Source organism: Hibiscus syriacus, unplaced genomic scaffold (assembly GCF_006381635.1).
Source record: "Hibiscus syriacus cultivar Baekdansim isolate YM2019G1 unplaced genomic scaffold, ASM638163v2 tig00000340_pilon, whole genome shotgun sequence".
In the NCBI taxonomy this organism is placed as follows: Eukaryota; Viridiplantae; Streptophyta; class Magnoliopsida; order Malvales; family Malvaceae; genus Hibiscus; species Hibiscus syriacus.
In genome coordinates, this window is record NW_024061783.1 from 4,896,875 (window position 1) to 4,957,822 (window position 60,948).

The 60,948-nt window shown below is 32.9% G+C and overlaps 2 protein-coding genes and 3 pseudogenes across 4 annotated transcripts; 3 read left to right on the forward strand and 2 right to left on the reverse strand.

Moving 5' to 3' along the window:
* Positions 1–19,936: 19,936 nt before the first annotated feature.
* Positions 19,937–28,629, forward strand: LOC120199347 (annotated as a pseudogene).
* A 397-nt stretch (positions 28,630–29,026) lies between these two features.
* Positions 29,027–32,621, reverse strand: LOC120203669 (aspartic proteinase 39-like). 2 transcript variants are annotated; one of them, XM_039203863.1, is made up of 10 exons: positions 32,131–32,619; positions 31,631–31,760; positions 31,278–31,528; positions 30,942–31,169; positions 30,585–30,747; positions 30,361–30,434; positions 30,168–30,264; positions 29,786–29,852; positions 29,438–29,509; positions 29,027–29,332 (listed from the first exon to the last, which is right to left on the reverse strand). In XM_039203863.1, the coding sequence occupies exons 1-10, from the start codon at positions 32,370–32,372 to the stop codon at positions 29,172–29,174; spliced, it is 1,485 nt and encodes a 494-aa protein (XP_039059794.1). In that variant the 5' UTR covers positions 32,373–32,619; the 3' UTR covers positions 29,027–29,171. The 2 variants fall into 2 exon arrangements, with proteins under 2 accessions (XP_039059794.1, XP_039059799.1); XM_039203868.1 differs by lacking the exons at positions 29,027–29,332; positions 29,438–29,509 and having other exon boundaries at positions 29,796–29,852; positions 30,096–30,264; positions 32,131–32,621.
* Positions 32,622–38,706: 6,085 nt separating this feature from the next.
* Positions 38,707–39,223, forward strand: LOC120199356 (annotated as a pseudogene).
* Positions 39,224–45,974: 6,751 nt separating this feature from the next.
* LOC120199366 lies at positions 45,975–48,166 on the forward strand (annotated as a pseudogene).
* A 268-nt stretch (positions 48,167–48,434) lies between these two features.
* LOC120203686 (histone H2B-like) lies at positions 48,435–56,545 on the reverse strand. 2 transcript variants are annotated; one of them, XM_039203877.1, is made up of 2 exons: positions 56,239–56,538; positions 48,435–48,620 (listed from the first exon to the last, which is right to left on the reverse strand). In XM_039203877.1, the coding sequence occupies exons 1-2, from the start codon at positions 56,476–56,478 to the stop codon at positions 48,450–48,452; spliced, it is 411 nt and encodes a 136-aa protein (XP_039059808.1). In that variant the 5' UTR covers positions 56,479–56,538; the 3' UTR covers positions 48,435–48,449. The 2 variants fall into 2 exon arrangements, with proteins under 2 accessions (XP_039059808.1, XP_039059814.1); XM_039203883.1 differs by lacking the exon at positions 48,435–48,620 and having other exon boundaries at positions 56,050–56,545.
* Positions 56,546–60,948: the final 4,403 nt, after the last annotated feature.

Sequence of the window (60,948 nt, forward strand, 5' to 3'; positions counted from 1 at the left end):
AAGGTGCAATATGACAGCTCAGCATCATCTGTCTCGGATCCCCTGCATTATACTCTCTCTCTAGTCATAAGGCCTAAAGTGTGAGATTATGATGGAGTCTATGCTATTTTGTTGAATTCCAGTGTAACTTTGCATAGTATTTTCATCTTGTTTAATGAATTCATGCCCAAGATAATTGTACATTGGTGACACTTATCAGTTGAAACTTGCTTAAAATAATTTTAGCAGATGATTTGTGAATGATGAATCTTGTAAGCAACAATTGAAATGTAAGAAATAGTTTCGTATGTTTTCTTACATTCTCAATTTCACTAAAGATGCATCATGCATGAAAAGGAAAATCATTATGAAGCCTACATTAATATCTTTTTGAAATGAAATTTGTTCAAGTGTATATGAACTGAATGATTCTCTCTATGATGATCATGAGCAAAAATAAGCAGCAAAGTTAACTATGGCATACTATTGTAAACGAGTAAAACCAACATTTTGCTCTGTATTAGTAAAACCAACATTTTGCTATCATTTTTCAACAAAAACAAGTTATTCAGCTGAACAGTGGAGAAAAAGGAACCTCTTTTCTTCTTCCAATAACTCAAAACCATCAAATGACACAACACATGCATGCATTTATACAAGAACTTCATGAACGAAACAAACAAATATTTCAACCCCATAAAAGCAAATGTAACTACAGCTTCATTAAGAACAAGAAACCATAATGTGAAACTACTCTGTCTTTGAAATTCCCATGGAAGAACAATTTGGAAAAGGTGGGTATTCTTACTTACCATATGGAGTCTGAATAGAACAAAAGAAGTGGAGGTCCCTGCGAAGAAAAAAAATCTGGCGATTAGCTTTTATTTACTACAGTGTACATGACCAAGTTAAAAGCTAATTTGGTGCAGCAGAAGGTTAAGCTAATTTGGTCCCTATAAATTCCCCCTTTTCTCTTCTCGTTATTAGCTCTCGTTCGAGTTCTTAGTCCCGTTTTAAACTGTAAAGCTAATTTTAGCATGGGTGACATTCGATTAAGATCAAATCAAAGACAAATTCTAAAATAAAGTAGCTAAGACCAAGCTTACGCTCTCGTGGAATTCCATTTGATAAAGCAACAAAAAAACATAGCTTTGAGATAGAAATAATAATTACCTGGGGTTGAGGTTAAAGATGAATTAAGAGTAGAGTTTCGACAGAGTTACAAATTTTCCAGGGTAGTGACGGTATAGGTGATGACGAGCAGCAGCAGGAAAGGACCCTTCAAGCAACGACGAGCAGAAGCATTTGAGTACCGGGCAGCGACGGTGTAGGTGGTGACTGATTCGAATGGCAATGGGGAGCATTTGTTTTCGATGAAATTAGGTTTAGAATGAGATTTCAAGGGGGAAATTCTCGCGCAGGATTTAAGTGACAATTGCGGCGTTTGTAATCCAAACGCAGCTATAGTTATACTCTATTGAGGCGTTTTTTAATAAACGCATCTAATGTCCATATATATTACGGTGTTTGTGTATAGAAACACCGTAACAATTCAAATATATTGTGGTGTTTGGTAAAACACGCCACTATATAGTACACCTATTGCGGCGATTGTTATAAACACCATTAATATCTAATTTTTTGCGGCGTTTTTATTTAAAAACGCCACTAAAATACAAATATATTGCGGCGTTTGTAAAAAAAATGCCGCTATTGTACTACTCATTAGCGGCGTTTTTAGATATAAATGCTGCAAAAGGTGTAATATATAGCGGCATTTTTTGATACAAACGCCGCTAAATACCTTTATTTATATAAGATTAACATATTTTAAATATTTCATTTCTTCTATACATAACCTAAAGTTACAACCATACATTTTAATTAAGATAGAAGTACTTATGCATAAAACTACTTAACAACAAAATAAATTATAATTTAGAAACATTAAAGTACTTATGCATAAACAGTCTTCACCATATTGTTCAGTACAATTTAGTCTTCATTGCTTATTCGTGGGGAAAGGACGTAGAAAAGCTGTTTTCCTTGTTTGACGACGCATCGTTAAGTTTTTCCTCCGTATAAACTCTATATGGAGAAACGCTTCATCCATTTCACCAAATAAATCTCCTACCTCTGGTTCACCAAGAAGTCTCCTTGCGCGCTTCAGTGTTTCACTTGAAACAGATAACGACCCTCCACCTACAGTATAAAACTTGATTGGAGGTGGCTTGGGAATTGAATCAAACATTAAAATAAATTTAAATAGATGATATAAATGTTTACTTGGAGTAACAGTAGAGGCAACATCGTATTCATTGAGGATCGATACTGCTTTTGCAATTGAAGATTCTTTCAACGCCACAGAGTTACAAATTTGGTTCTAAACATAGGGTATTATCCATTCTCTATCATCATTCTCAATAAGCTTCGAAGATCCTACATGCGTACGATATGAAATTTGAGTGAGTGTACAAAAGGGAAATATAGCGGCATAAAGATTCATAAATATTACCTTCAAGTAGGAGATCGTCCATGGAAGGGTATGGAGCAATATGAGTTCCTTTCGAGTCATCATCGAGTTTCGACGGCGAAACCGGACCGACCCAACGATAATTTGATCCATCGTCAGAGCAAAGCGCCACATAGACATTCGACGATAATTTCTCTTATCAAGCAAGACCTGCTCTTTTTTTCTCAAATGTTAGCTTTTTGGATTTTCCATTTTAGAATACCAACCCAAAACAAAAATGAAAAAGATCATTAGTGATAAGAGGGATCAACCATGGAATTATGTTTAGTTGTCGGTGAGAGGGCGATTTGGTACCGGGGATAGACAAAAGACGACGTCGCTTGGAATTATGTGAGGGTCATTGTTGTACCAGAGAAGAACTGTGAGGGAAGAAGAGTTGAAATGATTTTAGGGTTTGGGTGAGTGAGAAAAGGGAGGACAATATTTACCATTTGCGGCATTTTTAAAAAAACACAATATCACATGTTTTTGCGGCGTTTATACAAAAAACGCCACTTAAATAACCATATTGCGGCGTTTTATATATAAACGCCGCTAATTTACCACTATATTGCGGCATTTTTGGTATAAATGCCGCTATATTAACACTATATTACGGCGTTTTAGCTAAAATGCCGTTAAATGTATACTCTATTGTGGCATTTTTACTATAAACGCCGCTATTAATTAACCTTTCTGTGGCGTTTGTCTAAAAACGACGCAAAACTATTATTAATTGCGGCATTTGTTGAAAAAACGCCACTATATACCATCCTATGGCAGAGTTTTTGTTAAAAACGTCGCTATATTTATACTCTATCACGGCGTCCGCTAAAGTCTCAATTTGTGACATTTGGATTGAAAACGCTGCTATATTTAACACTTTTGTGGCGTTTTATCAACAAACGCTGCTACAGAATAGTTTTGTTGTAGTGGAACCAAAATCCTAAAGATAAGGATCTTGTCACTATCAATAATTTTTTTAATTATTATTAAAAAATTAATTTAAAGACTAACCATTTATAATCTTCATTTGACTTTAGAAGAACTGAAAGAGACGATTCAAATGAAGTGATTTTCATGATATATTTTTGGGTTCATTTTGGTTTAATATGATGCAAAGGTTGAAGTTGCATGCATGGTGAGAATAAACAAGTATATTTGAGAATTAAGTTTCTACCTACGAGGTCATACTATTAGACTTGTTGCATGTTAATTCATGCTTTATTGATACATAAATTAGATCATATGAGCCTTTAAGTTAGTCTTTACAACTTAGTGGAAATATTATGGACTGAGATAAACCACTAGTTAGACTAAGATAGTGAAAAACTACTAAGACAAAGGTAGCAATGAGCCCAAAATATGTATGCTTAATAAGATACTATTGCGAGTAAAATATCAGGCATAATTCTTTAAGAAACCTTAAGAAAGAGAAAATTCATAAATGATTTTAGAAAGTTGTGTGATGAGTATGAATTTGCATGTCTATAATTGTTTCTATGAAGACCTGGTACTTAAGCGTTCTTAGTGCACCACATCTCTTTCATAAAAACCCACCTGATGTATTGTTCATTACTATGCTCACTATTCCAATTTATAAAATACCATGACATGTTAAGAACTCTTCCAACTTAGTGCAGAAGAGTAGATATTAATTTGGTTGAATATAATACCAAATTTAGTCATAGCAAATAAATTTGTGATGATCTCTTTAAGGCTAATATGTTGAATATTATAAATGAAAAAGTGATAGACAATAGTGCTACTAAAAGATTGATTGTAGCTGTTAAATCTCTGAGTAATTTTCCTAAGTAGAAGAAAAAAAAGGAGATGGTCTATGTAACATCCCAAACTATGGGTTGGTGACTTAATTGTAAAGTTTCAGAATTTGATGATTAAAGTAGAAGAATGAATTAGTTCAATGATTTATCTGAAAATAAATCCTAAAAGTTGTTAGTAATTATTAAAGGATTTTAAGGGCAAAGTGGTCATTTGACTTGGAAAGGATAAGATAATGATATATATGGGATAAGATTGAGAGATTTCTCCAGAAACTCTATTTTCTTCTTCTTCTTCCTCTCCTCCCGTATCTCCAAGCTCAAAGGTGAGTCTTCTACTTAGTTAATTATTTGTTAAGTTTAAGATTGGGTTTTGATCATTAGATGATAACTAAGCTTATGGAAAGCTTAGGTTGTCCTAAAATCAAAAGATAAAGGAGATAGAGAAGATTAAAGATTAGTGGTTCTTGAATGAAATCTTGAAATAGAGTTTATAATAAGAATTGAAAGTTGGATTTGACTTGTCATCAATCTAAGTAAGAGATATGAAGTAATATAATTGGATTTGAAACATGTTGCAAAATTGATGTAATTATTGAATTACATATGGAATATAGGATTTTGAGGTTTAAGATGAAATAAATGAGTATAGATTGGTTTAAGTATGTGTACTAGAGTTAAGAATGAAAAAGGGGATGAAACATGAAGGATTTAAGCCAAAATGAATGATTTTCGGGTTCAAAAAGAGGATTCTGGACAAAGTGCATCGATGCATATTCATTGTGCATCAATGCATCAAGGTTAAAACCCATAAATTTGTTTGAAGGTGTATCGATGCACTCTTTTAAAATAGAAACATCGAATGCAATTAGTGCATTGATGCATAAGGCATGCATCGATGCATCCCAATAATAATACAACATCGAATGTATTTTATGCACCGATGCATCAGTAGTGCATCGATGCATACCCTTATTGAAAGATAAATTGAAATTTATCTTAATCTAAAGAGTGAACCATTAGAGTATATTAGTTATAATACTAATATATATCTATGTATGATTATGTAGATATAGAACGTGACCTCGTTCTGAATCAATTGAAGGATTAGAATCGAATCAAAGCAAAGCTAAGGTGAGTGCACATTATTTAGTATATGATGTTAAATGGAAAATAAGACTTATGATAAGTCTATTTCCAATAGTAAAATGCATGAATTCATAGAGGTATGTGTTTGTTATGATTTATATGTGTGTATGAGTATATGTGTTATTAATATGATTCTATGATCATAGGATGTAAACTATGTGATAAGTGAAAAGTGACATATATGTGATAAATGAATATGAAAAGTGAGATAAACAAAGTATGGTTGATATAGGGTAATATAAGAATAGCTAGGTTATATGATAAAGATGGAACCATATAGGAACATTAGTTGAGTACTTGATAATAAGTCATAAGGTTATATGCATAGGTAATATAAGTTATAAGATGATAATATATATGAATATCAAATAAGTTATGAGATAAGTTATATGAAATTGATATATAGGCTAAATGAAAGTATACACATGAATAAATATATAAGTTTATATGTTATTTTATATGCTATGGGATATAATCATGAACATATGTGATGTGATATATGTTATGAGAAATGACCCATGTGACTAAGTGTGAATTGATATAAGTATGTGATATGAAGTTATGGGTATATGTGTCATATGTTATTATAGGTGATATGATATATATGAGTTTATGCGATATAAAAGTGTATATGTGAATTAACATGATAGGTGATAAAACTGTGAGCCTATATGATTATGTGTTATATGTTACATGATATGACATGCAAGTTACATGAACAAATGAGAAATGATATAATTCATATGAAACGATCTACGTGAATACATGCACTTGTGATACATGTGATATGATATGAGATATATGGTTACACATACATGTGGTATGTGACAGAAGAGAAATAACAAGTGATATGAAATGTTATAAATGATAATGCCCATGTTATGTGATATGAGAGCTAGGGGTATAGTTGGCATGCCAAGAGTCGAGGGTATACCTATGTTCTACGGAACATATGGACAGAATTACCTATGTCTTTCGAGACATATGGACAATATACCTATGTTCTAAGGAACATATTGACAGTTTACCTAGGTTCTTCGGAACCTATGGACAGTTGCCAAGGATCTTTATGACCTCTGGATAGTTACCGAGGATCTTTATGACCTCTGGATAGGTCCTTCGGGACATATATGTATTCTTTGGAACATGTGTGAAGTCTGGTGAGACACATACTTGATCCTTGGCATATGTATATGATTCTTAAGGAATGATATGTGGTCCTTCGAGACATTTATATGAGCTGTAGTGACAGCATATGTGTGCACAACCTCAATGTACTCACATACCTTAAGTTCTCACTAGTGTACATGGGCTAATAAAGAGATTAAATAAACATACTGAATGTGATATGTATACGATGGGTTTATAAATGGTTATCAAAAGTAAGTGGTTTGAAATGTGTTACATGAACCATATGATGTTATATGTGTTTCTTAATGATAATTATAGAAATTATGATAATGATGATATATGTTTATGTATGCTTTATGTTATATGAAATATTATATGTTTTATATGCCTCACTAAGTCATCGACTTAGCGTGTGATTGTTTCACACGTAGGTTTGGAAAGCGAAAAGAGAAGTAAAGAGGAACAAGGCAGGTCAGTTCTCCTTACCGAATGTCAGATCAGAAGAGAGGTGAATAATATGTATATTTTTTTATATAAAGTTCTAGTTGGCATGTAATCAAAAGAATATATTGAATAAGCTCTGAATAGTTTTGTAAATGTTTTGAATAAGTTAAATGTTATAAAAGTTTTAAAATTACTCACTATTTTATACGAATAAAGGTTTGAAAAGTCAATGCGACACTTCGGACTCGTATCCGGGTTGCATACGGGTTGGGGGTGTTACAGTCTATCTCAAGAGTTGTGTTGAAATCTCTTGTTTTAAACTTGATATAATTTTTCCCGTTGTGAGGAAAAGTTGAAACTCCTCTTAAATTATATTCCTAAACACTGCTTATGAAGAATTAGGAAAATTCAAAATTCTTTGAGAATAAGTTGTGGAGGACTAAAATAAGATATAAGAAATTTCGTAATTATTTGAGAATATATAACGTGTAAAAAAAATTTGAGTTTGTTAAAGTATAGTTTTATGGTTAAAACTAATAATAACAAACTTTACTCAAATATGAATGAGTAAATGTGCAAGAGAATTTTTTTTACAGGTTATCGATGACATTTATGGATTTATTTCTATTCTAAATATTAAAAATATGGGGTGTCTTAAAATGATTATTAAAGTCAGAGAAGAACCTAGTTGATCCGCTTACTAAAGGTTAAAGTCAAAAATTGGTTCTTGATTCGTCGAGAGGATGAGTCTAAAGCCCATTGGTTGAGGAATTCATGGTGGATACCCAACTTAGTTATATAAGTTCAATGTGGTCAAACGAAGCCATGTAAAGACTCATAATATACATTTCTACTTACCTATCCCTATGACGAATAATGTACATGCACAGGATGAGCTTAATTGCTCTTAATAAATTTATAGCTCAAGCTTTGGGTGGCCTTAGTGAGAAATACTTTATGAATTTACCGATTTTTGATTGAATATATATTTTTAAATAAGTTCATAACCCAGTGTTGAGTGGGTAATCCTAATCGCGGAGGACTAGATGAACTTATCACTATAGAGGATGAGTTTTCTTAAAAAATCTTAATGAATTCAAACCCAAGAGTTTGGGTGTTCCTAGTGAGAAAGACATTGAATTCACTGATTAATAAGGTTGAATATTTATTCTTAATGAATTCTTATCATAGAGTCCGGGTGGTTCATTTAAAAATGAACTTGAAGAAATTCATCATACCTATTGTGAGATTGAGTTGTTGTAAAAACACTTAATTATTTCATAGCCTAGTTTGGGTAGTTTATGTTGAGATAAACCTGATGAAATAACCTACACAAAAGATTAGTCACCTTCTATGAAAAAAAGTTGGCCCGTTTTTTCTAGTACACTTATTAGAGTATGAGGAAATAAGGCTAAACATATATACATTTTTTTTTTGAAAATAGCCAAATTGATATTAACTTGACATAGCATCAGAAACAATTAGATTAGCAGCAATACACCGAGGGTAATCAAAAGTAAAATTCAGAGGTGAAGCATGACTGGAGGCAATCTGAGCCATCTGATGCGCCACTGCATTTGCTGTCCGACGTATTGAGCGAACTTGGACTAACTATATGAAAGCGAAAAACATACATATCTGTATATTTGAAGATTCAGTCTCCAGAATAATCTGCATGAAGCCTGACTCCACAGAAAATTCTAAACCATGGGAGATAGCTAGAGCCTCGATCAAAAGAAGGTCACGAGGACAAGACAGTCGGAATGCACGACCAGAGATGACGAAGAATCTCGTGCAACAATTCCAATCGCCGACAATCCATCGTGCGTCAGACAGGCGCCATTAACATTCAATTTAACAACACCTGATGGAGGCTTGCACAAATGGAAATGTTGTAAATCAACCGAGGAATCAACAGACAAGGAGGATGCAGCGGTGGATGCCCCTTCGAAAGCCACCTGTATCACACTGCTGGATGCAACCAATTGCGACCCCGTCAGTAATTGACCTTTTTTAATATAGAGATTGCGTCTATACCATACTTGGGGAAAAAACAAGAAGAGTTGTAAAGGTACCATTCTCCAACAAACTCATTAGCGATTCTAGCCACTCACCACAAGATCCAAATGAACCGAAACCACAAAGTTTGGCAATCCCGCGATGGCGAAAATAGGACGAGCTACAGAACAGTCTTTGAGAGCGTGCAACACTATTTCCTCAGCTAACCCACACATTTGGCAAAGACCATGAGAGACTCGAGCAAGAGAGAGGCGATGCCCCACTGGTAACGCCTCATGGGCCACTCTCCAACTGAATAAACGAACACGTGGTAATGTGTGCAGGCAAGAGAGAAACAACCACAGACGAGAAGCTGCTAAGGGCTGCCTATTTTGCAGAGAAAGCCAAGCATATCCTGAGCGTACAGAATAAAAGCCAGACGAATGCCCACTCCATACTAACACATCAACAGTAACAGGAGATATAGGACAGTTCAGAGTGGAAGCCGCATCCAGTGTAGAAAATGCATTCCTCACGAGCCCCTCATTCCATGTAGGTTCCTTCAGAAACATAAAATTTCCTACACGCATAGGAGCAATCATTGTATCGGAGTACGCAGTGTGGAAAGTGACTGGAGAGGAGCCTGTTGGATCATAAACTTGATCCATTATGGGAGCCTAAACCCAAACCCAAATTAAATTGATGTCATTACTTACATCATTTAATTAAAGATGTCATTGCTTACATCATTTAAGTAATGATGTCATTGCTTACATCAATTTAGTTAGGTGAGAGTTAGATATTTGTTCAATTTGTAATGGTTTAAATTAGTTTATTTGTGTGGTGTAGGATTGTTCTTGAGTAGTATAAATACCCCTTCCCATTTTAGTTTTAAGCATGAAGAAAAATTAAGAGCTTCTAAGTGAGTGAAGAAGCAAAGTCTTATAAGAGTGAGTTGTAGTTCTTGTTTTTGAGTGAGAGTGCTCTTGTAATATTTCTTTGAGTTTAAATAAAATTTTTTTGTGTGAGTGTTTTATTTCCAACAAAGTGGTATCAGAGCGAGTTGGAAAGATCGAAGGTCTCGACGAGAGGAATCCGCCGTCGCCAGAATTTTCTCAATCTGAGTTCTGACGCACCGCCACGCACCGCCGGAAGACTGCTGCCAGAAAATCGAGTTGAGTCACCGAGTTGAGCCGAGTCAGCCGAGTTGGAGCACTTGATCGAGTTGTCCAAGTCCCTCCAAAGTTTTTTTTTCATCGTTCCGGATTCATCCGTGCAATCGGATTTTACAAAATCTCATTATATTGAGAGATATGACAAATGGTATGACACCATTCCAAGTTCCGACACTCAACAACAACAACTACGACAATTGGAGTATCAAAATGAAGGCACTTCTTGGATCACAAGATGTGTGGGATATCATAGAGAAAGGTTATAACGAGCCTGCGGATGATGATGCTTTTGCTACTCTTACACCAGATCAAAAGACAACTTTGAAGGATTCAAGAAAGAGAGACAAGAAGGCTCTCTACCTCATCTATCAAGCATTAGATGATGATGGTTTTGAAAAGATTTCAAGTGCAAGCTCTAGCAAGGAAGCATGGGAGAAGCTGCAAACCTCTTACAAAGGATCCGAGCAAGTGAAGAAGGTTCGTCTCCAAACATTAAGAGGTGAATTCGAATCCTTAAACATGAAAGCATCTGAGTCTATTTCAGATTATTTCTTAAGAGTAGTAGCTGTTTCTAATCAATTAAAAAGAAATTGTGAAAAGTTAGACGATGTGAGGATAATAGAGAAGATACTTCGTTCGTTGGATCCCAAATTTGAGCACATCGTCGTGACGATTGAAGAAACTAAAGACTTGGAAGAAATGACGATCGAGCAACTCCAAGGATCATTGCAAGCATACGAAGAGAAGCATAAGAAGAAGCATGAGTTTATTGAGCAACTCCTCAAGCTGCAACTAAAAGATATGCATGAAAGCCAACGCAATGATAGAAACCAACGTGGCCAAGGCAGAGGTAGAGGCCATGGACGAGGTGGAAGTCGAGGTCGTGGACGAGGCTGGAATTACAACAACAATAATTCTAACAACAACTATGAGAAAGGAGAAAGCTCAACACGAGGCCGTGGAAGAATCAATCCGAACTCAAGGCGTGACAAATCTCAAGTTCGATGTTATAATTGTCAAAAGTTTGGGCATTATGCTTCAGAATGTAGAGCTCCCAACAACAAAATTGAGGAGAAGGCTAACTACGTGGAGGAAAAGACAGATGGCAAAGAAACTCTTCTTCTAGCACGAAAGGAAACTGATGGTGGCCAAGCAAATTCCTGGTATCTTGACAGTGGTGCAAGTAATCACATGTGTGGAAGGAAAGACATGTTCGTGGAGATAGACGAGTCAGTAAGCGGAAATGTTTCGTTTGGAGATGATTCCACAATAGCAGTGAAAGGGAGAGGTAACATTCTTATCCGTTTGAAAGATGGGAGACATCAATTTATTTCAAATGTCTACTATGTGCCCAATATGAAAAGTAACATCTTAAGTTTAGGGCAACTGGTAGAGAAAGGTTATGATATTCATATGAATAATTATAATCTTTCTATAAAAGATGATAAGAATAACTTCATTGCTAAAGTGCCGATGTCAAAGAATATAATGTTCTTGATCAACATACAAAATGATGTTGCAAAGTGCCTGAAAGCTTGCTATAAAGATGCATCATGGCTTTGGCATCTTCGATTTGGGCATCTCAATTTTGGAGGTCTAGAGCTGCTATCTAAGAAGGAGATGGTGAAGGGACTACCTCGTATCAACCATCCTGATCAGCTTTGTGAAGGATGTCTAGCTGGGAAACAATTCAGGAAAAGCTTTCCAAAGGAGTCAGAGACAAGAGCCAAGAAGCCATTTGAGCTCATCCATACCGATGTGTGTGGATCGATCAAGCCGAGCTCTCTCGGTAACAGTAACTATTTTCTTCTCTTCATTGATGATTTTTCAAGAAAAACCTGGGTATATTTCTTGAAACAGAAGTCAGAAGTTTTCGAAGTCTTCAAGAAGTTCAAAGCAGCAGTGGAAAGAGAAAGCGGTAGAAAGATCAAAGCCATGAGATCCGACCGAGGTGGAGAATTTACTTCCAAGGAGTTTCAAGAGTTTTGTGAAGCAAATGGAATTCGTCGACCAATGACAGTTCCTAGATCCCCCCAGCAAAATGGTGTGGTAGAAAGAAAGAATAGAACAATCCTCGACATGGCACGAAGCATGCTCAAAAGCAAGAAACTACCCAAAGAATTTTGGGCGGAAGCAGTATCGTGTGCAGTCTACTTGTCAAATCGATCTCCAACAAGAAGTGTATGGGGAAAGACACCGCAAGAGGCATGGAGTGGAAGAAAGCCTGGCATTTCCCACTTGAGAACCTTTGGAAGTACAGCCCATGTTCACGTACCAGACGAGAGAAGAACGAAGCTTGATGATAAAAGCGAGAGTTTTATCTTCATCGGCTATGATGCTAATTCGAAGGGCTACAAGTTGTACAATCCAGACAATAAGAAGTTTGTGATTAGTCGAGATGTGGTCTTCAACGAAGAAAGGAGAATGGGATTTTAACTCTCATACAGATGACTTCAATTTCTTTCCTCAGTTTGAAGAAGATGAGCAGACAATGAGGGAGCAACTAGATGAATCTCAACAAGAGCTTGCAACTCCACCCACTTCACCAACATCAACCACTCAAGGAGACTCATCACCTTTATCATCGTCAAGTGGGAGTCAAAGTGAAAGAGTTGTGCAACGCACAAGAAGCCTTAGAGATCTCTATGAGGTAACTGAACGACAAGATAATCTTACATTATTTTGTTTGTTTGCCGATTGTGAACCAGTGAGCTTTCAAGAAGCGGTACAAGAAAAGAAATGGAGAGATGCGATGGACGAAGAAATCAAGGCCATCGAGAAGAATGACACATGGGAACTTACCTCACTTCCCAAGGGACATAAGGCGATAGGTGTCAAATGGGTGTACAAAAACAAAGCAAAACGCCAAAGGAGAGATTGAAAGGCACAAGGAGAGGCTAGTTGCTAAAGGCTATAGTCAAAAGGCTGAAATTGACTATGATGAGGTATTTGCTCCTGTTGCTCGATTGGAGACTATCAGACTAATCATTTATTTGGCAGCTCAAAACAAGTGGAAGATACAACAGATGGATGTAAAGTCTGCCTTCCTAAATGGAGTTCTTGAAGAGGAAGTTTACATTCAGCAACCATCAGGCTATGAAGTCAAAGGGCACGAAGACAAGGTGTTGGTGTTGAAGAAGGCTCTTTACGGGCTAAAACAAGAACCAAGGGCATGGAATAGCTGAATCGACAAGTACTTCCAAGAAAATGGCTTCAACAAATGTCCCTACGAGCATGCTCTATATATCAAGATCAAAGATGGAGATATTTTGATCGTGTGCCTCTACGTGGACGATTTGATCTTCACTGGAAGTAACCCAAGCATGTTTAATGAATTCAAGGATGTGATGATGAAAGAATTCGAGATGACAGACATGGGGCTCATGGCGTACTACCTTGGCATTGAAGTTAAGCAACAAAATGATGGAATTTTCATTTCACATGAAAGCTATGCAAAGGAGATACTAAAGAAGTTCAAGATGGAGAACTGTAAGCCAATAAGCACACCGACAGAATACGGGATCAAGATGACCAAACATGAAGAAGGCGAAAGTGTAGATCCAACATTCTTTAAAAGTTTGGTAGGAAGTCTACGCTATCTAACTTGCACGAGACCCGATATTCTTCACGCAGTTGGATTGGTTAGTCGCTACATGGAATCTCCAACAACCACCCATTTTAAAGCCGCAAAGAGAATTCTTCGCTATCTGAAAGGTACAATTGACTTTGGCTTGTTCTATTCAGTTTCTAATGATTACAAGCTTGTTGGATATAGCGACAGTGATTGGGGTGGAGACATAGATAATCGAAGGAGCACTACTGGATTCGTATTTTTCATGGGAGATATTGCGTTCACATGGATGTCAAAGAAACAACCGATTGTCACATTGTCCACTTGTGAAGCAGAATATGTTGCTGCTACCTCATGTGTTTGTCATGCAATTTGGCTTAGAAATCTATTGAAGGAGATTGGTTTGATACAAGAAGAGCCTACCAAGGTTTATGTCGACAACAAGTCAGCCATTGCCTTAGCGAAGAATCCAGTATTCCATGATAGAAGCAAGCACATTGATATTCGCTACCACTATATAAGGGAGTGTGTTGCAAGAAAAGATGTGGAAGTTGAATACGTGAAGTCACAAGATCAAGTTGCTGATATTTTTACCAAGCCACTGACCAACGAAGACTTCTTAAGATTAAGGAACCTACTAGGGGTCACGAGATCAAGTTTAAGGGGGGGTGTTGGATCATAAACTTGATCCATTATGGGAGCCTAAACCCAAACCCAAACTAAATTGATGTCATTACTTACATCATTTAATTAAAGATGTCATTGCTTACATCATTTAAGTAATGATGTCATTGCTTACATCAATTTAGTTAGGTGAGAGTTAGATATTTGTTGAATTTGTAATGGTTTAAATTAGTTTATTTGTGTGGTGTAGGATTGTTCTTGAGTAGTATAAATACCCCTTCCCATTTTAGTTTTAAGCATGAAGAAAAATTAAGAGCTTCTAAGTGAGTGAAGAAGCAAAGTCTTATAAGAGTGAGTTGTAGTTCTTGTTTTTGAGTGAGAGTGCTCTTGTAATATTTCTTTGAGTTTAAATAAAAGTTGTTTGTGTGAGTGTTTTATTTCCAACAGAGCCGCCCCACTGAATGTGGTGCATGGGAATTGAACTGTTGATGCCAATACGCCAGAAGAAACCCTCTTTAATATGTTAAAGAGCTGTGAACAGACCACGCCAAACATAAGATGGCCGAACACTCATGCGTACAGAGAAGATGTCACTTGATGGGAAATACTTCGCAGCAAGAGTTCGTGGGACCAGGCTATCTGGAGCTTGGATACATCGCCAAAGTTGCTTACCAAGCATGGCAAGATTGAATAAATGAAAATCATGGAATCCAAGGCCACCGACTCGGTTAGGTTGACAGAGAGTATTCCAAACCACAAGCGGCCACCCCCTATCCTACGGATCCCTCGTCCACCAATATGACCGAAGAACAGTAGTAATGTCATTAATAACACCACAAGGCAGCAGAAAACAACTCATCACAAAAGTTGGGATGGCTTGGCCAACAGCTTTGATATAAACTGCTCGACCACCATAGGAAAGAGAATTTTTAGTCCATCCTCGAACACGTGAAGCTACCCTATCTCGAAGGAAACCAAAAGCTTCGTTTTTGTTACGCCCAACCACCAAAGCCATACCAAGATAAACATCGGGTTCGGCACTTCGGCTACCTGTGTAACACCCATGATTGAGCATAGTCGTGACTGAGTTTCCTGGAAAGTTGTGGGGCAAAAATAAAAACTAGACTTCGTAATTTACCTTCTGTCCAGAAGCAAATTCATACATATTAAGCACCTCACGTACACGGCGAAACTCACCATCAGAAACTCGGAGGAAAAGAAGACAATCATCAACATAAAAGAGATGAGTTATCCTTGGTCCAGACCGACTAGTTCAAATGCCCCGCACTCTGCCAGTAAGTTGTTCAGCATTGAGAAGAAAGCCCTTGCGCACAGAGAACAAATAAAAAGGGTGATAAGGATTATAAAAAATTAGTAAAGAAAATTTCTCCTTAAACTGTTTTAAATTTATAAAAAAAAATTATAATTAGTATTTTATCTAAAATTTAAAAATAAAAATAAAAATTAAACTCTTTACTTCAGATCAGTTAACTAATGTCATCCAATGTTTAAATGGCCAAAACTTTATAAATCTATATAAGTAGCCAAAACTTAAGTTTTTAAATTTAATGAATAAAAATGTACAAATATAAAAGGTAAGTGATCATTTCAATAGTTTACCAAAATTTATTTTTAAAAAATTATCTTTCTATTATAATAAAAAGTTATAATTAATGCGTCATTATTAACAATAAATATATAATATTTAATTGTTTATAACAATTTTTACGAAGGAGAGAAAAAGGAGTGTAAATAAAGAGTATTGAACCCACAACTATTATGAGTATATTGCATATGTTTATATATATTTTCCGTCTAGTAATTCATTTTGTAATTGTATCGAATGATCCTTTCAACTCAGTGATAGATTAGCGCTATGGTAAGACATAATTCATTGGTTCAAATCCGTTAAGAGGGTTTTGACTATTTTCCCCCATAAAACTCTGATGAAATAGTAATATTTATGTTGAAATAAAGATATAGGGAAGCTATTTTTATTTTTATTTTTATAGAAATCCACTAGTTTTATTAAAAATAAAAATATTTAGAATTACAATGAAGATTTACAAGCATAATCGTAAACGTAAACGTAAACGTAAACTTAATTATAATTAGGGTATTTTCCTATAACTATTTATACAAAAACTAGTCACCTAAATAAAAAAGGACCAAAAAAAGAAAAAGGTTAAAAAATCTAACCAATGCTCGAACAAAATAAAGATACGAGCACTGACAAATGAACCACAAAAGAAAATGAATCTATTGAAAGACCACCGAAAAATTGTAAATCAGAGTCAAGCGACGTGAAAAAACTATTCACCAATGTAAAACGCATATCTAAATCAATCTGAGAGTCCAAAGCAGAGAAGATCAGCATGATAACAAATAAATACCATCTTGATCAGTCATGATGATGTCAAATCTAACCTTGAGAAAAAAGATAAACAAAAACAACGACCAAACAATCGAAAACTACCAAAAGATAGAGAAAAACATATCAAGAAGGTGGATATAAACATGTCGTAAAGACATAATTGTTTTTATTAAAAACTAAAAAACAAAGAAGAAAAAAACCGGTGGTCGACAACTAATATAAAAATTGATACTACTATCGGCTAAATAAAATCAGCGAATAAAACGTTAAAGAAGGTGGATATAAACATGTCGTAAAGACATAATTGTTTTTATTAAAAACTAAAAAACAAAGAAGAAAAAAACCGGTGGTCGACAACTAATATAAAATTTGATACTACTATCGGCTAAATAAAATCAGCGAAGAAAACGTTAATTTAATCTATAAAAATTGGCACAAATTGTAAAGAAAAATAAAAGAGAGGAGAGAAAAGAAGAGAAGAGAGAGAGCAGGGACGCTACTTTTATTGGTAATAAGAAACGATTGTACATATATAATAATTTAATTATGGGTAAAGTATAGTAATGGTCACTGAACATTTCTGAAGCTTGCATTTAGGTCCCCCAACTTTTAAAACTTGCAATACAGTCTCCTAACATTTATTCCGTTTGCAATATGGTCCCCCAACTTAAACCACCGTTAGAAATTAGGGTAAATTATATAAAAGGTTATTGAACTTTTTAGACACTTAAATTTAGGTCCCCCAACTTTTAAAACTTGCAAAACAGTCCTCAATTTCATTCTAAACCCCAATTTCCAAAGTAATTCAATTTCATTCTAAACCCTAAATTCCAAAATAATTCAATTAAATTCAATTATGTCAGATTTTATTATTAATTTCATCTTATTTCATGTGATACGTATTTTTTATATAAATATAATAGTATAATTCTTATCTGTTGAAGAAATTTTTTAATTAAAAAAAGTAGTTAGGATATAGAAGAGGATGAAAATAATTAGAATTTTAAATTTATAAAATGTTATTTTGACGTATAAATAAAAGTGTAAACTACTAGGTTGACAACTTAACTATCTAGCCCTTTTTACTTTTGTCATCGATCTTTTAAATTTATCAATCATACAACATAATTATTTAACTGTTTCAACTAAGCCACTAGTCGTTACCAATTGATACAAATGATGAAGTGGCAGTTAAAAGGAATTGACATTATTATACATTCAGTCTTTATTATTTATATAATCAATTTGGTCCTAAATTAAATAGAATTTAATAAATTAATCATTTAATTAGGATCTGACATGTGTTAGCACATGATCATGACACATGTCACCACCTAATTATTTATATATGCTATCAATTTGGTCCTAAATTAAATTAAATTTAATAAATTAATCATTTAACCAAGATCTGACATGTGTTAACACATGATCATGATATATGTTATTGGTGACACATGTCACCACCTAATTAGAAGAAAATTAAGTTACAAAGAAGTAAAATTTGGGTCTTGGGCAAACTCAAACCTGAGTCACGCAAATGAAAGATACAGGGTGGAGCACTAAGCTAACACCATCGTTTGTGTTAAGAGATATACAATAATACATATACTAATAGTATGACCAATGCTAGAAAAAAAAAGAATATAATGGAAATAGAAATAATGAGATTTGAACTTCGGCAAAAAATTTGAAAGCAATAAATGATGGGAAAATATTATATTTTTTTACAATAAAAATATTATATTTGATAAATTGTTTGATAGATTTAATATATTTTTTTAAATATTAGTTGATACAATATTTTAAAAGAATAAATTTAAGATTTATATATTTTTAAACTAAATTTAATAATTATTTTTCATATTTATAATTCATGATTATATATATAATCTTAAGTTGAGTATTTCTAATATAATTAATAATTTTAATTCTTATTAAAAAAAAATATTCAAAAAATATAAATGATTCATACATTAATATATGAATATATTTTTTTATTTATACATCTAAATATAAATATACATTTATATAAATATATTTTTATTCGTATATTGAAATATTTTGATTAAAATATAAACATATTTTAAATACTAGTTTATACAAGAAAAATAAAATATATCAAAAGTATAAATGATTCATACATTTAAATATAAATTGAATCATTTATATTTTCTATACATCTATATTTAATAAGAAAATAAAATTATTAGGGGACTGTTTTGCAAGTTTTAAAAGTTGGGGACCTAAATTCAAGTGCTTGAAAAGTTCAATGACCATTTATATAATTTACCCTAATTTTCTAACAGTGATTTAAGTTGAGGGACCATATTGCAAACGGAATAAATGTTGGGGGACTGTATTGCAAGTTTTAAAAGTTGGGGGACCTAAATGCAAGCTTCAGAAATGTTCAGTGACCATTACTATACTTTACCCTTTAATTATACTTGAGAAAAGATGTGTAAAATTATCTGCTCTAAAAGTTATTGGAAAATAGAGTGACGACTATAATCAATGATCATGTATTCATAGTAATGATTTAGAATTTAAAGATATATATTAGACATTAATTATTAATTGAACTAATAAGATAATTTATTAAATTTTTTAAATGAAATTAAAATTATAAATTTTGATACTTTTAATAAAAATTTTGAACTAAAAAAAATCAATTTTATAACAAATCATCATAATATTTTATATAAATTAATGGATTAATAATTTAAACATGAATAACTATAGAAAGAAAGAAATTATTATAAATATATTTTTGATTTAAGTAAGATCTAAATTTGAAAGATTAAATTAGAAAAATTACTTAAATTATATCAATCTTTTATTTTTTTAAGTATCTAAATTATTTTGTCAAAATAAAATTTTAAACTATTATATATAATTATTTTAAGTATTTCAATTAAATAAATCCTTAAATTATATATATATATATATAAAATAAAATCTCTAAAATATTTTTTTATTAAAATAAACATCTAATTTTATGTCACGTGTCAATATATTGATCGGAAAATAATTTTTTAACTGAAGCCAAACGTGAATGAAGAGCGGGTGTTTTATAACAGAAGCAGGGTACGAGATTTGCGAATTCGAAGGTTCTGGTCGGTAATTATTACATGTCTTCCCGAAGTCTGCATCGCTTCTATTATAAAACGACCCACTCTTCATTCACATTCTCTCGGTATTATGAGAATCTGGATTGCCGTTTCTAACGTCTCTGCGGTTGACATTCTCTTTTCGTTTTTTGCTTTTCGCCTTTCGAATCTCGTACGTATCGTTGCCATGGTTTTAAATAGCGGGGCAGAAATGTAATAGTGGCTGTTATTTCGCGATAGCGTCATCATCCAAAATCGGTATTGATGATTTTAGCGGTAGGTAACGGATTCACGTCAAGAACGGTCTGTCGTACTCGCAATTTAACAGGTAACTGTGTATAGCATCGATAACGACCCGCTATCACCGTTATCCTACCGTTACCAACCAAAGATTAAATGGGAAGAGGACAAGACCAGAGTTTTAAATAGCGTTTGCGTTCACGTTTTCAGTTGCGTCGTGTTTATCACGGTTATGGATATAACGGATGCTATTGCAGTCATTGTGCATATTGCGACCGTGAAATTTTTCGAATGAGTTGATTTTTTTAATAAAAAAACATATTTTTTAAAAAAATTAAAATAACGAAATAATAGCGGAATAGCAGTCTGCTATTGCCGCGATTGGCCGCGATCCGTTAAATTGTGGTCGCGATCTGCAGCTATTGGTGTGATCCCGCTTCACGCCGTTATTTTATGCGATAACGGTTTCGGACACCGCCGCGACCGTTATATGACGATCACGATACCACTATTCGACCGCTATTTGAAATCCTGGACAAGACGACAAACTAAAGCCTCTGTTTTGGGTGAAAATCTTGTATTTGTTGAGTTTCATCGCTGGTGAAGAAGTTGAGTAGAAATAAGCTTCCATTTGAGAAGGTAAAAAAATCGAGCCTCTACCTATAGTTTTGTAAAAGATGAAAAGTTAAGATAAATTTTAAAGTAGCTGAAACTTTTCTAAGAGAACTCTCTTTTCATGTTTAATTTTGCTCTAGACTCTAGTTTCAGGCCATTAATATTGTTGCTTTAATTGTTTTGTTGCCAACAGTCGGACCACATTATCGTTGGATTTTGTTTTAATAAAGTTGGTTTAACCTAATTTGAAAAAAAATTAGAACTTTTATATTTTATGCTTTGGGCCGTCCACTCCCACCTTAGTTACTCATTTTTAATTTTTTTTTTTTTTTGTAAAATATGTTTTGATAGATAGTTTAATTTCAATTTCAGCCTCCCTCTTACCTTTTACAATTTTGTTTAATTTAGAGTGTAAACTTTTATTTTCATTTAATTTAATTTCAACCGCCTCCTGCTTCTTATAACACGCCTCCTCCTCAGTTTTCTTGCATTTTCCTAATGTCTTTTGGTTATGAATTTCTATTATAAATTTTTATCTGCTATTTACCTTGTCATTTGCTTTGCCTTGGTGCTTGTTCAATCGTGTCATATTATATATATTTTTGCTTATAAATCTCTCTTTTTGACCTTTATATACAAAGGAGGATTTGGTAATTTTCTCTTTTTGCTTGAATGAGTTCCCGTATTTGTTTAGTTCATTATGACTTGAAATATTGACCATTTTTGCTTATTTACCTCATTGTTCATTTCTGTTCGGTTGCATTTTCTTATCGTCTCTTTTAACGGCTTTGGGTACCTCCATTTCTTGCAGGTTACTACAAAGCCTGAGGTAAAATAAAAAAAGGTAAACAGAGATATAATGAGGGAACTTCATAAAACATACAAGAACTCGGACCTTGGAAATCGGCGTTTAGCTTACAATGGCATGAAAAGCTTTTACACTGCTGGGGTTCTCTCGTTTGAGTCTAAGGAATTTGTTGTGAAATTGATCGAGACAGATCGTGGCCAGAGTTCATCTTCTACAGTGAGGTAATATTCTTGCATTTTATAATGGTGTCTTAACATTTTGTGTTTCATTTGATCTCATAACTTTTCTGTGACGTTTCTGGTTGTCTGTTATTGCAGGAAGGAACAAGAGTTTAAGGCAGCAATCAAATCCGTGTCCAAGCCTGACATTCATTTCCTGAGGGAGTTTTTGAGCAGAAGGCATTTTGAATGCCCTCAAGAAACTATTCAAGCTCTGGATGTTGTTCTTCGGGCTAGCCAATCTGAGAAGTACTTGCCTGTTGATTATTGTCCAGCATTTCTCGCTATTAAATTCCTGAAATATATTTTGTATTAAATCAAGTTAATAAATTTAATACATCATTCTACAAGTTAAGTTGAAGTATCCCAAAACTTCCAAGATTATCGGCATATCTAGAGAGCCTATAAGCCAGCTAACGTGAGTTTGTTATAACACTAAAATTGCTCCTAAATATTTTCAAAGTAGGACGAGGCCATGTTTATGGGGCCAGTATGGTGAAATTGTTTTATAGGTTATTTTTACTGGTTTTCTATTCACCACTATCTTAGTTACTTGTTCAAACTGAGTCAGTATTGTTGAATCGTTTTGGGGCTGTGGTTGTCATGTTTCACCATTTGCCTAAATTCCATGTTCAAACTGGGTTGGTATTTTGTTTGTTCATAATAAAATTAGCTCACCCTATTCTCATATGTAATGGGGTAAGGGGGAGGTAGGGTAGTAGGTTGCTCCCAACGCGAGGTTGGGAGCAACTTCCGTGGAAGACCTACAATTATGAATTGCCCATCATGAGACTCGATCCCACGACCACAAGATTAAAAGCCTTGCACTCTACTAACTGAGCTGGACGGACAATCATAATGGCTTCAAAAATATTATTTGGCATACTGGCTAATCAATAGCTACCACTTCTGTTATGCAACATCCTCAAGCTGTCATTTGCTTTTAATGTTCCAGGATAGTGGAGTACTAAATATTTAAAGGGTACATTATGTATCTAGTCACCGTACGAATTCATTTTGGTTATATTTAATGTTACGTTTTGATTTTATTTTAATTACTCGTCGTTAAAAAATTAACAAAATTACTGATGTGACATTTTTTATATTTTTAATGACACATTATCTTACGGTGTCACGTCAATATCACCGTTAAATTTTTAATAACTAGTGACCAAAATGAAATTATAACGTAACGTTAAGTATGATTTAAAAAAATAGTTGGATAACCAAAACATAACTATACAAATAATTGGATGACTAAATACGTAGTTTACCCATATTTAAATTCAAAAAGCTGAAATGAGAATAGTAGTTCTACTAGTACATTTGTATACTATAATAAGCCTCGGTGTATTAATAAATTTGAGTCGCATTTTTGTTTTGTTTATTATATAAGAATTGTGATTATTTTATCATGTTCCTTCACAGATGGTTGAAATTAATAAATTTGAGGCACACGAGCTTGTTGGAAAAGAATTTGGAATTCAAGTTAACAAAGATCTTGCTTTGATTGATGCTCGACTCCACCAATGGTACTGTCGCAACTGTCTTTTGGGTGGGTCCGGAAATGGGTTTCGACTTGAAAATAAAAGTGTTAGAGTCGCCACCGATCTTTTTAAAAAATATTTAGACAGATCGGACACCATCTTACTTGATTTGCGTTTTACCATAAATGTGTCGGGTTCGGGAGTCGGTTATAGTCAAGGAATGATTAGCACCCTTGTACTGCCCTTTTGGTACCAATTAATTTTTCGGTTGTCTTAATTGCGAAAATTAAAATTTATATTGAAATTTAAAAATTCAATTCGAATTGCTTAACTTTGATCGATTAAGATTATTACTGAAAAAGTCAAAAACAATATTAAATTGAAAAATAAAAATAAATAAATATCAAATAATAGGAGAAAAAAAGGTTAAAAAGGGTTTTAAAAAATAATAAAATAAGTAAAAAAATCATTAAAAGGGATAATAAAATAATAATGAAAATAAAATAAAATAAAATAAAATAAAAAGGAAAAAATGTAAATGAAAATTCGAATTAAAGGATTAAATTGAAAAGAACTAACCATTAAAGGCTTAATTGACATTAATTACGGGCTGCAGGAAAAAAAATAAGAAGTTAGAGGGTTAATTTGCAAAATATAAACAATATAAATATGGATTAAATTGAATAAATTGAAAATTCATAGACAAAATTAAAACAAGTGACCAAAATGAATTACACTTCAAAAGTTAGAGACGGCGGAAAGGATTTAACTATTGACTATTTGCACAAAGGTCCCCGACTATAAGTAGCAAAAAAAACCAAAAAAATATCATTCAAAACCTAAACAAAAAAAACAAAAACCTCTCCCAAACACTCTCAACCGGCCCCGATGGCCGGCCACCGTCCAGTGGCCTCCCCGTCGCTCCCCAAACTTACCTCAAAATGACCCCCTCGATCCCGTGAACACAAATCCAAGGCCCGATTATCCTGAATCGAGCTGAGTTGTCGTAGATCTAAATAAAAGGCTTCAACTTTACCTTTTCCGACGTGTCTTCTCGGCTTCCCGACGTTTCTTCTCCTCCGACGAGGCCCTCTGGTGTTCCTACCGACCTTCGATGAGGCAAAATTTCGCCTTCTGGTTTCGATTTTGGTGTTTTTGGTTCGATAACTTTTGGGGTTTAGCCGAGTAATGCCTTGTTTTCTTGGTTTTTTGGATTTGGTATATTGCTTGCTTAGTTTTGCTGCTGTGTTGCTGGACCTTTTTTGCTTGTTTGCTCCGATATATTTCTTGTTGTGGTGTTTCGTGTTTTTCTAGTTCCCCGGTTTAATTTCAGTCCCCTCCCTTGATGGCTCGGTGGGGTAATTTATATCCCCTCCACCGGTGGTCGTTTCTGATTATTGTGGTTACTGCTCGTTGTTGGCCAAGGATTTCCTGATGGGTTAATCTCGATTTTCTTGGCCGAAAATCTCGGCGCCTTTGAAACACCTATTGGACACCTCTGGTGAAATCTGGATCATTAGATCAGAGGGCCAGATCTAACGGCCCTCAATTGGCTGTGCGTTTGACTTGAAGATGAAACCCTAATGGACTCTATTCCTGTTGGGCTTGCATGCTTGGGCCTCCCACCGGGTTTGCTTTTTGGGTCAGGCTTGCAGGCTCAGTTGGGCTTTGACCCGAACCTGGATTTTGGATCCAAAAATAAAATTAAATAAATAAGTAATAATAAAAATAACAAATAATCATAAATAAATAAATAAAATATATATAATATTATTTTCCGAAATAAAATATTTTAAAACTATATATTATATGTTTTCAAAAAAACGTTTCCAAAAACTATATATATACTTTTTTAAAAATATTTTAAAAACTATATATTATATATTTTTCAAAAAATATTTTCAAAACTATATATTATATATTATTTCAAAATAATATTTTCAAAACTATATATTATATATATATTCAAAATGTTTTCAAAATTATATATTATATATATTTTTTCAAAAATCATTTGAAAACTAAATATATATAATATACAAAAATCATTTTCAAAACTATATAATATATAATTTTTAAAAATCATTTTAAACAATTATTATATGTTTTCAAAAATCGTTTTATAAAAATTATATATTATATTTTTCAAAAATATTTTCAAAAATTATATTATATTAATATATATATATATATAACATAAAATAAAATCCAGACGAAAATGAGTGTCTACATGTACTAATATACTAATATGTAATATCTTCAATAGAAGTCAATTTCTTTTCATAAATTCAACGTTTGTTTGTTCTGCTTGCTGCAGCTTAAGTATCATGATAGTGGACTTGAACCAAGTGTTCGTCCTGATTTGGGATCATGGAACATGAACAATAAGGTGATATGTTATTTTTTTTACCTCTTTATCATTTAAGTAATTTTTGGAAAAATAATTAGAATGATTTTTTGGCCTCCCCTTGCTTTAGAGTTCATCTTGTGCATCACTCTTCCAATTCCTTTCAAAGTTCTTATGAGTTTCTGGTCATTTTTCTGTGGTTTAATATTGTTTAAGCTCTGGCCAGGATTCTAGCATTCTTGTGTGAAATATCCTTACTAGGTTTAAAGTATCAACATTTTTCTCTGCAGAAAATGGTCAATGGTGGGAGATGTGCAACGACAAAGGAATGGTATGGTGCGCTTTTTGTAGGTGCAGATATCAGTTTTTTTTAAGTCGAATGACTGCCTTCATTGTCCCTCCTTTATTGTAGGAGTTGTGTAAATTTGAGTCAATCGATATGCGTTCAGCAGCTCCTACTGATAGCATGGATCAAACTCTCTTGAAGATTTACAGAGAGTCTGCTGACTAGAATAAGCCACTTCAATTGTTGATGGTCATCCTACCTGATGGACGTGATCGAACTGTCCCATATGGTATTCCACTTGTGACTACCGATCTGCCTACAATTATATTTGGTGCGGATGTCACTCATCCTAAGCCTGGAGAAGATTCTACTTCTTGAATTGCTGCAGTAAGCATATTCTTTGTTCTTTGTCATCTCATTTTAAGAGGGTGTTATTGGCTGGCTGCAGGTAGTGGCTTCAGTGGACTGGCCAGAGATAACCAAGTACCGTGGCATTGTCTCCGCACAGCTCATCGGGAGGAAATAATCCAGGACCTCTATAAAACTAAGCATCCGGTAACGGGTATAGTAGCTCATGATGGTATCATAAGGTAGGGAAGTAGATATAGATTTATTTCAGCTCCTGTCTTTAGTTATTAGAAATGTCCTACTTCATTTATCGACAATTTCTTGTTCTCTCAGGGAATTGCTTCTTGGTTTCTACAAGTCAACCAACAAACAAAACCTTCTAGGATTATTTTTCTAGGTTAATATTGTTTCTGACCATCCAATTCCTTGTACCTCTTTAGCTTGTTTCTGATAACTGTTATGTAATCTGGCAGAGATGGTGTGAGTGAAGGTCAATTCAGTCGAGTTTACTCCATGAAGTGGATGCTATTCATAAGGTATTCAATCTGGTTATCTTTTGTGGTACTTTGTAGCAGGGCTATTTCTCGGACAAAGTAATTTCCATATGTTTTGAGTAAATCCTATTTAGACATTTAATTAGGAGATAAAACTTGATTAGACTCAAAAAGTCAAAATTATTTTTAATTTTGAATTTTTGAGTCAGTTCGAATTTTTATTTTAGTTTTTGAGTTCAATTCGAATTTGGATACCCAATTTGAGGGGGAATTTCTCCTTTTGAAAACTTTTTTTTTTCAATTAATTTCTTAATTTTGTATGATTCTTCTTTAATTACTTTAGTTTATGCTCATTTTTAACTAAATCAAACCACATGTTCCACTAATACTATAAAAACCTATTAACTTCAATTACTATTATTAACCACAATTTTTTTTTGTAATTTAATTTGGTCATTTGGTTGATTTTTTTATAATTTTTTTCTTCCCATCAATTCATTTGTTATAATTTCATCAATAATTTGTCTTAAAAATATCTTATTTAAAAATAATATTATGAATATATTTTTATAATTTTAGGCGTTATTTGATTTATTAAATAATATATAAATCTTACCCATGTAAAAGAATATGAAGAAATATGTATGTATATCTTAAATGAATAGTAAAAGTAGTTTAAGTTGATATCAATATGTGCTATAATATTATCAAAAATTACAATAAAATTTAAAGAGATTCAAAGAACTTGACACGAAACTCAATTCGTCTCGAAATATCTCTAAGTGAAAAGTTAAAATCATAAAATATGGCTCGTAATTTAATTAACTCGAAATTTTTTAACTTGACTAGACCAAATAATCTTCCATACATTTAAAAACAACACTGTATTATGATTGTGTTTCAGTCTTTTACCATCTTTCAAATGAATCCGTCTATACTTCAACATCGGCATATTAACAGAGGTAGTGATAGTAGAGTTCACTTTATAAAGTTGGTACTTTTTGGTTTTTGCAATGCCTTTTGGTGTTTAGGCTTCTGAGTTCTGAACCTTTAGTTTTTCTTCCTTCCTCTAGGCTTGTGCCTCAATCCAGGAGGGATATTTGCCACCAGTTACGTTTGTTGTGGTGCAGAAGAGGCATAATACTCGCTTATTTCCTACTGACCACAATGACCGGAGTAAAACTGATAAGAGCGGCAATGTCTTGCCAGGTAACAAATGTTCCATAATTGAACAACAGCATAAATAATCAAATACTCTAATACCTGTACACTAGCATAATCCATTATCTTACCGCTTTGCAGGTACTGTTGTGGACACCAAGATTTGTCACCCCACTGAGTTTGATTTTTATCTCAATAGTCATGCTGGGATTCAGGTAAGCTGAGGCTCGCCTTGATCTTTTTATACCTGTTTTCATTTTCTTCTATTTTCTGATACTAAATGTATTCAATTATTTTTCTTGTGTAGGGAACCAGCAAGCCCGCCCATTATCATGTCCTGTATGATGAAAACTGGTTCAGTGCAGACCGTTTGCAAAAGCTCACCAACGATTTATGTTATACGTGTGTACTTATTACTTTCTCTGTAATCTTTAACTAATGTGAATAAATAATGCTCAGAATACACTCCTAATTAATTATTTCCCTCATCTAGGTATGCAAGGTGCACTAGATCGGTTTCCATAGGTTAGTAATATTTCTGTTTTCTTAAATCTGTTCTTATTCTGAAGTAGGTAGTCAGATAATAATTTGATAAAATTTGCAGTGCCACCAGCTTATTATGCCCATCTAGCTTCTTTTAGGGCACGATAATATGTTGAAGATAAGATGTCGGACAGTGGCTCTACCAGTGGAAGCCAAAAACCAAAGAACCAGAATGCCACGGTTCGTCCCCTGCCCAGCATCAAAGAAAATGTGAAGGAAGTAATGTTCCACTGCTGAGTAAACTTCTAACCCTTGAAATTACAGACTCGTTTTGGCTTGTGAATTCTGGATGTGGATGGTTTAGTTATAGTATATGTACATGTCAAGATGTACAGGGGACAGATTTTCAGTCGTTTTGCACTTAAGATTCCATCTGTAGATGATTTTCTTACAAAATTTGCTTTACTGCACCATTCTAAATATTTTTCAACTGATAAAAGTCATCATTGCCATTTTGGTATAAAGATTTGGTCCCATCAAAACAAAGTTTCATGCATTCCTGTTATCTGCTTAAAGTTACAAATGCCAAAAGGTATAATAAATTCCAATTTGCTGCCAAAATGGACAGCATATGAATATAAAGATACATAGTCACAGTAAATCACCGAAATCCGTAATTTTACACGATTACAGTAACAGAGCCTCGAAAATAACCCCTAACAATTGTATTATACATCCATCAACCGGCCACAAGATAGCATCGTGGTTCTACTGGTAACGGCAGATTGGCGAGAACATTTGCTATGTGGGTGTTAAGTTCCCAATCCTTACAATATATGCTACATGAGCAATAGACCAGTAATCGCAATAATGGGTAGAAGTAATGCTATCATGCTTCGTGTTTGATCCTGCGATGAACCATCATTGCTCATCTGCCCCGCGTTTACGAATTCAGTTCTTGCTGTGTTAACATTTGTTGAGACGTTGACTGACATTGAACCTAATCATAATACACAATGCAGCAGATTTAGAGTCCGATCGCACTCTTGATCATCAGATGCACATCTATATTCTAATGTAAAATCTTAAAGCTTATCACACTTACAGTCATAGTTGGTCCATCCGATCCGTTGATTTGCCAAATCATAAACAAAGATTTTGTCTTTTAGAACAAGATCTGCAGCCAAAAAAAGGGAACTGTTTATGGCTTGCTGCGTTCATTGTACAGGCAAAAAACAACCAGCAAAGTGATCAAAAACACAAATTTCACGCATAAAGGTAATGTTATTAGACCTACAAATAACTGTCTCAATCAGATTTTAGACCTATAAATAGCTCTCAATCTGATACTTCTTTTTTAAAATTAAACACTTCATAGAAATAAGGAAATTCATCAAGTCTCCGAACAAGTATATAATGTAATCGATTGAAACATTCTGTGCCAACAAAATACCTCCTAAAATTGTTATCCCTTGACCCTGGATTTTCTGAAAGCCGACGCACCATGCTGCAGCACCACCCTGTAAATATCAAAGTCGCCCATTTCTCATTCAGAAAGTTCGGATATGAAATAAAAATCACACAACAAAGTATACAAGGAAGTTCATTCAGACTAAAACTAAATTTTATACATTGGCTAATGATTATGTTGAAGCAGTAAATAAAGATAATAAACAACAAAGAACTTCAGGCGAGCAACACAAGGTCGCGAAGCAGCAGCTAATAGTCCCGTTCCAATGAAGAAAACAAGACAAACCCTCTTCCATATAATAGAGAAAGAAAATACAACAGAAGAGATACTAATCTATGTATGCATGTCCAAAGCTTTGACTCACGATAGAATTCTGCTGTACAAGATAGTCCTGCGGATTTAAAATCAAGGATGCACCACCAGCAAAGTTCAGACTAACTTGAGGGAATATTTCATTGACGCTGAACAGAAAGTTAACCTAACGTCAGTTACACATATGAGTTACAATCAGCTTTGAAGATCGACAGCCAATGAAATAACATCAGTGGGGAGTCAACCTGGAGGTTATTAAGTAGCATTGATTTCCTTTGTTAAGAATAGGGCGCACAGTTTGTGAAACAGTGTTTGTGATCTGCACAACAAGAGAATCCTCAATCATTAAATTCGTGATATACAAATTCATACCAGAAAGACAAGAATAGCAGGCGAATAGCATTTTTTTAGTGATGATCGATCCCCTTAATGATGCCCAAGTATCAGTAAAACCTCAGTTGACACTTACAGCATTCATGAAAGCATCATAAGCTTCCTCGGCTAGGTATGCCAAAGTTGTCCCGGAATCAACTATTGTTCCTTGGCTGCTCGATGTTGAAAACACTGATGGGTTTATTGATAAAACTTGTCCACCAACTGAAATGCTTCGCAGATCAAGATTATAGTGAGGCCTGAAATTTTTTGGTGCAAGACTGGTTAAGCAAATAGCCTATGAAGCCTTATATGTTCCAATGATGAACAATATTTATATGCAGGGCCTACGAATCTAAATGACAGATGAAAAACCAGAGTTACGAGTCCAGCTATGATGAGATAAAACGAGAAAGAGACATTAAGAATTTCTTCCAAAGAAAAGAGCACATACTGTGATCGGACAAGTGGCGTATAAACGATATTTGGCTCCACGATCTCACCAAAAACAAGCACACCTCCACCACCATTATTCCCTTTCAAGCAGTGAGAAAACATTCTAGGTGTTATTCCCTGTGAAGAAAGTTGAGAGATTACAGACAAACTCTGCTGCCCAAACCCAAAGATTCCATCAACTGCTCTATCAGACTTTGTCAAGTCCCCGGTCTGCGACACACTACACCTGTTTCACAATCCATGACCTTTTAAGCCAACAGATTCCACTTTCTAAATCAAACAAATTCAAAACAACACGATTAGCATTTCAATATCAACGGACTACACAGCTCACCCAAACATAATAGGTGCCGTAGAATTAGTAGTCATAGATCCCTCGAGTATCGAATTCAAATGCAACAAATCAGCTACATAATAGCCCGATGTCCCACTACCATCTCCATACTGAAATGCGTAACTGCACTGATTGGTCTGGCTCGAACAGCCAGAATCCGATGATTGGAGACCTGCTCGACATCTTGTGTCCGAACATGGGATTAATGAAGCTGTTGTTGAGCTTCCAGGATCAAACAAATTAAGTTCAATCTGCAAGAAAAACAAAGTTGCTAAAGTCTTTTTTTTTTCCTTTCAATCAACTATACAACTGAGAAAACAATAAGAGCATATACAAGGAAAAGCGAAATTTACTTTAAGTCCACTAGTTTGAGGACAACCATTGCAGGAATTGCACCCTATCCATAAAACATCACTTCCCGTATCAATCTGTACATAAAATTCCCTTGGAGGAGAACCTAATTGTATTTTGGTATAATATAGCCTAACAAAAAAAATCAGTAAATTAAAAGGAAAAAATGAAAATAGAAGTAGCAAAAAGCCAAAGCAAAATCAGAGAAAAAAAGGAGGAGAGTATTAGTAAAATATTATTAATGAATTCTAAAGGAAAAGGAAGACTAGTTACAAGGGAAAAAGAAAAAGAGACGCTAAACAACTTTACCAAAATGAAGAGCAGAGGGGAGACTAATGAAAATGTTAAATTTCATTTAAATAGTAAACACCCAACATAAAAAAATCATCAAATATTTTAAAAATTCAATACAAATTTAGAAACCTAACCTCCAAAAGAAAAATAAAATGGAAAACAAAACCCAGAAAAAGGCAGTAAACAAATTTTATTTGAATTTATTTACCCAACGAGAAACGGATCATAGGTGCCCAGAACAGGAAAATCTACGACACCAACAGAGGAAGACTGCAGCAACCTTCCATGCCTGAGTCTATCACGCTCTCTGAGTTGACTCAGCTCGAGTTCATGACTCGCCAGGGGAATCCTTCTCTCCAGCTGCAAAGTTGAAGGAAAACCACCCATAACTAACGCAGACTCAAAAAGGAAAGCCGCTATCATAATCCAGGCGGTAAAAGTCGCCGCCATTTTCCCCTTCCTTCTCTTACGGAAGCTCTGTAGCACTGTCTAATGTCTTTGTTCTTCTTTTAACAAAATTATTTCTCTGTAAAATAAAATAAGGAAGGGAAATTTGGAAAGAAAAAGAAAGGGAATTGGGGTTTAGCGGAAAACTAGAAAACAAGGAGGAAGATCATTCGGAGAGAAGGATTTAGGAGGGATGAGTTTGGGTTTGAGAACATAGAGCATACAGTTTGAGGGAGAAAGCTTAAAAGGAAACAGAGACGGAAATAAACACGACATGGATTACGTTAATGTTGCCTACTTATATATATATATTTTTAATTTCTTTCAAAAATGTTTTTAATAAAGCATCATTAGGATAAATTATAAACTTCACTATTAAACTTTGATCTCATTCTTGTTTTGTTTATTAACGTTTATGAGTTTTTAATTTAATCATTAAATATTTTATTTATTTTTTATATTTATAAGTAGGTATTACATTACATTATTTTCTTTTCTTTTTCTTTTAGTTTTATCTCCTTTTTGAAAGATTAAAGTTTTACAGTTTTGGTCCTATCACATTGAAGTCAAAATCATCATTCTTTACGTTTTTAATAACTCAAGACAGTAGCAAACTCATCTCGTGGTCTCTTATTATCCTTTCGGTTTAAATTTCTCAAATTACGTTAAAATTCGTGAAACTCAAGTCAAAATTCAAAATTCACAAAGTCCTAGATCACTTTAATAAAACAACAAAGTAAAAGGACATTTCATATTAAAAAAAGAAGAGTAGTTGAAATGGAAAACGAGTGGAGAATTCAAATAAATGAGGATTCTTGGATGGCAATGTAAGATTATGATTTATGACTCATAAAAGCTTTGTAAAGGCACAATACAGCAATTATAATCGAAGTGAATTCCCAATTAAATGAAGGAGAAATTCAACTATCTTTTTAATATGAAAAGCCACCGCTCATTCATTCATTCATTCTCTCATAAATATAAATATAATTAATTGTTTTTAGTTAATGTTTTTAGACCCATTTTGTTCTTAAAATAGTTTTACATGTAATCAAATATAGTTTAGTAGTGTTAACTTATTTTTTTATAATATATTGTTTCATAAGAATTTAAATAAAAAAAATTAGGGTAAACTATATATTTAGTACTTAAACTATCAATTTTGGTATGTTTTAGTACCTAAACTTTTATTTTTTTTCAAATTCATACTTAACATTTAGTTTTTGTTTTATTTTAGTATCCTTAAAAATTCAATGGAACTTTTGCATGTGACATTTTTCATGAGTAAATTACATCATTCATCCTTTAACTATATTCTCACTTCTATTTCGGTCATTAAAGTTTAGAAACTTTCAATTTAAATACTCAACTTTTAAATTGTCATGTTTTAATCAATCTAATTTGTTTTATTAATAATATTTTATGACATTATATTTTTTTATTATTTTATTAATATATTATTAAAATAAAAAATTAAATTTGAAAGTTAGAGTGATTAAATTATGAGTAATTTGAAAGTTAAGTAATTAAATTAAAAAATAAACTTCAATGACCAAAATAGGAATGAGAAGATAGTTAAGGGATGAATGATGAAATCTACCCACAAAAGCGTCATGTTGTAACAGTTTCATTAAGTTTTTAACGGTTGGGTATTAAAATGAAACAAAAATTAAATGTTAGCTATGATTTAAAAAAAATAAAAGTTTAAATACCAAAACGGATCAAACTAATAACTTAAGTATTAAATGTGTAGTTTATCCTAAAAATTATTATACTTCACAAAGAGGATTTGCATATAATATACAAAAATTTCAAAATATAATCTATAAGAAAGAGATAAATGATAATAAAATTTTATTTATTTTTTCATTATAAATATTAAAATAACTCTAATAATGGGAAATTTATATTATAAAGAAGATTTATGTAGGGTTGAAACTATATGTTGTGTTGAAGGAGTCTTGGACGCCCATTTTTTTTAGTTTAAATATATTTCAAAGTTTTCTAATAAAATTATATATATATATATATATATATATATATATATATATATATATATATATATATACTATTTTGATGTGAAATTTAGATTATAAAGAAGATTTATGTAGGGACGAAGATGACTATCCAGCTCAGTTGGTAGAACACAAGGTTCTTAACCTTGAGGTCGTGGGATCGAGTCCCACGGAAGGCATTTCATAATTCATAGGTCTTCTATAGAAGCTGCTCTCAATTTGGTGTTGAGGGCAACCTACTATCTTACCTCCCCTTACCCCATTACATTTGGGAACAAGGGACAACCATTTATGTAGGGACGAAACTATACGGTGTGTTGAAGTAGGGGTTATCAAATTCGGGCATAGGATTTTTGGGTATTCGAAGTTTTGGGTACCCAGATCTTCAAGTAATTGATTGGTCGGTCTGTAACTTGAACCGGATGTTACAGGTATCTGGTCATTGAGTACCCGAATTTTTCAAATTATTAATTTAAAATAAACATATACAAATTTAATTGTGTACTCGGGTAACCTGGTACTAGAAAAAAAGCATGCACAAATTATTAGTTTTAAGGATTTCAATTTTGGGAATGAACATTTTTTTTTTAAATTTTATTAGTTTAACTTAATATATAAAATTATTAAGTATTAATAATTAAATATGTAGTAATTTTATTATCTATAAAAAATATAATTGGGTATCCGAAAAATTTTAACTTTGTGACTTGGGCCCCACCCGGAAAATGTCGGGCTGGATACCCGACTTGGAACTTGAATTTTTTTTTTAAAATACCCGATTTTTTTATCGAGTCGGCGAGTCGAGTCTTCCAGATCATTCGGGTTGGGTATTTCTGAACACCTCTATGTTGAAGGAGTCTTACCTCTATTTTTTTTTAGTTTAACCATATTTCAAGTATTTTATAAGTTTGGAAACTAATCAAATTGACTTTGAATCATAATATTTAAGTCTTTATTGTTTAGTTTCTTACCTCAACGAAAAAAATATTATATGTCTAGAACATATAATTGATTGGTTTTAAAATTAGATAATTGACTCATTGTTCTTGGTTTAAATATTTATTTGGTCCCTATCAATTTTGAAATTAAACAATTTATGTCTAGAACAAGTTTATTTTATTTACAAACTTTTAAAATTCTTACCAATTTTAAAGTTTGACAAATTACCCCTCTAATATTATATCCTAGTTCAATCACTGGATTCATATAATCTTAAATCTAACATCGTAAAAAGATAATGGTCTAATGTTTTGTTGTGATTATATTGTGTTATAAACTTGTTAAAAATGAAGAAGTACATTTTTTTGAAGTAAAATTTTACTTCCCAATTAAATTAACCAAATATGATAAATTAACACAGTTGATAGTGTATTGAATAATCTTATATTATGCACGAATCAAGTGCCTCCGTGATGAAGCAATTGTTTTTATATTTTGAGGATCTGGGTTCGAGCACCATAGATGTCAGGGGTGTGAACATTCAATGCGAAAGATTGAGAGCTATCGTTGAACAAATATTGTCTTGTATTTCACCCATATTAATAAAAAAATAGTCTTACATTATGATAATCATATTACTAGATATAATCTTATATTTTGAAAATGTATAATGCTAAAATTAACATATAATATTCGATTGAATAATCACTTTGACTCAATTTTAAGTAGTTTAACTCTTAATGTTTCATTTTCGGATAAAATAATTGCAACTTCCTGAAATTCAGCTTGGAAGTATTATTTCAGAAATTGAATCTTGGAGTTATTTAGTTTTGGAAGTTTTAGACTTGAATGGAAGAAAAGCGATGTTCTAAAGGGTTAAATCATGATTTTTTGAAATTCTAAACCATTTTCGTGAATTTTACTTATGGAGGTACTAAAACCCTAATTTCCTTTTTTTATTAATCTAAGTACAAGACAGTATCTGTTTAAAGATAACTCTCAACCTTTCAATATTAAACGCTCAAATCTCTAACATATATGGTGCACGAACCCGGGTCCTTAAGGAATAACAACAATTCCTTTACTACAGAGACTAAGTGGTTCGTGCCCCATCTATAATTATGAATAAAAGTTAAAAAAAGAATAGTAGATCAACCTTGTAAGGATGAAACCTACGCCCTTTGGCTTATTAAGGATCTCCCTCAATGACAAATACAAACATAAAATAGATAAATAACCAAAATATAAACATAAAAAGAGATAGATGACCAAATAGATAATTGACCCTATTCTATAGGATACAGCGAATGGTATAATGATTATGATTTATTTGTTTGAAATGAATTCCATTTCAAGACTTTGAAAATTGAAACAATCAAATTAACGGTCGCTTTAGGACTTGCCAAATGTTCCATATAACGTACGTTTCTATTTATGAATTTAAGATGTCAAAGATGATATCTTAGCCCATCGAATTTGTCAATTTTCAATATATGTCAAATTATGATTTATGAATTTAAGATATCAAAGATAATATTTTATCTTAAGCAAGGTTAGTGGTTCGAATACTGCGTTTACGAATGGAGCAAACTGAGTTGGGAGAGTCGCCCTCGCCTCTGCGGTATCCGATATGGATTAATCGGTCAATAGATGAGATACCAGTGATTAATTAAAAAAAAGATAATATCTTATCCTTCATTGATTTTCAATTTTTAACCGAGGTTTTAAAGTTATTTATTAAGGATGAGTCCATGACAGTGACACTAACGATGAATATCGCTGAACACTATTAATTTAATTTATAAAAATTTATAATTTTAAAAGAATCAACGTATAATTAAAATTAGGGTCCGTTTGTTTGGGGACACTACAATAAATTTCTATTATTATGACGAATTTAATTTTATCAAAATTAATTTTGTCACTATTAGTAGTTTTTTAGTGACAAAATAAATAATTGTCGCATTAAATTAAAAAATATATACAATTATGACAAAAGTTAAAATCGTCATAATAATTTGTCACAATTAGCAAATATGTGTAACATATGGTGACAAAATAAATTGTATTACAAATTTTTGTTACAAATGTTTCCCTTCATTTTTTTTTGCACCAAATTAAAGACATACAGTGACAAATTTTTTTAACTAAAAGTTTTAGTAACTATGACAGAAAAATTATCACAACAAATAATGAGATTTAGATTTGTTGTGACAAATTTTGTTTGTAATTATATATTTTAATATATTGAAAAAACGTATAGTCACAAATTATTATCTCAATTTTTTTGTGCAAAAACAAAATCATATAATGAAATGTTTTGTAACTATAAGCTATAATTATTGTTACAAAAAAGTTGTCACAACAAATAATAAGATTCAAGATTTTAGTAAAAAAAATAGTCTTTGTCGTTATATGTTTTAATTATAGTGACAAAATATATTATCATAAAGAGTTTCATCCATATTTTTTTGCGTTTAGTGACAAATTTTGTAACTATAAGTGTTAGTAATTATTACAAAAAACATTGTCACAAAAAATAATGATATTTACGTTTTTGTAACAAATTATATTTATGGTTATAAATTTTAACAATAATGATAGCATATATTATCATAACTATTTTTCTCAACCTTTTTGTTTCAAAAGTTATATTGATAATTTTAGTAATTATAATTTATAGTTATTATTATAGAAAAAATTATCACATCAAATAATAAAATTCAAGTTTTTGTAACAAATTATTTTTGTATTTATATATTATATTCATTATGAAAAATTATACTATCAGAATCATTTCTCCCTATTTTTTAGTGTCAAAAATGTTATATAGTAACAAAATATATTGTCATAAATATTTTCATCCATTTTTTTGTGCAAAAAAAAAAAATCATATAGTAACAATTTTCGTAACTATAAGTGTTTATAATTATTACAAAAAAAACATTGTCACAAAAAATAATGGTATTCACATTTTTTGTGGCAAATTATACGTGTAGTTATGAATTTTAATTATAGTGATAACATATATTGTGATAAATATTTTTTTCCACTTTTTTGTTTCAAAAATTTATATTGATAAGTTTTGTAATTATAATTTATAGTTATTTTTATAGAAAAAAAATTATCACATTAGATAATAAAATTCAAGTTTTTTGGTAATAAATTATTTTTTTAGTTATATATTTTAATCATTATGAAAAATTATACTATCAAAAAAATAAATAACTATAATATAGATAAAATATAATAAACAAAAAACAACATGCAAAATTAACTATAATTGGCCTCGGGAACATTAGCTACCATGAAAATATCATCTTGCGACATCTATGAACTCGATGCGGAGACGTAATTGGCCTCCACCTCCGCCACCTTCTTAACAACAACAATCTCGGCCTCTGCACAAGCAGCGTTCGTGGTCTCCCGACGTGGAGCGAGACGAGGCATGGCTGAGGCGGAAGGAAAGCTACGGCGATGGCCTCCGTCGGTCTCAGAGCTTCTCCAACGACGATTTGGAGGAGCTCAAAGGTTGTATCGAGTTAGGTTTCGGTTTCGAAACGGACTCACTTGAACTGGATCTGAAGCTCTCCGATACTTTACACGTTTTGTCGTTTTACTGCGTCGTTAATCGTCAATACAGCTGTCGACTGTCGAGTACTTCATCCGCATCTTCGATAGGCTCTTGCAGTGACATCGGCGACAACATAATCGATAAAGGCAAGTTTTATTATCAAACTAATTTTCCTCATTAAATTTAATTAATTACATTTTAATTGTTTTATTCGATTCCCTTTTTTTTAAATAGGCGATGATCTTGAGACGGTTAAGACCAGGATGCGACAATGGGCGCAAATGGTGGCTTGTTCGGTGCAGTAATTTTCCGGGAATCCAAACTGATTTCTCAATATAAAAAATTGTGACTAGTAATATTCTTTTACAATAACAAATTGTAAAAAATGATTTAGTCACAATAACACATTAAATTTAATCAAATTAAAAACTTATGTCAAATTTATTTCGTCATTATATTTTGTCAAAATAAAAAATTGTGACAAATTTATTTAATCAAAATAACAAATTATAACAGATATTAATTTCTCATTATAAAACTTTATGACAAATAATATTATTTTACAATAACAAATTGTAACAAATTATTTAGTCTCAGTAAAAAGTTATAAAAAAATTTAGTGACAAAATAAAAGTAGTGAGAAAATAAATTTTATTGTAATATGTATTTTTTTCACGAAAAGTTTTTTGTTTGATGTTATAATTTAAGTTAATTGTAACGAAATTTAATTTTTGTGATTAAATAATTATTTTTATTTTAACAAATATTTTGTCTCTGTAATTTACATTTAGTAACGAAATAGCAACTGTGACAAAATAATTTTTGTTGCCTTATATATTTTCGTCACAAAAATCATTTATATTTGATGTTTAAATATAAGTTAGTTATGACAAAATATACTTCTCGTGACGAAATAGTTAATTAATTGTGACAAATATTTTATTGTGATAAGTTAATTATAGTAACCAAATTTCATTGTTACAATAAATAATATACAATGGTAACAAACACAATTTTGTCACAATATACTTTACATGACAATGTTATTCTAACAAACATGGTAACAAATAAAATTGGTCAGAATAAATATATCGTGACAAATTTAATACTTTTAGTGATAAATAATTTTGTTGAAACAATCGAAATTTATTGTAGTGGCCCGTTTTCCTGTGTTTGGTTCAAGTAAACAGGAAAGTCAATGTATTCTATTTTATGGTCAACGGAAAAATCAACCCTTCTCACTGTAAAACCATGGTTTTCAGAACCGAATCGGCCAGCGAATCGGACGTGCTATCGGTTCACTGGTTCAACCGGTTGAATCGGTAAGATCGGTCGAAAAAATCGGACGACGTCATAATTAATTAATTATTCAAAATATTTAAATAAAAATATAAAATAACATTTAATAAAAACAGTTTTTATATCACAAGTCATATTCAAAGCAAGTTATAACATATATAAGTTAAAAACCATAAAATCAAGTGAAACAAAATGATTCAAATCAACTACAACGTAATATTTAAGGTAAAACATATTAAATAATAAATATAACTATATAACTATAATCAAAAAATAAATTTGGGGCTAAAAAAATTATAACAAACGATGTCGTTTGGTTTAATTTTTTTTTTAAAAATAAATCTCATGTGGCTAAGAAACATAGAAGAGCATCATAAAAGTCTAAAGAGTAAAAATATGAAAACAAAACAATCTCACATGGCTAAGAAACATAGAAGAGCATTCCAACTGACTTCTATAAATAATAGAGGTAATTTGACATTCAAAATCATGGAGCCTTTTGGTGAGCACAGAGCGAACTATTTTTTCGCTTCAATCGAGATTGAATTTCAGGCTTCAATCGAGTTTTTAAATTTTTTTTAAGTTCGAGCTTTTTTTAGTTCAAGTTTCAATATTATATTTCGAGTTCGAGTTAAATTTGATAATTTTTAGCTCGTGAGTTTTTAAGTCGAGTTGAGCTTACTTTTAAAGTTTTCGAGTTCGACTCATCTTGTTTAACAAACGACGTCGTTTGATTTAATTTTTTTAGAAAAAAAAAACAAAACCGGTTTTCAACCGGTTCACGATCCGGTCCAAAACGATTCCTTCCAGTTCACTAGTAACGGTTTAACTAGTGTAGAATGAACTGGATTAGGCAACTATTTCCGGTTAAACCGATTGAACCAACCGATCTGATCCGATTTTCAAAACACTTTGTAAAACAACTTACCATTTTGGAAAAGGGGTTGTCATTTTCTAACACACGCTCGTCATTTTCCCTTCCTTCTCACCGGCGATCCAGTGGCCTCCTTCTCACCGGCAATTATTGTCCCAAAATCATTCGCGATCCAGTGGGTTTGTTTTATTTTGATAAATTTTAATAAGTAGATGTTTGGGTTAGTCACAGTGGACTCTTTTAGAGTAATTTAGTAATCAATTAACTGAAGATCAATGCCAAAATGTTGATTTCTAATTGTTAGCAATGTGTGAAAGTTAGGTGCCGAGCTTGTTTATAGTTTGTTGTTTGGCCATGCCGATTTGATTGTGTTGAACTAGAATTGCATGTTGAGAATTAGATATTGATGTGGTTGTTAGTTTTAACTAGTTAGCAAAGCTCCAATATCGATGTAATTACTATAGTCTTAAATGCGTTCTGAAGTTTTTATGAGCGGCACTGTTGATGATATGCACTGTTTTTGTTGGAGATTGTTATGGCCAACAATTTTGGATCTTATTTGTATATTTCCGGAGTTTGGGCAGCGCATAGATTGGTTAGAAACTCCCTTCAGCTTGTTCTAACTCCTTTCACCATCTACTGCAAACCCTCAACCTCTTAACCTTGCCTTTTACCACCATGAAATTAGTAATAAAAGAGGGAGGGTTAAACAATGTTGAAGTGAGGTAATAGAGAGCATTTGTCATAGCCAATTTGTAAAGGATGACACTGGTCATGTTTGTCATATAATCCGAGCCACAGTTATGCTTTGCCTTTTTATGCCTGACTGGCCTAAGTTTAGTGATGAATAGTTTATAAATTTGCGGTTTGTCTTCTTAGTTCCTCTTTTAACTGAACTAGTATTGACTAGGATGTGAGGTTTGCATGAATTGCTTTTTCGGGGCATAGCAGTTGCTATATTTACAAATCAATGTTTGCCGATATGACATTGTGCCATTTGTTCAGGTCATTGCTGTTGTTTTATATATTTATATGATCAGAACATAATGAGGCTCTAGGTCTTTGTTGTGCGCTCTATTGTCCTGTATCAGAACAAAACAAATCTACATATACATCTTATTCTCTAACTCAGTTCAAGCTTTTTCTTATTTTGTTTTACTTATATTTTACTTATATATAATTATATAAAAAATAAAATGAACCTTTAATAAAACTAAAAGGTAAAGAATAAAAACATATCGAATATGTATGCTTCTTTACTAAAAACAGATTCTGAAAATTGTTTTCAGAAAAATTAACCAAACAGTGTAAAACATTTTACAATGTACCATCCAAACACTGGAAAATGTTTTCTAGAAAATATTTTCCATAAATGTAATTCATTTTCCAAAAAATGTTTTCAGTGAAACAAACGGACCGGACCCTTAGTTAAAATTAAATGTAAATTGTTTTAAATAAAAGATTAATTACATTAATTTCCATTATCTTTTCTTAACAATAATTGGATCAAATACCAACCCCTAAATTAAAAAAAACCTAAATATTTTTCTATTGTTTAAATAATTTACCTTTAGAATTTTAATTAATTTATAATTATACATTAAATCTTTTAAAATTTTAAATTTTTATAAATTAAACTAATAATGCTCATCAGTATTTATCGTTAATGATATACTCGTCGAACATTGTATAATTTTCCTATTAATTAATAATATAAGTCTTCATTGAGACTTATTGTATCAGTCCATGCTTGTAGACTAAAACTTAAGAGTTATACTACTCGGTAAGCTTAACACATTGATAAAATATTGGTTGAAAATATAAATTATTTTTTTAAAATTAATATTATCTTCGGTTTTTTGTCCAATAGGGTAAATATTTTAATTATTTAACCCAATAGGATATGTTGTAGTTTATTTTGGGATGTTTAACATTTGTTGGTAGTGACGAGTTTCAATGGAAATTATTTTTAAATCAATGTATTAATATTTAATTTTTTTTTTTGAAACTCATCACCTTGACCTGACGAATTTTATCAAAATATTTTTTCAAGTGTTTTGTCTTTTTTAAAAAGTGAAACTCGTCATGCTAAAGTGAGGAGTTCTGTTAAAATAATATTTCTTTTAAAATTAGTGGACGTTTATAGCCGTTGGCAAACCAATGGCATGATTTTTTTAATTAATGGAACTTGTATTTTCACAAAGTTTTCATTATAAATAGGAGCGAGTGAGTTGATAAAGTGTATATGAGATTGAAATTATGTATTTGTGGTAAGAATATTACCATAAATTTCCAAATGGTATATTTGGGTTTGATTACTCAGGCATCGATGATTCAGATTCGAGCTCGTCTTTAGATGATAAGTGGGTAAAGGAGGTTATGAAGTCTGTCAAGACGGTATTTCGCCCGGCGAAAACACAAGTGTCGTTGCTTTCTAAATCTCGTCTCGAAAAAGTGAGAGTTTTTCTTATGGTATAAGATAAAACACAATTTGTAGAGTCGCCACCAATCATTTTATTAAGGTGTGATTGGTCACAAAAAATGTTATGTTATTTTAATAAAATTTATAAAAATAATATTAAAATATCATAAAAGGGTATGCTTACTAGAAAATGAGTTCGGGAGTCGGTTACATGTGGGGAAGGATTAGTACCCCCACAACGCCCAAAATTGGTACCTTGTTTATTAATTAATGTCTTTGCAATAAATTAACAAATTTGTATTTAATTTCAATTTATGATCCCATAAAAATATTAAGGATATTATTTTATACAAACAAATTATTTAAAATAAATTACTAATAAGTTAAGAAAATATTTTATAATTTATTGTATAAAATAAAATAACCCAAACACACATAATAAATTTAATGATTAAAAATAATAAAATTTTAGGTTACTATTAATAAATACTTAATATGCAAAATACTATAATAGTAAATAATTCTAAAAATAATATTTAAAATTATTATTTTAAAACTAAAGGATTAAAATTGTAAAATATCAAAATTAAAAATCCTAATTCTAAATATCATGAAATCTAGGTATTATTAGTGTAAATAATCCTAAAATATTATTTAAATTAAAATATTAAACCTCAGTGATTAAATTGTAAAAATATATAAATTAATGGTCTTAATTCAAAATATTATAAAATATAATTACTAATAGTGTAATTTAACCCTAAATGACTATTCGGGATTAAAATATAAATAATTAAAACATCATAGACTAAATATGTTATTTACCCTAAATATATGTAAAATATGCGATTAATGATTAAAATAAAATAAAATAAAATCTAAAAATCAAATTATAGTGCACAAAAATCAATTTCAGTGACTAAATTTTAATGCATACAAAATACAGGGACCACATACATGATTTGTGCATTTAAGAAATTACGCATAAGCCCTTCTCCAAAACGACGTAGTTTTGAAGAGGATATAAATAGGCCTTAAATGGTATAAAATCCTCATTTTCTCTCATTTCTTTATTTTACTTCTCTCTAAAGAGAGAGAAGCTCTTCCTTCTTTCTAAACTCCCTCACCGGAGGGAGAGCCGGTCACCGGCCGACCACCACCGGATACTATTCCGATTGTTGGTCACTATTCACGGTGGCTGAAAAAAAATAAAAATACCTCAAAATGTAGATCGACTTTCCCTCGACCCGAATCTAAGTTTCTTTTTCACTAAAAGCTAGTCAATCGGACTAGATCTGAGATTTTACCTTCAGTAAAATCACTTTTCCGATGATGTTTAAGCTTCAACAGTGGTAAGATCTCTTCTCCTTTCTTTTGCTTCCTCTGTTCGTTTCTCTCAGTCGTCCGTTGCTTCTCTTCGCGTTCTTGTTGTTGTTATTTTTTTGTAGGTTTTCAAGGCTTTTTATAGGCATCGGAAAGCTTCAAACAACCGTTCATTTTGGTGAGTCACCGGATCTACAATGGTGACTCACCATAGGGAGTGAGATGTGCGGTTCTCCTTGTTTCTTCTGGAGTCTTCTACTGAGGCGGCGGCATGGCAGTGTTGGAGTGGAACACTTGGACGGTTGGAGGAAAAGTGTGTGAAACCCTTGCTACTAGGTTCTAGATCGGGTCAAATGGGTTTTGGTTTGTAAATATCTATTGTAATAAAATTTATTATTTATTAATAATAATTATAATAATAATAATAATATAAAAAGGACGGGACGAAAATGACTGTCAACAAAGTCAATACTTGATCAACCTAAGGAGAGAATGAAACTTAAAGAAAAGAATAAGGTGATGAACATCGAGAAGGAAGAGAAGAATGAGGAGGAGAAGAAGAATTATGAAGAGTTGTTGATCCGACGTAGCAAATGACTTGTAGAGAAAAAAGAAAAATAATTGTGTAGAAATTGAGAAGAAGGAGGAGACAAAATTTATTTTGTATGTAGATTCTTATGTCGATGAAATGGTTTAAATATATGTATGAATTTGTGGTTAGTTAAAAATTATTTATGAGTAGTTTGTAATTATATATAAAAAAATAAAAAAATATAGATGGATAATCATGTTCATAGATTATTCGACGATCGACACAACAAAACAACATGAGAACAGAATTACGAAGCTTTTATCGGCCCACTTGATATTTAGGAAGATGTGGACAATGCTTCCTATTATGACCTTCACCTCTACAATGGCCACAAAGCTTTGGTAGGTCTTGCTTTCGTTGTGGATCACCTATATCAGTATGAATTTTAGTAGATTCAGTTTGACCCTTCAACTTCTTTCGTAATTGTGGATTTGGAAACCATTCTTCAAAAATTATTGGTGGTCAATAAGCATCATTTGGGAGATACTTAAACTTACAGTTGTATATGTTGCACATAATATGCAGGCTATAACAATCATCATCATACGAGTATGGATCAATATTAACATGCATACATGCAACAACGTGAGCGCATGGGTGTCTGAAAGCTTGAAATCGTCCACAATCACACCATCTTCTATTCAGATTACTGATGTATGTGGTAGAATTACCACCTTCACGTGGTCGAACAAGTGCTTGGACAACGTAATCAGAATCAAGTATAGCGAAATTATGGACAAACATTGATGTTGCATGTGTTTGATTTTTGTTCATTGCCTTCTCCAAATATAGAGCCCAATTTCTGTCATTGTTGATCATTGCCTCTATTTGTGCACTTTTGTCCGCCCAAACTTTACCCAATCGGAAGTAAGTCTCCTTAACAGTATTTGCCACCGGAAGATGTCTAGTCCCTTTAAGCACTGAATTTATACATTCAACAAGATTGATTTTGCACATCACAAGGTGCTTTTACTGAACTTCTTAGGATTATAATAGAATCTCCATTATGGTATGGTTGAAAGATACATTATTTCCTAGTGAAACCATTGTTGTTTATGGTACATGGTTCTAGTAGTACTATTAGGCGTTTTCGTTTCTCTGGAATTGTTTGGCAATGTGGCTCTTTAACGGTTGTAATGTTGTTTTGTTCCCGAACAACTTTCATTCTCCGTTGAACACAGGTTACTGGGAGGAGTGACAGAGCGAAGCCTTTGCCGTTTAAGGTGGAGTCTAGTGGCCCTTGGGGATTTGGTGGATCAAATGAGGGTAACCCGAAGATCAGTTCTAAGTTTGTTGCACCGTGCTCTTATATGAATAAGTAAGTTCATTACCCTTATCTAAAGTTAGATATGCTTTTTTAGAGTAATTTCTCTTATGTTTTACCGAGAAGTTACATGAAATTTGATATTTGGGTATCGGCATATAACTTATAGCAAATACCATGTACCCACTGAAACTTGAGTAAAGCTTAATTCATCAAAGATTATTGACAAAAGCTTGCCTTCCAATTTTCAACATTTTAGATATATTGTTCTATTCTCCTCCGTTTCACATCTTTCATGCACATTATGAATGTTTTTTCTGCTATAATGACAATATTGCTTTGTCATAGACTGCAACTTATGTGAGCCAATGCCTTATGGTCTCTTGTAGTATTGTTCTTTAAGTTTTGCAGTTCTTTCAAATTTAGCGTACATTTGCGATCTTACCCTGCAAAATAGAGATAGGCACAAAGCTTCCAATAGTTGGTGAGCAGAAATGGATATGGATATGTTCATTCAATGTACCCATGGCTCCAGGGAAGACACGATCGATTGCAGTACCCGAAACTTCTTCCAGTTTTCCGTCCCTGGGCCTGCCTGGTGGCAGGTGAGCACTATTTCATTTTGCTTCTTGTGCATGTGCTTGTCAGTTTGTGTTCAATGTTCCAGTTATACAGGGATACTAAACTGAAATATGGAACCAGATACTTGTCTCATCTGTCGGTTTGCTTTAGCTGGCATGTAGGTTCCTAATTAGAATTTTTCTATGATTCATTCTGCATAAATTGGTATCACCCATTCGAGGCTTATCGTGTTAGGTTGTTCCTAGATGGTTCGAACACTGGACATCAAACAAAGTTTATGATGGAGATATGATTGTACTTCAAGGCCAAGAAAAGATATTTCTTTCAAAATCAATGGGTTCCAAGGACATCAATCAGGAATACACAAAGCTCACATTTACATCGACACAAGCCGATCGATTCGTCTTGGAATTTCAGAAATGGCTATGGCGTTATGGCAACAGTCAACCGGAATGGCTCAACACCACCATCCAACAACCTCTCCCGTCAACAGTATTATCAAAACGCCAGGTATTGCAAAACTCATAAATTCACTGATATACAAACACCGGAGCATGGTCTTAAAACATTTTTCATAATCATTTGCAGATGCTAGATAGACTCAAGCAACACACGCTCAAGTGTTCATCATGAAAACAAGCTTACACTTCATTCCAAACATGGCAAAAGATCTTAATCGGCACAAGCGTTGCATTCTGCACATCCGCTGGCATCCCATCGGATTTCCAGATCGGGGTTGTCTTAGCAGTGCTTGCTGTGGTTTCAACTGGTTTGGCATTTGCATTACACCAGCTCAAAAAGAACTTCGTTTTTGTTGATTATGTACATGCTGAAATCGATTAAAGCAAGTTTGAACTGTATTTTGCTGGGAACAAAAACATTGAGAAACATCCAGTATATATACAACATATTTTTGTGGGTCTAATTACAGGTTGAATCCTTTTACTGCACTAATATCTGAAATCTCTTTTTCTCACAGAATTAAGTATTATGCTAACGCATATTTCTACATAATAGAAAGATTAAAACTTTAAAAACTCAAAGCGAAGATAAGTAACAGAAAACTAACCAATTCACAATATAATTAATTTTCCATTTAAGCTCTGCGAACTACAAAAAGAACCATAAGAAAACATCCTTAAAATCTACTGCTTCTTACAACAAAGACACCTGTTTTCAATTGATATGACTGTAAACTAAGAACTGGTGAACTTAGTAACAGCCTTAGTGCCTTCGGACACAGCGTGCTTGGCCAACTCCACTGGCAGAACCAATCTGACGGCAGTCTGAATCTCACGGGATGTAATGGTGGGCTTCTTGTTGTAACGAGCGAGCCTCGAAGATTCTTGAGCCAGCTTCTCGAAAATGTCGTTGATGAAGCTGTTTATGTTGCGGAAGACAACTATCGAATTGAGCAAAATCACAACTGATAATTTGATAAAATAAAAATGAAGATAAAGAAGACACAAAATTTACGTGGAAAACCCCTAAATAATATAGGATAAAAACCACGGGCAACGGTAGAAGAATTTCACTATGAGAAAATAGGAATTACAACCTCTCTCGATCTACCAAGGAGAAAACAATGATAATTCTCTCTTGATAAAAAAAGGAGAAAACAACTCTAATAAACTCTCTAAATTCTCTCTAGTATTGGAAGAAAGCTAGAATGCTTTGGGATGGTTTTGAAACTAAATGGGTTAGGGTATTTATAGTTAAAGCTTAAGAACTAATCTTGAAAATATCCTAAAGTACAATGACTAAATGTGAGATTTTACCATTACCAAAAAAATCAATAATTTTGATGAATCATTATGCCAACTAATGCACTTTATCATTTATGCCAACTAATGCACTTTATCATTGCTGCCAACTAATGCACTTTCGGTGCTTTATTGAAACTAATTTGGTGCTTGCATGGCTGGCAACTTTCAATAATCTCCCACTTGAAGATTTGATTGGAACAATCATATCTTCACACCATTCTTTCTACCTTGTACCATCATGTTGCTTACGTCTCTGACAGGCCACAAGAGGATCGACACCAAGTAAATTTATCAGCATTGATCGCCTTCATCATGAAATCTGCTATGTTGTCTTTGGTATAGATCTTCTGCATATCTACCGACCCTTCTTCCACCTTTTCACGAATGAAATGGTACTGAACTCGTATGTTCTTTGTCCTTGAATGAAATGCTGGATTCCTTGTTAAATGCAAGGCGCTTTGACTGTCACAAAATAAAGAGACATACTCTTGATTGTGCCCAAGCTCCTCCAATAGCATCTTCAACCAGATTGCTTCTTTACTATCTTGTGTAGTTGCTACATATTCTGCCTCTGTTATGGATGTAGCCACAACTGACTACAATTTTGAAACCCAGCTTACAGCTCCACCAGCAACTTTGAACACATATCCTGTAGTAGATTTGCTTTTATCCAAATCCCCTGCATAGTCAGAATCGACATACTCATTGATAAGTAAGTTTGATCCTCCATAATATAATGCAATATTTGAGGTCCCTTAGATGTATCTCAGGATCCTCTTTACTGTATTCCAATGTTCTTTGTCTGGATTCGCCATGTACCAACTAACCACTCCCACTGCTTGTGCAATGTCTGGTCTTGTGCATATCATAGCGAACATTAAACTTCTCATTGATGATGCATACGGTACTCGAGACATCTTCATTCTCTCTTATTCACTACTAGGACTCATATTGGAGGATACTTTGAAGTTAATAAGAAGAGGGGTAGAAATTGGCTTACAATCTTGTATGTTGAATCATCACAAGATCTTCTTCAAGTAATTCTTTTGTGAAAGCCAAATCTTCATATTACTTCTGTCTCGGTGAATTTGCATCCCTAAAATCTTGTTTGCTGATCCCAAGTCCTTCATTTCAAATTCCCTAGCCAGTTGTACCTTCAATTCTTCAATATGATCTTTGTTGGGTCCTGCAACCAACATGTCATCCACATACAACAACAATATAACAAAATCGTTATCACCAGACCTCTTGAAATAAGCACAAGGGTCTGCATTAAGTTTGTTGTATCCAAGGCACATAATGAAGGAATCAAATCTCATATACCAACACCTCGGCGCCTGCTTTAGACCGTACACAGATTTGTTCAACCTGCAAACCAAGTTCTTCTTTTCGTCTTCTTCAAAACCTTCAGGCTGGAGCATATAAATCTCTTTTTCAAGTTTCCATGAAGAAAAGATGTTTTAACATCTAGCTGCTCTAGATGTAAATTCAATGTAGCACACATTGCCAAAACTACTCGAACTGTTGTTAGTCGAACCACAGGAGAAAATATTTCATTGAAATCAATACCTTTTTTAGCATATTCTTTGACCACCAGTCTTACACGATTCTTCTCCACTTGATCGTCACTATTTCGCTTGATTTTGAAGACCCATTTGTTACCAATTGGCTTCCTTCCTTGTAGTAGTGGCACAAGGTCCCATGTATTATTTTTATGAAGGGCTTTGATTTCTTCTTGCATCGCCATCATCCACAGTGAAGCATCTGAGCTGTTTATTGCCTCCTGGTATGTTGATGGCTCACGTCCTCTGTTAAAAGGTAGTATGCAATATTACCTTCTATAACATAATCTGAGTGCCAATTGGGACGTCTTCTTACACGATCTGATTGACGAGTTGTTGGAGCTTCAGAACTCTCTGGTTCTTGTTCATCATGTGTTGGTTCTGCTTCAGAAGAATCTCCTTGTTCAACATCCTTTTCTACATGTATCTGTGTAGTCTCTGACTTTTCAGCGCTACCATCTTCTTCTTTTCTTTGTAGTTTATCTTCTACAAAGATAACATCTCTGCTGATGATCACTTTGCGGGCAGTGGGATCCCACAAGCGATACCCCTTTACACTATCAGCATACCCCAAGAATTTGCAGTTCTTAGATTTTGGATCCAGTTTTGAGATTTCTTGGGAGTTGTACATCACGTACGCAATACTTCCAAATATATGGAGGTTTAAATAATCAGCTGATTTACCAGTCCACATCTCCATTGGTGTCTTCAGCTCTATTGCAGTTGATGGAGCTCGATTCACCAAATAACAGGCGGTATTGACTACTTCTGCCCAGAATGATTTTTCTAGGCTTGCATCCCTCAACATTGCTCTTGTTCTTTCTAACAAGGTTCTGTTCATCCGCTCTGCCACTCCATTTTGTTGAGGAGTGTTCGCCACTGCGAACTGTCTTTTGATGCCTTCTTTCCTGCAAAAGTCATCAAATTCTTCACTTGTGTATTCTCCTCCATTATCTGTTCTAAAACACTTGATCTTATTTCCAGAATCAAGTTCCACCCGCGCCTTGAAGTTTTTGAAAGTTGAAAACACGCCTGACTTCTTCTTAATAGGGTACACCCAACATCTCCTGGAGTAGTTATCAATAAATGAGATAAAGTATTTTGCTCCACCTAGGGATGTAACTGGTGCTTGCCATACGTCAGAGTGAACCAATTCTAGAACACTTTTGCCTCTAGAATTTGATTTGTTGAATTTCAATCGGTGATGCTTACTTGTTATGCAATGCTCACAAAAAGGAAGTGTTACCTTTATTAAGCCTAGAAGTAGCTTTTGCTCCACAAGGACTTTCATTCCTTGTTTTGACATGTGTCCAAGTTTCTGATGCCATAACATTGTAGAATATGAACTACATGAGGCAACAGAGGCTTCTTCTTCTAGCAAAGTCTCTCCCTTCAGCATATACAAGTTTGCTGCTATCTTTTCACATTTCAGCACCACAAGCGCTCCACGGAACACCTTCATGATTCCTTTCTGTGTTTCAATCTTGCTTGCATTATTATCCAACAATCCGTATGATAATAAATTTTTCTTCAGGCCTTTCACGTGCTGCACATCTCGAACAACTTTAATTGTTTCATCATACATCTTCAATTTGATGGTTCCCACACCAATGATCTCTAAGGCATGATCACTGCAACTATACACAGATCCTCCTGAGACAGGTTCATAATGATGGAACCATTCTCTTCTTGAGGTCATGTGATATGTTGCTCCTGAATCAATGAGTCATATATCTGCAAATATATTTCTACCTTCCACGGTGGTTGACGCTTCACAACATAGAGCATCTCCATCATCTGAAGTGTTTGCGGTATTGCCTTGTGGATTGGAGTTTTTATTTAGACTCCAACAATCCTTCTTCAAGTGACCCTTCTTTCCATAGTTGTAGCACTTTAAATTCTTTTTTCTCCTCGACTTCGATCTACCATGTTTGTGACTGCTGCTTTGGCCACGATCTGTTGATCTCCCTCTCGTCGTTGTCAACGCTTCTGCCTGTTACAGATTTACTTGTCTTTCTTCCTTGTTCTTGCGCTGATTTTCTTCTTGTAGAACAGCAGCTGCAAAGTCATCGAAGACTAGACTGGTGACATTATTGTTTGTCAAGTTAATGATGAGTTGATCATACAAATCCGATAGACTTTGAAGTAGAAGTTCAGCACATTCTTGTTCTCCTATTTTACAGCTTAAGGATGTAAGCTGAGAAAATAAAGTGTTCAGTGTATTTAAGTGCTCCGTCACTGAAGTAGATTCTATCATACGGGGAGTGTATAATTTTCTCTTAAGGAAAATTTTATTGTGCAGTGATGTGGCCTCGTACAGTTTGGTGAGATGATATCATATCTCCTTAGCTGTCTTCTTCTTCTCGATGCTTGACAATACGTCATCTGCTAATGCTAGATGAAAGTTTGACATATCATTTCCGTCCATTTCGATCCATTTTGTTTTCATCTGTGAAATCTACCGGTCTTTCACTGATAGCTGCTAGACAACCGTCTTTCCTCAGGATGGCCTTCATCTTCAATTTCCACAATGAGAAATTTCTCTCATTTAATTTTTCAATATCAAATTTTGTTGTCATAGCTTCTTTTACGAATAGCTCCCACTATTTCACTGTCGTGAATAGTTCTTTGAAACCTTCAAAGAATGGGTAATAACTTCTTACTTTCTTATGTTGGAGGATCCACATTTTGGTGGCAACCACAAAGACAATAAGCAGATATTACACACTCTAATCTGGCTCTGATACCAATTGTTGCGGAAGACGACTATCGGATTGAGCAAAATCACAACTAATAATTTGACAAAATAAAAATGAAGATAAAGAAGACACAAAATTTACGTGGAAAACCCCTAAATAATATAGGGTAAAAACTACGGGCAACGGTAGAAGAATTTCACTATGAGAAAATAGGAATTACAACCTCTCTCGATCTACCAAGGAGAAAACAATGATAATTCTCTCTTGATAAAAAAAGGAGAAAACAACTCTCAAGAAACTCTCTAAATTCTCTCTAGTATTGGAAGAAACTAAAATATTTTGGGATGGTTTTGAAGCTAAATGAGTTAAGGTATTTATAGTTAAAACTTAAGGACTAATCTTGAAAATACCCTAAAGTACAATAACTAAATGTGAGATTTTACCATTACAAAAAAAATCAATAATTTTGATGAATCATTATGCCAACTAATGTACTTTATCATTGCTGCCAACTAATGCACTTTCGGTGCATTATTAAAACCAATTTGGTGCTTGTATGGCTGGCAACTTTCAATAGTTCATAATACCCATTGCTTTACCGGAAATACCAATATCGGGATGGACTTGCTTTAGGACCTTGAAGATGTAGATCTTGTAGGTTTCAGCACTCTTTTTGGCTTTCTTCTTCTTCTTATCGCCAGTTTCTTTAGGGAGTTTTTTCTCAGCTGGTTTCTTCTCAGCTGGCATCTTCTCGGCTGGATTTTTCCCGGTTGGCTTCTTCTCGGCTTTTGGTGCCATTGAAATATTTGGTTTCAAAGCAGAAAATAGAAAATGTTGTGATTCTCTGACGCAGTGAAGGTAGAAGAGTAAGGTGAATGCATATATAGGGAAAAGTGTGTAATTTGATTGGTTGGTTTTGGTATGGGAGGATAAATGACGTGGAAAGTATGGGCCGTTTGAATTAAGTTGGTGGGATTGGACGGAGAGGATCGGTTCTCGTTCATGCTAAGGATTAACATAAAAGCGGGGATTTAAGTTTCAGTTTTAAAAATATTTGCGCCTTATTCTTATGTGTTGCGGGTAAAAACTAAAGTGTAATCATAATGTGAGCAGCAATGATAAATATTGGTTAAAATTTACATGTATAATTATTAAATTTATTGATCAAATTATTAATATTTATTTTTTTTAAATTTTCTCTAAATAAAATTAGGATTAAAATTAGAATCTATCAAAAAAAATACAGATACAGTTATTATATGTTTGTATTTGTCCGCATACGTTAAGAAAAATAAGGCTCGGGGTGCGTTTGGTTCACGGAATGTAAGATTACCAGTGGGAATAAAAGATTACCAGGGAATAAGATTACTGTAAATGTTGTATTTTGTGTTTGGTTGGTTTAGCAGGAATGTAAGATTACCGTGTTTGGTTAAAGGAATAAAAGATTATTGAAATGTATATTTGACCAAATTGTCCTTATTATATATTTGTATAATATTACAAATCGTAAAATATTTATATATTTTCTTTAAAAAATTAAATTCATAATATTTATATAATTTTTTTTACAAAATTAAAAATATAAAAAAGATTTAATGAAAGGGTAAAATTTTTTTAACCCCTGAACTTCATATAAAATTTTAATTATAGACTTTTTTTTGTAAATCTAAAATAATTTAAGGATAAATTTATAATTTAACCTTCGTAGAATTTTTATTATTCAATAACAGAAGAAAAATATTTTTGAAAAAAAAATAAAAAATTTAAGAGCATTTTAGTTCAAAACGCCGGTAATGTTATAATACCTAAGGGAAGAGAGGTAATGACATTCCCAGTAATATACCCTAAAAAATCTACTATTGGTAATAAAACATTACCAGGAATGAGATTCCCGGCCAACCAAACATGGAAATGTGAGATTCTCATCTTATGGGAATCCCACAATCTTTGAATCAAACACCCCTCAAAGTTTGAAAAAAGATTTAAGACTTTAAAAAAACGAAAATTTCTCTTTTCTAATTTAATTAACTTTTAAAAATTAAAAAACAGTATAATCATTTAATTAGTATATATAGAAATCTTAAATTATATAATAATTTTAAATTTTCAAGAACGACAACTTCACCCACCCTCCTCGATCCATCCCTAATGTCGTATAATATTTTAATATCATTTTAATTTTTGAAAAATACTATAAAATATAAATATTATTTTCAAAAAATCACAAAAATTATCAAACTTTAATAAAAAATAAAAATTTAAATATAATTATGAAATTTTAAATTATTACTAAAAGTTTTAAAGTATCTAAACTATTATAGACTAATTTAAAAACTATTAATATATTAGTAAAAATTATATTTAATATTAAAAAAATTAAAAAAATGTGGAACAAGTTTTTGAAATTTTTTATAAAAAAAATCTACAGCATCGCATAATCACATTTTTAAGATTAAATCAATTTTCTCTTTTAATTTTGTTTAGTGTATGATAACATTAATTTTGATATTAATTGTCACATTTATTTATACTTTAATAACACACTTATTTATATCTTTATGATATATTTCTCTTTTATCTTTTTTAAAAATTTCAGCCATTTTTTTAATTTTTTTTTAAAAAAAGCAACCACAAAAACAAAATTCTACCAATTTAAGGAAACTAACAAATTAAAAACATGATTCATTTCCCATTGAAGTTCTGCAAACTACAAAAAGATCAAAGAAAACATCCTTAAAAGCTGCTGATTTTTACAACAAAAACCTTTTCATTTGAGATGTTTGGAAACTAAGAACTGGTGAACTTAGTAACAGCCTTAGTGCCTTCGGACACAGCGTGCTTGGCCAACTCCCCAGGCAAAACCAATCTGACGGCGGTCTGAATCTCACGGGATGTGATGGTGGGCTTCTTGTTGTAACGAGCGAGCTTCGAAGATTCCTGAGCAAGCTTCTCAAAAATGTCGTTGATGAAGCTGTTCATGATACCCATTGCCTTACTGGAAATACCAATATCGGGGTGGACCTGCTTTAGGACCTTGAAGATGTAAATCTTGTAGGTTTCGACGCTCTTCTTGGCTTTCTTCTTCTTCTTGTCGCCGGCTTCTTTGGGCAGCTTCTTCTCGGCTTTTGGCTTCTTCTCAGCTTGGGCCTTCTCGGCTGGCTTTTTCTCCGCTGGTTTCTTCTCAGCTTTTGGTGCCATTGCAGATTTTAGTTTCAAATCGGGAAAAAGACCAGACAAAGTTGTGAATACTGAACTTGCGATGAAAGGAAACGAAAGGCGAAAGGATTATATAGGGAAGAGGGTTGTAATTTGATTGGTTGGTTTTGGTATGCAAGGATCGATGGCGTGGAACGTATGAGCCGTTGGGTTTGAGTGGATCGCTCCTTGCTCATCCCTTTATGTTTTAGGGATTAATTTAAAGCGGGGATTTTGCTGGGTTTTCTTTTTGAATCCTTGTGTTTCGCGGGCTATCAAAATGTGAGCGGCAGTTGTATTTGTTCACGTGCGTTTAAATACTACCAATTTGGTTTAACTTTTATTTATGTCCGATGTGGATACTAATATTCATTATTTGGACTTGTTTTATTTTTGTGAATAATACATTTAGATTTAGGTTTTATATTTTACTTGTGAGAAAATTCTATAACGCATGTCGTATAGATCAACATATTACTAAAGCGCCGTACGAAATCGTACTACTAGCTAAATCGTCCTTATTAAGTAAATATTAAAAATAATAAATTACAATTTTGTATCTAAATTATCATTTTTATTTAATTTTAGTATTTAAACTTTATTTCTTAAAAATTATTGACATTAATGCTTATATGGTATAACATGTGTCACCACCTATGGGATAAAAAAATAGAAATCATTCTTGCTCTTGGTATGAATTGATCTTAAGTATCTTACATGAGAAACAAATTGTTGGAAATAAAAACTGCAAAATGAAATCGTTAGCACTGACTGTAAATTAATAAAGTAATAAAACAGTAAATCTGAACAATTATGTCATGGTATAAATCACTACCTTAGAAATGAATGTTGCCTCGATGTGTGTAAACGTTGTTATAGGTGGTCGTCCCCAAGTTTAGCACAGCTCTTAGAAAATTTGTACACTTGAATTTTCAGAGTGAACAATGGTGGAATTACTCTTCTCACCAGAAAATATGAAAGCTTTTGAGAGAGTTTTTAAAAGAGAGGAAAAGCTTGAAACGTTGGATGATTTGAAAATAAGAAAAATCATCTCTATTTATAGGCTAATAAGAGGGGTAAAAACTTCAAAAATAAATCAGTCTTAAACACTAATTTAATACCAAAATTAATTGTGGAATAACTGCTTTATTTTATTGTCCCCAAATCATACAGATTCATCCATAAAATAGTTGTTGAGACAAAATTTAAATCAGTAAATCAAACTGTTGAAATTAAGCTATGAAATTTTATATGTTGTATGTTGTAATAATGCTTTGAACCTAGCCACAAAATTGTCCATGCTCACTATATGGAAAGTCAAATTCCAGTATTAACAACTAACACAGTTTTTAAAATACCATATAGCACAACAATAAATTAATTTTCGGGATTACCAGCTAGCACAGAAATTCTTTTGAAAAGAAAAATATTTCAAATTTTAAAAACGAGAGAAGAGCAATTGTGAGATTAGCTGCTTAAGAACTAGTGAACATATCTGAAACTAGTACATATTGATGATGAGTAATTCTTTTCTTAGATAAGTGAATGATTCTAGAAATTTCTAAGATTAGGATTAACTCATAACACACAATTAACATCTTCATCCACCGAAGTCCTTGGTGTGTCTACAAAGAGTATATAAGAAAGTATATATATACAACTCTCTTTCCTCGAGATTATAGTAAGTGTATTAAAAAAATGGTCCAATATTTTTAATAGAAGGTGGTTAATCCTTCTCACTTACATATGTTATTTTATCAAGTTTATCTCAACATAAATCATCCAAATTCTGGCTATGAAATAATTAAGAACTTCTACAATAGAGCATCCTCACAAATAGATAAGGTGAATTTTTTCAAGTTCATATTTAAATGAACCACCCAAACTCTGGGATAAGAAATCACTAAGAATAAATATTTAACCTCAAAAATTGACGAATTCAATATGTCATTCTCACTAGGAACTCCTAAACTATTGGGTTTGAATTCATTAAGAGTTTTAAAGAAAAATCAACCTTTCAAGTGGTAAGTTCACCTAGTCCTTCGTAATTAGGACTACCCACTCAACACTGAGTTGTGAACTTATTGAGAATAGATATTCAGCCAAAAAATCGATAAATCATCAAGTCTTTCTCACTAATACCACCTAAAGCTTAGGTTATGAATTTATTAAGAGCAATTAAACTCATTATGTGCATGTACATTATTCGTTAAAGGGATAGTAAAGAGAATGTACAATATGAGTCTTTTCATGGTTTCATTTGACCATATTGAACTTAGATAACTAAGTTGGGTATCCACCATCAATTCCTCAATCAATGGGCTTTAGACCTATCCCTCTTAATAAATCTAGAACCAATTTCTAACTTAACCCTTTGGTAAGTAGATCAGTTAGATTCCTCTCCGACTTCACATACTCTAAAGAGAGTACTCATTTCCTTATTAAATGTCTCACTGATTCATGTCTAATACGAATGTGTCTCTTCTTATCATTGTAAGTTTGATTTTGAGCCATACATATCCCAGCTTTTGAATCACATAACAAGGACATCGAAGGAGTCAGTTCTCCCCACAAGGGCATTTTTACTAAAAAGTTTTGAGCAATTTAGCTTCTTGCCCAGCTAAGTCAAGAGCAATGAACTTTGACTTCATGGTAGAGCGAACGATACAAGTTTTCTTAGCAGAGTTCCACGAGATCGTTGTGCCACCTAAGGTGAAGACATACCCACTTGTAGAGCTTACTTCACCATTATCAGTAACCCAATTGGCGTCTCAGTATCCTTTTAGTACCGAATGGTAGCAAAAAAAATCGAGTTTCCAATCCATAGTACCTTTAAGATACTTAAGTAAACTTCTTAGTGCAGTGCAATGTTCACCACTAGTATTATGAGTATATCTACTCAACCTACTCACAACATAGGCAATATTTGGCCCAGTATAGTTCATTAAGAGAATAAGACTCCAGATGATTTTAGCATACTCTTGTTGGGAAACATTATTTCCTTTATTTTTAAAGAGTCGTATACTAGAGTCATAAAGAGTTCTGACAAGGGTGACATCAAAACTGTCAAATTTCCTTAACACCTTCTCAATATAATGTGTTTGATTTAAAGAAAATTCCTTATCAGTTTTGGTAACCTTAACTCCTAAGATCACATCGACCTCTCTTAAGTCTGTCGTCTCAAATTTAATAGACAATAAATTTTTTAGTTTTGTTAATGCATTCAATGTTAGTACTGAATGACAACATGTCATCAACATATAGGCTTATGACGACACAATCAATCCCTAACATTTTTAACACACGCATGCATCCATTCCATTAACAATAAATCCAAAGCTCAAGATGGTTTTCTAAAATTTCTTATACCACTGCTTTGGAGCTTGTTTAAGGTTGTAAAGTGACTTTTTAAGTCTACACACTCTATCTTCTAAGTTATGTGCTTCGAAACCTGGATGGTGCTCCATATAGATCTCATCGTCTAGATCTCCATTCAGAATTAAAGTCTTTATATCCATATAATGTAGATGCAACTTATGAATAGACACTATCACAAACAAGGCACATATCGATGAGATTTTCTTGACAAGAGAGTACATATCAAAGAAGTCTATACCAAATTTCTGAGTAAATCCTTTGACTGCTAGTCTTACCTTATATCTTTGAATTAACCCATTTGGCCTAAGTTTCTTTCTGAAAACCCACTTAGACATTATTGACTCTAATTATTCATTTATTGCAGTTCTCCAGAAACTAGCATCGATAGAACTTATAGCTTCATCATACAACTTTAATCTAACAGGAAAGCTTGAGCTATAGGAACAAAAATAGTGTCTACATCACTTAATTTAGAAATAAAAGAAGTTAAAAAATCTAGACCAAAGGTAGTGGCTACTTTTTGGCTTTAACTTCTTCTATGCTCTAATTATATCTCTAGAGTATCCTCAATACGAACAGAAGAAGTTAAGGCACAATTTTCTATTTGAGTTTCAACACCTAATCTAGGTTTCTTTAAAGGGAAGTTATCTTCAAAGAACACAACGTCTCTAGATTCACAAATAGAGAAATCATGAAGATACATGAATTTGTATGTGACACTATTTAAAGTATACCCGATAAATATTGCATCAACGATTTTGGGACCGATGGTGGACTTCTTCAAGTCAGGTAATCAAACTTTTTCCAAACACCCTCACACTATTATGTATTGTAAATTAGGTGTATAATCTTTCTACAACTCGTATGGATACAATCTAATTTCTTATGAGGTACTCAGTTTAAAATATGATTTGTATACATAATGGTTTCCCCAATATGTTATTAGATAACCCAGAACTTAAGAGTGAATATTTCATCATCTCATTTAAGGTTATATTTTTCCTTTAAGCTATTCCATTATGTTGAGGAAAGTAGCAAGAAAATGTTTCATGAATGATGATATTATTTTTACACACTTTCTTAAGAAATTTATAT

What these genes read in the sequence shown, in the direction of transcription:
- LOC120203669 (XM_039203863.1), bottom strand. Translation starts at nt 32,372, where the DNA reads ATGGCGGCGACTTTTACCGCCTGGATTATGATAGCGGCTTTCCTTTTT. An exon ending in ATGATGCTTTCATGAATGCT is followed by an intron (nt 30,435 to 30,584) that starts GTAAGTGTCAAC and finishes CTTGTTGTGCAG; the next exon opens with ATCACAAACACTGTTTCACA. An exon ending in AGGGATAACAATTTTAGGAG is followed by an intron (nt 29,510 to 29,785) that starts GTATTTTGTTGG and finishes TTTTGGCTGCAG; the next exon opens with ATCTTGTTCTAAAAGACAAA.
- LOC120203686 (XM_039203877.1), bottom strand. Translation starts at nt 56,478, where the DNA reads ATGGCACCAAAAGCTGAGAAGAAACCAGCGGAGAAAAAGCCAGCCGAG. An exon ending in TGAACAGCTTCATCAACGAC is followed by an intron (nt 48,621 to 56,238) that starts ATTTTTGAGAAG and finishes TTCATCAACGAC; the next exon opens with ATTTTCGAGAAGCTGGCTCA.